Source organism: Hevea brasiliensis, chromosome 13 (assembly GCF_030052815.1).
Source record: "Hevea brasiliensis isolate MT/VB/25A 57/8 chromosome 13, ASM3005281v1, whole genome shotgun sequence".
In the NCBI taxonomy this organism is placed as follows: domain Eukaryota; kingdom Viridiplantae; phylum Streptophyta; class Magnoliopsida; order Malpighiales; family Euphorbiaceae; genus Hevea; species Hevea brasiliensis.
This window is the reverse complement of record NC_079505.1, coordinates 3,883,070-3,955,158: the sequence shown is the minus strand read 5'-3', so window position 1 is coordinate 3,955,158 and position 72,089 is coordinate 3,883,070. Positions and strand designations below refer to the sequence as shown.

Here is a 72,089-nt window from a genome sequence, read left to right as displayed (position 1 = left end):
CTAAAAGGAAGCCAACAATCTCTCTATTACTGTACAAGGAAGCAGTAACAACTGGAATTTGGCTGTTGTAGTTATTTTTAATTTTAACCAAATCTTTATTCTTTTTCAACATGATCATTGCCATGTCTGTGGATCCATTCATGGCAGCAAGAGCAAAGGCTGTGTTACCAAAATTGTTTTTCAGCTCCAAATCTTCTTTGGACATTAGTTTGACCAGCTCTTTCACAATCTCTAATCTTCCAGCTGAAACAGCAACATGAAGGGCAGTTTGGCCAATCATTGTTATTTTTGCTCTTACATCATTAGGGTTTAGTGACAACAACCATTTTACTGTAGTCCAATCATCATTCTCCACAGCCATGTACAGGTCGTTGTGTTGAAGGATGCTTGATGTTTCTGTGACAAAGAAGATATATTAATTAAAGAAATCTAGAAAAACTATTTTACTAATACTCTCTTTTATAGTTAATTATCAAATAGAAAAATTGCAGAGATTTTAATATTTTTGGAGGAGAAAAAATGATAGGGTTCAATTCAAAATCAAAACGGGTCAAAATTGGACTGATCAAAACTGTCCTTGAATCGAATTGAAATTGGAACCGGCGGATTTGATTCACGGCCAAAACCATATTTTTCTTTTTGAAAAATAGAAAATTTTGAAAAAAAAAATCCTCAATTATTGGATTTAATTAAAATCAAATTGGAACTGAATTAAAACCAAAACGAAACAGCATGGGCCCTGTAGTTTCAATTCTGTGAACCTTGAATCCAAATCATAAGTTCCGAGCAAATTTCGATTTGGTTCAGCCCACTGGCCAGACCTCCACTTGAGTGTTGCATGATTGGAAACATACCTTCCTCAGGATAACGCAGGACTTTACTCTGCCTTTCAGCCAAGACATTCCACACAAATTTGGCTGAGTTAACTTTGGTTGGTTCCTTCATCACCAAATTTGAAAATGTATGTTCGTCACATGAAATTTGTATTGCATGTAAAGCTAAGGCATTCTTCTTCTCCCAATCCTTGTAGTTGCTATCTGTTCTTTTAGGTTCAACATCTTCTCCAGTTACAACACCCAATAAGCCTTGCCCAATTAAGTAGTTTTTCAAGCATTCCTTCCAACTATCAAAATTGGCTTCTGTTCTTTTTTCATTCACAATTAATCCAGCCAATGATGAACTTGTATTTGTTGCTGCCATCTTTGCTCTGAGATTGTAAACAATTATGTCACGTTATCACTTATTTTGTGAAAGAATAGCTTCTAATTTACAAATTTCTGTTTTACTATAGATATAATACAAGTAATATATAGGAAGAAAATACATATTTTACAAACTTTATATTATAATATGCGCACAAATTTAAGCATGCCCAATTACAAAATAGAGAAGAGAAAAAAAAATACACATAAAAAATTTATACGTGATTCAATTGTTTACGTACATTCATGATAAATATTTATCCTAATTTTAAAAAACTTATTTTAAAACTAACAATTAATATGTAGTCATAATAAAGTTTATAATATTCATTATAACTAATAAACACAAAAAATAAACAAATAAAAGGGAAAAATCTCAGCATCCTCTTTATAATAATCCATGTAAGTTATTGATTGACATGTAAGTAATTAAAAAAATAGAGTTTTCTATATTATCCTTATGGAAAACAAATAAAATATAAAAGCATACCAAATGTGGAGCTTTATTGGATTTTCTCAAGCTTATTGCTAATTGCCCTTCCAAACTTGGAATGCATTTAGCTGGTATATATAATTATATATATTACTGTTTACTGATACCTTGCCCCCATTTGCCATTAATTATACAATCATTCTATTCTTTTCTTCAAAATGTGTTTTATAATTATGCCTTTTTCTAGTTCATTGTAGATGCCTTTTTCTTTCCTGTAATGAGGATACATGGAAATAAAGATTAAAATTTTTGTAATGATTTTTTGTTTTAAAAAAAGATAATTTTATTAAAAAAAGAAAAATATTTTGATTACATCACTTAAAATAAGTTAAAAAAATATTTTCTAAAGTTTCAAATAGATTAAAATTTTTAATTTTTATTACAATAAATTAGACAAAAAGTGGTAAAATCATTGTTGCTCCTCAACAAACAATAAGCAATTCCAAGAATGCTTGATAATGATCATTTTCCCTTTTTTTTTCTTAGAAAAATATCTTTTTTTAAAAAAAAATTACTTAAGAATTTTTTTACTCATAATTAATTGTAAAATAATCTAAATATTTTTGAAAAACTGTAATTTAATTTAATTTAATTATTTTATTTTTGAAAATTTTAACCATTCTCAGGTTAATTTTATTCAATTGATCAAAATTTGAAAACAAAAACATCTAATTTTTATAATTTCTATCGATTCTTATTAATAAATTATAATAAGAAGAAGATGGTGATAACAATAAGTTTAATTTGATTCAATTAAATGAAATTAAAAGTTCAATTTTAATAATTTTAATAAAATTACAACCAGTTTCCTTAATTTAATCTAAATTATTAAAAAGAAAATAATTAAATTAAATTATTATTTCGTTAAAAGTAATTTTGATTTTTCTGTGATTAGGCCATTTTCCGAATAGACAAACGAGACCTAAATATTTAGGTTCTTTCCTTCCTATTTCATTAAGTAATATTTCTTGACCTATTATTGAAAAGAATAGGTTCCTTTCTTTATCAGTTCTTCTCTTTTTTGAATCACAAGTAATGAATACATAAGGGCCAAGATTAATATCTCACTTTTATTGTTTTCCTGTAGAGAATATCATGTGTTTTTCAAGGGAAACAGAAACAAATTTATTATTATAGTATCACATTTACAATAAAATATCTTTCGAAAAAAATATAATATTTATGACGCCCCTCACCCATCTACAGTGTAGCTGAACGAGGAGTGCCACATTCGGTGCCGGAGCACCCTATCTTGTCTTATCATGTCTATTGTAAACTTTTAATATCATTTAAAAACAGGTATTCCATATATGGAAAGAAAAAAAATTTTATATAACAATTTATTTATGTGGATACCCGGGCAGAGCCTCCTCTGTTTTATTAACGTCTGGCAGGTTTCACTAGTTATCCGTTAAAAATAATTCCATATCTGTCTTATATATCCATAGTCATATCATATCATATCGTTTCAAGAAATGAAACTCATTCATTCATTCAAATGGAAATTTATATACAAAAGCTTACAAGCTTATTTACAATCCCAAAATGTAAATTTCATTTATTTACAACACAAAATATAACTACATGATATTTATATACAATAAACCAAAATACTAAGTCTAATACATGGGCCCTACCAAAATACAAAAGACTAATGAGTTGAACTCTGGACTGTACACAGATCTGGTCAACTGCAGTCAGAACACTATTGTAGTGGCAGCTGCTATGGCGGCTGCTGATCTCCAGCACCTACGCGATGGAAAATCCAACGCGCTAAGCAAATTGCTTAGTGGTGCATAATCTTAAAGCAGAATAATTAAATAATTTAAAATGACAATAAGATGTGTAATTTCATAATTCTAAGTCAATGGCATATTTTATAACACTATGGAATCAATATATTTATCAGGATCTTATCTATGCATATATTTCATTTTCAGTCTCTTTAACTCATATCAGTAAATTTGTCATTAATTCTAAGTCATTTATAAATTTCCTACACTTTGGGAATAAATTAATTATCAGTATCTTTTCTGTTTATTTCTTACACAGTCTAAGTCATTTATGACTTTTCTGTACTTTTGAAATAAATTAATTATCAGTATCTTTTTCTGGGTATTAATTTCATTCTCTGGCTTTTTAAACTCATATTAGAGTCTTTGGAATCATATCAATGTATTTTATGTCATATCGGTGTATTTCATATCATATCTGTATTTTATGTCACATCGGTGTATTTTATATCATATCTGTATTTTTGTGCCCAAGTAACCTATAACAAAACTATAATGCTGGATACACGGGAGTATACGGGTTAGACAGTCATATGTCTACCTCAGATACATCCTGGGCACAAGGCGGTGTCGTGCCACGAGGCTCTTTGTCAGGCTTGTAAAGCCAGAAATAAGGTTCGGCATAATAGCCAATGGGTAGGCATATAGCCTGTAGAACAATCATATCAGACATATATTGTCAGTTCATGATTTGTTCTATAAGCAGTACTGCTATCTATGGTCCCTAATTCGTACACCAATCGATCCAACTATATACATATAAGCCTAGGTATACTTTGGGCAAATTAGTACTATTAAGCACTTATAGTTTTATTATTTCATGCTGTGTACTATTAAGGATTCATAACATATTGCTATTTCACTTCATGTACTACCTATGCTTTATACCATTTTCATGTCATTATAATGGGAACATAGGTCCCAAGCGCTTATTCATATAACTTATGTATTTATCACTCTCATTATTTTATGTCATGTACTATACATATTTATAGTATTGTTATTTCACATATGATGGAAACATAGGTTCCAAATGTACTTTCCTATGACTTATGTGTCTAGAAAACCATTTAGGTAAATTTACATTTTATGTATTAACTGATTTCATGTCACCTTGTAGTGGGAAAATAAGTCCCACATACCTATTTCATGTAATTTAGCATGTAGTGACTTATTAGGGGTAAGTCCTTACTAAAAATAATTTAATTCAAGAACCTTTCTTTAGGTTCAGTTTCACTGTTTTAACTTTACTGTAACAACTAGAAAAAAAAAAAAAAAAAAAAAAAAAGAAGAAGAAGAAGAAGATTTGACTGTTGGCGTGTGACAGTGGGTTTCCACTGTCACTGCCAACATTTAAAAAAAAAAAAAATATTAAAAAACGGGAGGAGGAACCCCCCCCCCCCACCCATTTTCTCTTCTCTCCCTCTCCTTCCCTCTCTTCTTCTTCTTCTTTCTTTTTGCGGTGACCGGCCGGGGACCTCCCGAGCAGCTCCCCACCCGACCGGCGACCCTCCGACGACGGCCAGACACCAGAAACGGCGGCAAGAGAGGGAGAGGAGAGAGAAAATGCGCGCACAGTGGACAGCGGCTTTCCGGCGCGATTCCAGCTTCATCCGATGTCCGATCGAGGCGATTCAGGTGGCGTTGCAAAGCTTTTTCCGAGAGCTTTCTTTTGATACCAATTTTGCAACAAATGGAGGTCGGATGAGTGAGATATGGAGGAGAGAAGTTTCGGATTTTTCAAGCTTTTTCGTCAGATCTACGACGATCCGACCGTTGGATCGACGATCCGAGACCACCTATGGACTGAGGAAGAGGAGAGGAACATGGTGGTATGATCAGATCCGGCAAATGTCGCCGGCGGCCGGCCACCGTGCGCGGTGGTTTCGGCGGTGGCTCCGATGGGCTGTGGAGATGATTCAACTTCCAGAGGCTTCCTCGTAAATTTTTGGAATTTTTGAGACACAGATAAACTTCGAGTAAGACAATTTCTAATATTTCTCGATCTGTGGAGCATAAATACAGTGTTTCTTAAACAGGAAAAATTGGAGAAAAATTCTAAGAAAAATATATGATGAAAGTAAAATTATTTGGAAATATTCTATGGTGTTTGTTGAATTTTTGAGTGATTGTAGAATATTTTTGAAAAATATAGATGGAATTTAGTTAGATTTTTAGCATATGGGCATATAAGATTATTTGAAATTAAGATAATTAAATTTTATATAATTGGTTGAAGCTTGAGGATGGAGGTTTAAATATGTGGATATTGAATTGGGTTGAATTAAGAATATATTAGATGTTGGAAACTTATGGAATCGAGTAAAATTCTTGGATAAAATATTCATGGGTGATTAGAAAATTACAATTCATTTTGCAATAGTCTTATAATATTATTAAGGACCGCGGGCAAAATTTTAGAATTTTTAGAGCTTGTTTGAGTGGATTTTTTAAAAATGTCGATTATAGGGACTAAAATGTAATTTTTAAGATTTTGAGTATTGTCTGATTTGGAGGGCCCAGGAGGGGCCATGTGATATTGATGAGATGTGGTTATGGAAATTGAGAATTTAGAAGTGTTATTTGAGCCTTTTTGCAGATTGGGTAGGTCCCAGGTATAGGGGAAATTCTGCTGGATTTCCGGCATGAATTAGGCTATCTATTGCCTCTTTAGAGTTTTATCTTACCTTAGTACTAATAAATTTATAATTTAATTATTAGGTGATCGAGGTCAACTATTTTTCTGCATCCAGCAGCCACAATAGTCATCGGTGTACTGTGAGTAAAATATTAATTTTAATTGTAATTTCGATATTATTATATGTTTAAGCATGCCCATGCATCACTTATATATATGTATCTATGTAGTTAAACTCTAGGCACGTTTTATGTTGCATTCACAACTGTTAAAGTGCCATGGATGTTGTTGTGGTAATTTGGAGCAGTGTGCGTGCGTTAGCGTGTGTGTGATGTGGTGTGGACTATGGATAGGACGGGTAGACACGGCTTGAGATCTTCGCTGGGACCCGATCCTTCGGGGTTAGTCACGGCTTGAGTTCTTCGCTGGGACCCCGATTTGGTTTATTAAGCGAAAGTCCGGCTTGAGTTCTTCGCTGGCACTAGGTTGGATTTAAGAGAGCTGTATAGGGGATCAGCTCCCATATATTATGATTAATATTACTAGGTGTGTGAGTGCTCCAAATTACCTTTTTGATGTTATGATGTGCAATTGTTGTTGATGTTGCATTTCGCTCTACAGGGTGCATTAGCTTTAGATAGTTATAGAGATTATGGTTAAAATTGATAATTTACTCTCTGAGTCGAACGCTCACTCCTGTTTAATATTTTTTCAGGCCACAGGAGCAGTTATTTTACAGGGCAACCTGTTTTCTTCCTCGCAGGTTTAACGCCGATTATTTAATTGTTTTATTATCTTTTCAAAATTTAAAATCTAGAACTCCGCATGTGTTAGTAATAGTGTGGACCTTGTTAGAAATTGTGTTAATTTAAATTTTTGAGATTAATAAATGAATATTTGTATGGTATTTAAACCGTTTATAAATGAGGTAATAGGGTTGAGCTGGGCTCCCCTGATTTTAGTTTCTGAAAATTTCTAGTTTGATTTAAATTATTTTATATGCATATTGAGCCTAAATTGTGGGCCTGGTTATGGATTTGAGGAATAGTTAGGCTTACTACGGGCCTCGGGGGCTTTAAGCTGGCCCAGGTCCTAGTGCCGGTCTGGCCCATAGGTTGGGTCGTGACATTTACATATCAAATTGAGTAATTACAAATTTCTACTTATTTCTTTGAAATGTACATATCACTTTAAAGTGGGAAAACAGGTCCCACATACCCCTTTCATATGGTTTAGTGTTTAATGGCTTGTTAGGGTTAAATTCCTACTATAAGATAATTTATCTCATGGACCTTTCTTTGGTTACAGTTTTTGTGTTTTACTTTTACCTATCCATAGATCAGCCTGTAGCTACTGTTTGGCCACACTTTCTTTATGGAAGTTGTTCCTCTATGTCTTATCTTTATTTTCCTTTTTGAATTAAGTCAATTTGATTTTTAGAACTCAAGTTATGGTCAGATAACCATAACTGACTCATTTCTAGATTCTGGCTCCTTATCTAGGCAGCTTTTGGACTTAAATTTTACCTAATTAATGGAACATGTTGCAGTCACTTTAGGCACAGTGATCTTCATAGAAATTGTTGTCCTATTTCTTATGATCATTTAGAAATTTGTATCACGATTTTTCAAGTTTTGTGGAATTATTTATGGCCAATTAACTGGGCTGGACTCCTATACCCTGTGCCAACAGACCTTCAGTTTAGGTCAGTGACTGTGAGTGAGTTTTTGAGGTTCTTACATTCATAATTTGAGGAAGGTTTATGAAACAAAGTTGTATCCCTATTTCTTAGGTTTCTGGAAAGGTATGGCTCATCTCAATTGGATTTTTCTAATGGGAGATATGACTAAAATACTATTCTGGGGTCAAATGAAGTTTGGTCAGATTCCAGGTTTGATGTATTGATTTGTTTTAACAATTTGACCTAGTTCTCTTTATTTCTGGGTTTTGGTCAAAATACCAATTTTGTAGACCTATGTCTTGTAGACATTTTTCCACTGGTTTCATGTCATTTGGGTTCTTGTAGACCAAGTTATGGCCATTTTTCCAAAACTGGTCGGGTAAGTTTATGTCCAGCAGTTTCTGGGCAACACAGGTCTGGACAGTTTTGTGAACCAACTTGGGCTAGCAATTTGGTTTGGTTTTTGGCATTTCTGGGTTCAGTGGTCTTCATGAAAATTGTATCCCTTTATCTAAGCTTTCCAATGGTATCAAATTCAAGTCATTTGGACCAGTATAGACGGAGTTATAACCAAATAAATATGTACTGTTCATTTGGTCATTTTCTAGGTTTGGTGCAGGGTCATCCGGATTTGGGCAGTGTTTAGGTCAAGATTTGGACAGAATTTGGGCATGGTTTCTTCAATGAAAAAGGGCTATTTTGGGTCTAGTTTCACCTTCAATTGGCCTCATACCAATTGGAGTCACACACAATCAGTTATGGTTCAACAAATTCACTGGACTCATTAAGTCCCAACCTGCAGAAAAATGGCACTCTCAAAATTCAATCTCCTCCAACTTCCTTACTTCAATTTGCATACATAGCACTTCAATTAGGCAATAAATAGTCTTAACCAAGTAAATCTCAACAATTACACAACAATCCTCAAATCATGTACACAAACCCTAGTTTCAAGGTTTCAAACTCAATCAATTCACTCCCTTTCACTTCTCATACATATACTTATATCAATCATCACCTTTAAACTCATTTACATCATTTGAACACATCAAAAGCCAACACATTTCATGGCTGCCAAAAATAGTAATGTTATGGGTTCATGGATTTCTTTTAAATTTCTTGAAATTTCTACTTATCTCAATCCATTTTCAAGGATTAAAAGAAAAGTGAGGGAAGAAAAGCACTAACCTCTTGTGACCTAACTTCAAGTTTTCCCAAAACTTTACTATTTCCAAATTTCTTGGCTTCAAACCTCTTTGTCTAAGTGTAGGACAAATTTTTAATGAAGGGGACTATGAGTTTGGTGGGTGAATGAAGGGAGATTCAAGCTTAAAGCTTGAAGAGAAAAAATGGTGGAAGAACACACCCATGGTGCAGGCCAAAGAGAGAGAAGAGAGGTGAGGAAGATGACTTGTGGTAGGTAGATTTTGTCTCTTGTGTCATATATATATATATATATATATATATATATATATATATATATATATATATATATATATATATATATATATATATTTATTTTTTTTTTTTTTTTTTTATTGTACTTTATATATATTTTTTTATGTCATAAGCTTAGCTTCTTTTCTTTTCTTTTCTTTTCTTTTCTTTTTTTCTTTTCTTCTCTTCTTTTTCCTAATTCAAATTCATAAACTTATAATTTTAATTTATGTTAATAATTTCATTCTCTAAATTTTAATTTGATATTTAGGTCAAAATTCACCTCTGGGATTGAAATGACCAAAATGTCCTTCATGGTGTATATCGGGTTATTTTTATTTTTTTTTGTACCAATTAATAAATTCTCTAAATTTTATTTTATTTTCTCTAAATTTTTTTTAACATCTTTAATGTTATTTTTACCTAAATAAGCCTTAAAATTGGGTCCCGAAATTATTTCCTATATTTATTAAAATTTTTTTTACATTTATTTCATTAATTTAGGTCTCTTCACTATAGTTTAAGTGTAGTTCTAGACATTCTGACTGTCCGAACAGACATTAGTCATTAGAACAGTAGAATGTACGGACTACCTACAGTGAGGGCGTTACAATATTAATAAAAGATTGATTATTAATATCATTAATTTTTATTTATAAAGTAAATTTTGAAAGAAAAATGACAAACTGCTTAATAATAATAATAATAATAATAATAATAATAATAATAATAATAATAATAATAATAATAATAATAATAATAATAATAATAATAAAAGAGAGAAGAACAGCAAGCTCAAAACAAGAAGGATGAGCTGTTGCTGCTATCCCTATAGGACTTTTAGCATTCTCAATGCCATTGAAGCCAACCAGCAGCATTCCTAGCCTCCTTCAACTGCTATTGAATCCTCCCATTGCCCCAATCAAAGCTAGCAATTGATTAAGAGGGAGCTGATTGAGATTTCCTTCCTTGGTTAGGTTTTTGGTCCAACCAACGCTAATAATCAAATCCATTTTGTTCCCTAGTCCCAACAAGCTCTAACTTGAAATTCTTTAACCTGAAATAGTGTAAGCTAAGTATGAAAGAAGACAAAGGAAGAGGGATAGCATTTCTACATGGGTGACATAGGTTGGTAGTGAAGAAGGTAGCGTGTGATGGCCATCCCAAATTCTTCAGTTCAGTATTTTTGAGCTGCAATTGATTTTGGATAAGTGATATCTTATTGGTAGTTTTCTCCTAAATATTAATTAAGTGCTAATCTAATTTCATATAGATATAGAATTTGTTGGTTAAATAGTATGAGTGAACTTTAGTCCATTTTCATATTGTGAATAAGAACTTGATTAATAAAAATGAATATGTATTTTCCTAGAATCGATGAACTTTGCACTGAAATATGATATTTCATTTTATGTTAAAATATGAGGAGACAAACTAGAAATTTTGTTCATCATTGATAGCCCCATAAAATTGTGATTGTTGAAGGCAAAAGAAAGAACACTAAAAATGAAATGAATGGAGGAACATGAAATGGAGAATAGAGTGGATAAATTTGTACAATTGTATTGGCCTTGGATGGGTGTTATATTAAATTATGTTGTCTTGTTGTTCAGACTCCTTGGAATAATGTAAAATTGGGGGAATGTCCAGCTTTATGCTGGAATGTTGCTGGAATTTCTTTAGAATTTTTAGGACACAATTCTTGCATACTAGGGACCTTGATAGCATTTCACAATTTTAGCTTTATTCCTAAAATCCAATTTCCTGCTATATTTATCTATAGGATATCTTCCTCTAGGTGTAGGTCCCAGGGACACCTTTGTCAATTAGCTTGTTCCTTTCAATTTATCTTTGCCTCCGAAAACAGGTAAGCTGATACATATTTAACATGGTATTTTATTATATGTGTTAGATTTATGATCCAAAATTCTAGTTAATTTGGAAGACTTTTTCCTAATTTTAATGGGATAAATATTCCTATATAGAGTAAAACTTTTATTTTAGTGTTATTCATAAATTGAGTGTGATTCTTAATCAGATTAGGATTGAGGGACTAATACTATAAATAGAAGTATTGTGGAGATATTAATTAGGCTTCGCAATAGAGAGTGACTTTGCCCATGGAAAGGGGCTTTTACCCATTACAAAGAGTGGCCTTACCAATTATTGAGGATTTGGCTTTGCCCATTAATGATGGGCAAGAGCTCTCTCACAAATGGACAAAAATTCCTTTCTCTTGAATTCTATGTCCTTTCTCTACCTTATGCCAAAGCCTCTTTCCTTGCATGAGATTCCAATTTGTCTAAAGTACTTGGTCATCTGCTCCCATAAAACTTATTGGGGTTGTGTAAGTCCCTCTAACACTGGCACAGCAGGACCTCTCCTCTCTCTAATATCACTCTCAGCTGGGGGATGATTTTCTACTTCTCCTTCTACTGCCTTCTGTGACTCAGGGTCCATACCTTAACCTAAAATAACCAGAGAAAATAAATTTGCCTTAGTATCACCTCAACTCTTATGAATGTAATGCATGTTATGCACACAATCTTATTCTATCTATCGATGCCTAGGAACGCCTAAACTATGCTTTGATACCAAATAAATGTGACATCCCTCACCCGTCTACAGTGTAGCTGAGCAAGCCATGTCACACTCAGTGCTGGAGCATCGTACTTTATCTTACTTTATTCTTTTAATAATTTTGCTCTCATTATATTTTAAAAATCATTTATATTATAAGGAGAAACTGACGGAGTTTCCCCCTATTTTATTACCATTTGACGTGTCTCGCTATTTACCTGTTTAAAAATTTCAATAATAATTTCCAGTAATAATCTCATTCATACACATCATAACCATCTCAGTATTTCAAATATTTTTCAAATATCATTTATGTATTCCATATTACATAATCATTCCCATACAAATCCATTCTTGCTTAATTTATATATAAAAATTTTCAAACTTCATTAAGATACATGATTTACACACTAATTATATAAATTCATAATTTACATGATATACAAATTAATTGCATACGAAAGAGCTAGTTTCTTAATTTACATCATATACATGTTAAGTTCAATTCCTTAGTTTGCATTACACAATAAGAAATATTTATAATATACAAAATACATTAACATGACTTATATGGGCCCTATCTACATGCATTGCTGAGGAAGTGACAATCTTATACACTTCTAACACTTCTGCATATCCGGACACTATAATCTTAATCTAATATCCACTGGATTTTATCTTCAGTACCTGCGCGAAGGAAACAATCCATTGCGCTAAGCATTTTTGCTTAGAGGTGCAATAATATAATAATAAAATAAATTATACAAATAAAGATAAAAATGAAGTCTAATTTACATAATCAAGAATTATTTTCATTTTATATGGAATTCCTAATATTAATTATCTTTTCTCATATTATATTATTCTTTGGAATCGCTTATTTCCTAAGTTTACTTTAGTAATATACAAAATACAAAATATATTAGTATATTAAATTTCTATTCATGTTATTTCAGAAGATGCAATTGTAATTATTTATTTAAATGATATCTATTTAGCTAATCTTTTTGTTATTTTACTCAACATTTTCTAGGTGTTTAGATTATTTCATAATAATTAAAATTTTGGAATTTATCTAGTTCATTTCAGATCTTTCTAATAAATAAATTTTTAAAGCTAATCTAGTTTCTTTCTTATTCATTTAATTCTCATTATTCTTAACGAATTTCACTGGCCAAGTAATCTATGACAGGTTGACTAAAGTGGATAAATGGGTCCTGGGCACTGGACACCATGGTGTCTTGGGCCGTCATACGATGGGACGTGAAATACAGAACATCAACCACGTATGCAATCAATATGGCTAAAAAGCCATGGTAACGAATGATCGGGCATACAAGCCATAAATACAAGCATAAAACCTTACACAGTACTGCTCAAATAATCCCCTATTGGCATGCCAATCTATCCAATCTGACACACGTGTCTAGGCAATATATGGGCACATTAGTACCATCAAGTATTAATATGTTTTATTATTTCATTATATTTTATATTTATATCTTATAGTATTTTAATTCTATTCCTAGTGGATACACAACGCCTAATTTCATACTCACATGATGCATATATTTATAAATTTCATTTGTATGAATCATAATTTACTAACCACATAATATATTTAACAACTATAATTATTTACCTAATTATCATACCACTTCACATGTCATTTAGGTTCAAGCATTTTCATTTTTCTCATAATGGAAGCATAAGTCCCAAATAAAAATTTCACATTATTTACACATTCAATAATTCACCTATGGTGATTACAATTCATAATTTAAATTATGTTGGCAATGTATCATAAGTTCTATTTGTGATGGGGATGCAAGTCCTAACTACCTATTCATATAATTTAAGTGTTCATTAAGTCATCTAAGTGGTTACCATTCATATTTCAAGTCATCCCTAACATTTTCTTGGATTTCAGATTTATGCCTTAGATTCCTCTAGCAATTTGGCCAAGATACATAGTCCATTTGGTTATACTTCCTTCATGGAAGTTGTTCCTAAATGTCCCTACTTTAATTTCCTTTTTGAATCACTCCATTTGAAGTTTTGTAGCTCAAGTTATGGTCAAATTACCACAACTAGTTCATTGACCCTTTTAGGTTCCAGAATTAGACAGATTCTGGAATCCAATTTTGTTTAATTATTAGGGCATGTTACAGTCATTTTTAGACTTAATATCCTCCATATGAGTTGTTACCCTATGTCTTAAGGTCACTCAAAATCAAAATTCATAATTTTTCTAGTTATGGAGAGTGAATTATAGTCAATTAACTGACCTGGACTCATGAACCCTATACCTTTAGGATTTCATGTTAAGGTCAGCATCTTTGGTTCCCATTTTAGGGTCCTTGCAGTCAAAATTTAAGAAAGATTCCTAAATCAAAGTCGTAGTCCTATTTCTTAGGCTTTCAGAGCAATTTGGCTCATCCTAATTAGAGTTTCCTAGTGGGAGATATAATCTAAATACTATCCTGGGGTCAAATGTCTATTTGGTTAAATTTTAGGATTTGGAATGCTAACTTGTCCTAGCAATTTCTCCTAGTTCCATTAGGTTCTAGGTTTTAGTCAAAACACAAATTTGTAGTTCTAGGTCTTATAGAAATTTTAGCTTTGGTTTCACTTCATTTTCAGTGTTGTAGACCAAGTTATGGCATTTTTTCCAAAACTGGTCAGGCTGGTCAATGTCCAGAATTTTCTGGTCAGTTTGGTTCTGGCAGTTTTGTTGGACTAAATTTGGTTAACAATTTGATTAGGTTAGGTTCAGAACTGGGCTCTGAGTTCTTCATAAGAAATATTCTCCTATGTCTAAGCTTTTCCAATGATTCAAAAATTAGGTCATTCTTACTTTTCTAGAGTGAGTTATGGCTATTTGAACATTTACTATTCATATTTTCATTTTTCCAGGTCTAGATTTTAGTTATCCAGATTCAAGCCAATTTTAGGTTATTTTATCTTTGGTTTCTGGGCATGGTTTCTCCATGAAAAATGTTTCATTATGTCCTAAGTTTCATATTTAATTGGCCTCACACCAATTGGAATAACATAACTCTACTTATGGCATTATTTATGTATTGGACTCAAGGTCCAGAATTTCCTGCATGAACACAACACTCCCAATACCACCTTTCCACACTACTATCAACCTCAAATCACATTCTATAAACTTCAAATAGTCCATAATTAATCTCATCAACATCAATTCAGTAACAATTTAACAAATCCCCAATTTTCTCCTCAAAGCCCTAGCTCCCAATTCAAGTTCACACAACACACACCAATTAAACATACTAATCACACTTATCATCATATTCAAGCAAGTTATCAATTTTATTTGTAATAAAACACTTCAAATCCTACTCCTACACAAGTTGGCTGGATTCTTAGTCTAACATATATCCATCAATTTCATCATTTATCATGTAATTCTAGTGTAATTCACTTTATTTTCATCATTAGAAGATGAAGAAGAATTTAGCACTAACCTTAGGAGGGTAAAATTTTTTCTTAACCAAACTTCAATTTTCCTTCACTTTCTTGGCATCCAATCACATTAGCAAGGTTCTAGGACAATTTTTAGTGTTGTGACTTATAAGGAATATGGTGGGAAAAGCAAGAGAAATGAGCTAGGTGAGATGAAAATGGAAGAACACTTCCATGGAGGTGGTTCGGCCAACTCTAGAAAATGGAAGAAGATAAGTGAATTTTGCGTTTATTTATCTCCTTTTAGCCTTTTTATGAGTGCTTGTTGGATGGTGATTAGCTAACAAATTTTTATTACATCATGCTTACATGTGCATGATGTCATAATTCTAATTAAATTTTCTTTTCTTTTATTTTCTTTTCTTCTTTCTTTCACTCGTTTTTAATAAACCTTTTACCAATATTTATTCATATTTTAGGACATGGATCTTGCTTACTTAAATGGACAAGTTGGTAAAAAATCATCTCTAAAGGTGAAATGACCAAAATGCCCTTCGTTTTGCTTATCGAGTTAAATTTGTCTGTACCGATTGATAAAATTTTTTTAGCATTTTCTTGGGATTCTTTTGTCATCGAAACCTCAATAACCCTTCTCTTGAGTCCCAAAAATTATTTTAGAGGGTTTTCCATGAGTCTAAGGTTGCTAACTATCTTCACAATCGCTTCCCATAAGGTCACCCATTGCTGTAGCTCCAGCTCGTTTAACTTCTTTGCATTTTATTTCCTAAATTTTTTCTTAATTTTTCTTGTCATTATTTGGGTTATTTATAACTCCTCACTCTAATTTAAATATAGTTCCAGGTATTCTAGCTGTCCGAACAGACATTGGTCATCGGAACAGTAAAACGTACGAACTATCTACAGTGAGGATGTCACAAATATATTTACTTTGAGTAGTTTGATGTAAATGTTCTCTTGGGTGTCATTCGATTAATGAGTAATATAGTTTGAACTTGTAATGATGATTATTTTATGAATAGTAGATGATAGCATGCCCATGGATATAGCCCTTTATGGAAAGGGTAAACCACATTAATATTGTGTTTTACATATTTGCTTTATTTTTTTGTAGTTTATACATTTCTGCGATGCACAATAATATGCATATTTAGGCTATTTTCTTATGTAAAAATGGGAATCGATAATTGTACTTATGTTTTCTTTAAATAAATAAAATAAGATTTAGAATTATAGCAGAATAAATGGCCGAATACATCTCATATATACACTGATGGATAACACATTGATGATGGGTGATTTGCATTTCAACACAGTATATTTATACTGTCTTTGCGATAGCATATGATAGACATAGAGCCTATGGGGTGCATATCAAGTGGGCGCTCTTTAAAGGTAGCTTTACACATGTGGATGACTAACAGTTTTATTACTTTTTAGCTAGAAAAATCATCATAGACCCTAAGATGCCAATATTGCTCTCAGACTATCAATATATTTTTTTCTTTTTGTTTGGCACCTAAGATGCTAATATTATCTTTAGGAAGTATGTTATAAGTGTATGTGGATGTTGTAGATTTTAAGACACTTCAGCAATATCATTATGGCATAAATTTTATTTTAGCTTAATTATGTGACTTTAAGATTATTGATATTTATTCAGATGGCCTATTTTAGCTTACCATGTGGTATTATTAAATACTAAAGTCTTGTTTATTCCTCCTTTATTATTTATTTATCCGTTTGTTAAGCTTATACTCATTATTTTATTTTTAATATTTCAAATTCTTTTGGTGATCCCAATCTAGCAATCCTTACTTTCATGGCTTGTCCTTTCTTCACTTCATTAACTCTCTGTCAAGATAACATGAAAGTAGTTTGTGAATCTTTTTGGTACTATTTTGTATATTTATATATGTATGTTTAGGTTGATTGATTATGGTTTCTTTATATTTATATATGTATGTTTAGGTTAATTGATTATAGTTTCTTTTTAATCTTGATATTCTCGGTTGCTTGATAGCCATTCCTGGTAAATTTGATAGTTATGTCAAACAGATATTACTCAAAATTATCTTAGGTTTAATTAGTCATGTTTTGAGGAGAATCTTGGTCAGTTTTTTAAGTAGCATCTGTCTCTATAGTTTAGAACTAGATGTGACAAAAATATAATATATTATATTATATTTTTTCTAAATTTAAATAGAAATATTGTGAAATGTAATTGTTATAATAAGCACACAAATCTAAGGCAAACACACAAATCACATAATATAGAAAAGAGAAGAAGAATAATACAGGATTTAACGTGATTCAACAGTAAGGTCTATGTCTACGGGCAAAAAAAAAAAAAAGAGATTCCACTATGATGAAAAAAAAAAGGGCAAGATACAATCACTCAGAACTCTCAAACTCTAACCCCAGTGTATTTTCTGAATATCTCACAACTCTACCGCAAAGGGCAGAATAATGCAATATCGGCCCATGCCCTCTGCTACCATCACAGATCTTGCTTTTTATCGCAATCAGGTCACAGAGCAAAGCTTTCGGGTTGGGTCACAATTCTGATCCATGAAAACATATCCAAAATTCAAGCCACATAAAAATAACAATTCTTCCCCTTGAATTGAATTCCCTCCATCATCAACAAAATAACCATAAACACTCTGTCTTGCCATATGCCTTTGCAAGGGCACTACTGAGCACTATAAATACCAAACAAGTCTAGGTAATGCCTAAACTTGCTGACTGGGACTCCTTTGGTCATCATGTCTACTACATTGTCACGTGTAGAGACTTTCTGCACAGCTATAGTCCCCTAATATACACTGTTCTGAATGAAGTGCTATTTGACATCAATGTGCTTAGTTTGCTTATGGTACATCTGATTCTTTGTGAGATGTATTGCACATTGGCTGTCACAAAACACTGTGGGCTTATTCTATATCAAGCCAAGATCACCCACCAAATCTTGTAACCAAAAGGCTTCCTTTACTGCCTCTGCTAAAGTCATATATTCAGCCTCTGTGGTAGACAAAGCAACTGTAGCTTGCAATGTTGCCTTCCAACTTATAGTACTTCTAAAGAGAGCAAACAAATAACCTGTCAGAGATCTCCTCTTGTCTAAGTCTCCTACAAAATCTGAATCCACATAGCCAATAATTAAATCACTCATCTTGGCCCTGTCAAATGTCAGACCAACATCTGCAGTACCCTTCAAATACCTTAGAATCTATTTCATTGCCTGCCAATGCTTATTCCTATGTCACGCCATGTATCCACTCACAACACTAACTACATGTGAAATGTCAGGTCGGATGTAAACCATAACATACATGATACTACCAATAGCACTCGAATAAGGAACATTAGACATATGATCCATCTTCTCATTTGTTTTTGGTGACATGTCTACAAATAACTTGAAATGGGTAGCAAATGAGACAGTCACGAGCTTAGCATTATTCATGTTGAAATGCTTAAGAACTTTCTTAACATATGCCTGCTGAGACAAGAAAAGCTTCCTAGCACTTCTATCCCTAGTAATTTTCATTCTCAAAATCTTTTTTGCTTCACCAAAATCCTTCATCTCAAACTCATCACTCAACTACTTTTTTAGAATTTTAATTTGTGATATGTTTTTAGTAGCAATAAGCATGTCATCCACATATAATAGCAAATAGACAAAGGAATCACCTAAAAGCTTCTTATAATACACACAACTATCATATGAACTACGAATAAAGCCATTACAAACCATGAATACATCAAATCTTTTGCACCATTGCCTAAAGGACTATTTCAAACCATATAAAGACTTCTTGAGCAAGCAAACTAGGTTGTCCATACTTGGAGTGACAAATCACTTAGGCTGACTCATATAAATTTTCTCCTCCAGCTCACCATGTAAAAATGCTATCTTCACATCTAGTTACTCAAGCTCTAGATCATGAAGAGCAAGACCCTGATAGAACTGTACTTCACAACGAGTGAAAATACTTCATTAAAGTCAATTCCCTCCCTTTGAGTAAAGTCTTTTACTACCAACCGTGCCTAATATCGAGGTGCTTCAACCCCTAGAGTGCCTTCCTTTTTCTTGAACACCCATTGCAACCTACCACTTTTTGCCCCTTAGGCAATGTTACAAGCTCCCAAGTTTGATTCTTGTGAAGAGATTCAATTTCTTCACCCATAGCACCGACCCACTGATTTGCATCTGAATAAGAAATAGCTTCTTTGTGATTGTTAGGTTCATGCACATCAACTATCTCAACAACTGACAAGGCAAACACAACTAGATCTGCATATGCATATCTCCGTAGTGGTCTAACTTGTCTTCTCTCCCTACCAGTTGCAATGCTATATGGTTCCTATTATTGTTGCTCAGATACATCCTCTTATTGATCACAATCTTGCACCTCATCCTCTGAATCACTAGACTGAACTGCTAAAGTATCAATGTCAAGCTCCACCTATTCTCTGACACCATGATCTGATTTTGCTATTGACTTCTACCTCTGACTATCCAATGAAGCAGATTTATTAAATTTCACATCCCTGCAAATAATTAATCTTGGAGACTTTAGATCACTGCACCACAACCTGTAGCCCTTCACTCCAAATGCATACCCTAAAAATATGCATTTTCTTACCCTCGACTCAAGCTTACCATCCCTCACAAGAGCATAAGCAAGGCAACCAAACGCTCTCAGCTGAGAGTAATCAGCAGGTGAACCAGACCAGATCTCAAAAGGAGTTTTACACTCAATAACTGTAGATGTAGATCTATTAACCAAGAAACAGGCTGTATTAATTACTTCAGCCCAGAAATCCTTTCCCAATCTTGAATGTGAGAGCATGCTTCGTGCTTTGTCACAAAGCATTTTGTTCATGCGTTCTGTAATACCATTCTATTGTGGTATTCTTGTACAATTGTAATGTCTCACTATACCTTCATTGTTATAGGATGCATCGAACTCATGATTGCAAAATTCCAACCCATTATCAGTTCTAAGACGTTTGACCTTCTTTTCTGTCTGCTTCTCAATCATCATCTTCCACTTTACAAAGGTTGAAAATGCCTCATCTTTTATTTTCAAAAAGTACACCCACACTGTCACGACCCAACCTATGGGCCGGACCGGCACTAGGACCTGGGCCAGCCTAAAGCCCCCGAGGCCCGTAGTAAGCCTAACTGTTCATTTACCCAATTCTAAGGCCCATTGGGCCCAAATTCAAGAAAATAAACGGACAGAGTCCGGCCATAAAATGGACTTACCAACGGGGAGTTTTCGACTCACCCGACCTGTAAACACAATAAACAATCCATTGGGGAGCTCAGCTCACCCTCCACATACTCATCAACATAATAATAAATGGGAGCTCAGCTCCCTCATCCAATCCATCAAAACAGACTTAAAATATTAAGTTTACAGGTCCAACATGAATATAATATTACAGACCAATTTCAAATAATTACTGCTAACACATGCGGAAATTCTAGGAGTAATTAAAATTACACAATATTGATAAACAACCTGCGAGGTAGAAAAGCAGGTTAACCCAGAACAAAATATCCTCCTGTGGCCTGTAAAAATTTTTGAACAGGAGTGAGCGTTCGACTCAGAGAGTAAAATATCAATTTTAACCATAATCTCTATAACTATCTAAAACTCATGCAACCTGTGGAATGAAATGCAACATCAGCAATAAATTCACATCATAGCATCAAAAAGGTAATTTGGAGCACTCACACACCCTGTAGCATCAATCATAATATATTGGGAGCTGATCCCCTATACAGCTCTCTTAAATCCAACCTGGTGCCAAGAACTCAAGCCGGACTTTCGCTTAATAAACCAAATCGAGGGTCCCAGAAGAACTCAAGCCGTGACTACCCTCAAGGAACGGGTCTCGTGAAGAACTCAAGCGTGACTACCCCGCCCTATCCATAGTCCACACCACATCACACGCACGCCAACGCACGTAATCGCTCCAAATTACCACAACAACAACACTCATGGCACATTATGATTATGAATGCAACATAATTCGTGCCTAGAGTTTAACTACATAAATATATGCATATAAGTGATGCATGGGCATGCTGAACATATAATAATATCGAAATTACAATTAAAATTAATATTTTACTCACAAACTTGACGACAAATTACTGTGGCGGCTGGGCGGAGGAAGAAGGCTGTCCCGGCTCACCTGACAATTACATTACATCTATTTAATAAATTTGACTCAATACAAACAAAGAAAAATATCAAGTACGTCCTAAGTCATGCCGAAAATCCGGCAGAGTCTCCCCTATACCTAGGACCTACCCAACTTGCAAAAGGGCTAAAAACGCACTTCTATACTCACAATCCATATATCAACAGTTCAATCATATCACACAGCCCCTCCTGAGCCCATCAAATCAATCATCCATCACAATACGCAAAATTTCAATTTAGTCCTTATTATTGATCATTTTTGCAAAAACTGCCCAAACAAGCTCTAAAAATTATAAAACTTTGCCTCGCGGTCCTTAGCAATATTACTAAGCTATTGCAAAAAGAATCGTAATTTTCTAAGCTACCACGAATATTTTATGGATTTTTAATCCTATTTAAGCACTAGAAAATTACGTAAAAACTAGGTTCGGGTTTACCTTTGCCGATTCCGACTTCGGGGACGCGCTCGGGACGTCTGACAATGGGGGGCTAGCCAAAACCTCGGCCCAATTCGGAGACTTTTCCAGAACGTCCGTTCGCCTAATTTTGCACCGATCAATCGCCGAATTTCCGCGAATCGAGGATACCTACACGAAGCCCATAACACGGGGGTTAGTACATAAATTTTTCAGAATTTTCTAAGCTCATTTAATGGTCGAAAATACACTGCGAAGTTCCGTGGGACCCACCGAAAAACGGTGTCGGAAAAATTCGAAATTTATGTCGTTGCGAAGCTCTCGACGAATGGAGCGTGCTGGTGGCCTCGGTTTCCTCGTGGGATTCACGGTTTTCGAGAAATTTAGCCCAAAAGTCGAAATGGGCTAAAATCTTCCCGAGCAAAAATCGGACAATCCGCTCGATGGATTTCGGCGTTCTTGGTGTCTATGGAAAGCTCTCGCCGAGTAGATGATTTTGGACACAAGACCCGGTCCAATTGGTAGCCGGATCGGCCGGATTTGGCCGAGGAAGTCGGCTGGCGCGCGCAAGGGACCTTCGCGCGGCGTTCGGCCGTTTAGGCGGCCATTGGGCATTGGCTGGCGCGCCCGCTGGTCAGGCCTTGGCGGCGGCTAGGGGCGGAGAGGAGAGAGAAACGAGAGAGAAGAGAGGAGAGGGCGTCGCGTGCGGGAGGAAGAAAAAGAGAAGAGACCGGTCCGATTCGACCGGTCCGATCCGGTTCGGTTCGATTCGGCCGGTTCGATTCGAAATACAAAATTTTGAATTTTTACTCTGCATCGGGACCGAAAACGAGGTCCAAAAATTCCGAAAAAAAAATTTCATAAAACTCAGAAAAATACGTAGACTCCAAATATATTTTTAGTTTTGCCACGTGGTCTTTAAATTAATTTTTAAAAATCATCAAAGTTTATATTTTCGGAAAATCGAACCCGATTTTTAAAATCCGAAAAATCTCAAAAAAATTCCTAAAATTTAAATAAAATTAAAATACCAAAAATACTCATAAATAATAAAATTTTGGGGTGTTACACACACCATTCGAGAGTAATCATCAATCAAAGTCATGAAGTACCTAGCACTGCTCATGGAAGGGATTCTGTTAGGACCCCATAGATCTGAGTGGATATAATTTACCGTTCCTCTAGTTTTATGCACTGCCTTTTTGTTGAACTTCACTCTAGTCTGTTTGCCAAACACACAGTGTTTACAAAAGTCCATAGATTTATTTTCTGCCCATCCAACAAATCTCACTTACTCAACATAGATAACCCTCTTTCCCTCATATGATCAAGATGCAAATGCCACAATTGAGTCTGATTTTGATTATTGCTTTCGGATGCTACTGTAGCTTCCCCTGAAACTGTACTGCTCTAAAGAAAATACTGCTCTAAAGAAAATATAATCTTGAAACCAAACTGCTCTTCATGAATACCATAGAGCCTTTGCACACTTTGAGAACTCCATTCTCTGCATGGTATCTGAATCCATGAGAGTCAAATGTCCCAAGAGAAATTAGGTATGTCTTTAGTCCTAGAACATGCCAATACTCTATAGTTCTAACAATGCCATCAAACATCATCAATCTAATGTTACCAATTCATTCCACAAATAATGCATGATCATTATCCAAAAACACCTTGCCACTCATCTGTTTGTAAGTGACAAATCAATTTCTATGTGGACACATGTTATAAGTAGCACCAGTATCAAGAATCCAGAAATTTTGCCTATGATCTAAACTCACGGATAGAATTTCACCAACGCTGTCATCGCAATTAGAATAGATAAACCTTTCAACCGCATTCGCAGAAATTTCTAGTTGCTTTCCTTTTTTATTTTTCAACTTTAGAAAGTCTCTCCTATAGTGTCCTTGCTCTCACTCAAAATAGTTAGGTTTTTTCATTATTGACTTAGATTTGGCCTTAGATTTCTTCCTGCTAAAAGAACCCTCCCTTGAATATGTTCTTCCCCTGCTCACCAAACCTTTCCCCTCAAATCTTTCTCTATTATCTGAAAATTTTTTTTTCAACTTCTTCGATTTTAGAGAATTACTAACATCGTCTAGTAAAATTCTGTATTTCCCATACAACAGAGTATTAATAAAAGTCTCATAGGAGGGTGGCAAAGAACATAACACAATAAGGGCCTGATCTTCACTATCAATATCAATATCAATGTTCTTCAAGTCCATAATGATTGAATTAAATTCATACAGGTATTCTTTAATGGGTGTACCTTCACTCATTCTCAGATTGTAAAGTCTTCAGATATAGGTAGTTGGTCAGCGATTTAGCAGAATACAACTCCTCTAATTTCTTCCATGCCGCAAATGTTGAGTTTCACCAGCAATCTCGCGTAGGATATTATTAGTTACGCTCAGATCAGCCTTCTCCGCCTCTTTCATACCTTCTGGAAAGTTATCTTCGATTACCTTCCATAGACCTTACAGGATCAAGGAAGATTTGATTTTAATCTTTCATAGACTGAAACTCGATCCACCATCAAACTTTTCCATCTCATACTTCATTGAAGACGATGCCATCTGTAAACCCTAGATTGAGTGCACAAAGTTCTGGTACTAGTTTGTTATAACAAGCATACAAATCTAAGACACATACATAAATCGCACAATCACGCAGTATAAAAAAAAAGAGAAGAAGAATAATATAGGATTCAACATGGCTCTACCGTAAGGTCTACGTCCATAGGCAAGACAAAAAAAAAATTCCACTATGATGAAAAAAAAAAAAAAGGCAAGATACAATCACTCAGAACTCTTAAACTCTAACCCCAATGTGTTTCTCAAATATCTCACAATTCTACCACAAGAGCAGAATATTATAATATTATACCGGTCCATACCGCCGGGGCATTGCCCCCGCACCCTCACAAATCTCACTTTTTATCCCAATCAGGTCGCAGCGTAAAATTTTCCATTCTGATCACAATTCGAGTCTATAAAATATATCAAAAATTCATGCCACATAAAAAAAAGTAATAATGAAATTTAAATTTTCATTTAATTGTTAACTCTTGATTATTCTTCAATCACTTTCCAATATCACCAAATTATTAAAGAAATCAATACTTCAAAAGTAAAAATTGGTCATGGATCAGTTTTAATTGTCTCGACATTTAAAATGTCAAATTTATTTTTTTTATTATTATAATTATTATTTGATTAATTGATATGTATTTAAATTTTCATTATTATCATTGAAAGAATTTGAGCACGAATCATGTATGTGAGTCAACTAGACTCTATTCTTTAAGGAACCAAAATTAAATAACTGCATGGCTTACGTTGCATGCAAAACCAAAGGGTTGCACCGTTTCTTAATTGTAACTAAAAGTACATAAAAGGCCAAATGGCCATTTCCTTGTTGATGTACCAACTGTTACAAAACAGAAAATATTTTCCCTTGTAAAATATACCAAAGTCAAAAAAAAAAAAAATTACATAGTGAAACAGTTATTCTATATAAAATATTCTACATATATACATTAGTTGGTCTCAAAAATTCATTACCATATTGCAGTTTTTTGTTTTTAGAAAAATAGTTACATTTTTTTTTTTAGAAACATAGTAACTACAACTGTATATGTATGCCAATTGTATATGTATACTGGTTTATTATTTCATGTCAAATGTTGATATGAAATAGCTCCTTTATTATATAATCTTCCCAAAAAAGAGGGAAGAAGAAAAAGAGCAAAGCATTTTACTTGGATTTTCATTCTTCAAAGTATACTCATTTCAACGATGTGAGTAAGAACAACTAATTTCTGCAAATAAAATTATAGATTAATCTATATAGTTCACTATAAGCATATGATCACATAATAAACTAACAAAAATATGGAGGAGATATAAACTTTCTTCAATTATGATGAACTAAACGGCCTAATGAACTGTTTAAAATGGATATTAAACGGAAGTATGAAATCTTATTACAAATGAGATCAATAGAATCATTTTCAAGGCTACGAGATTACAAGTTCGTCCTCCATATTCCCACATTGAATGTAAAGTGTTTGTGTGCATAGATTATATAGAAAATGAAGACTATTAAAATTTTCATTGTTTTAACAGTGATCCATTTCTGTCATTAAGCCATGTGCACATATATTCTATCTATTGATTAAAAAAAAAATAAAAGGCCGCTAAGTGAAAACAAGAAAGAGCTAAGTGTCCCGATGCAGCCCTGATTGAAGTCTACAAGTGAGTTGAAGGTACTCAGAAACTGATCCTTCTTGATCTCACATCAAATGTAAAGTTTGCTTGTAAATAATATAAAAATAATAACTCTATTAATATAAAAATAATAACTCTATTAAAATTATTATAATTTTAATAGCGATCTACTCCTATGCCTATGTAATATCTATTGACTCAAAAAATATATATATAAGTTTAAACTAAAAAAGAAGAAAGTGTTACTGGTTAAGACATCCGTTAAAACCGGAACTCCTACCCATCACAGTAAGCTCAAAAATTTTTGCATAGCCCTCAAACTAGACTACCAGGCTCCCAGCATATTTCTTCATACAAAGTCATCAAGCTATTATATAACAAAATGCAAATCCAAATAGACTCACAGCACATGGGAATAAGGAGATAAATAAAATAGGAATCCAGAACAGGATAGAAAAGAAATCTGCATGAACATATATAATAGAATATCTGTAGTTGCCACCAACTATTTAAAACACAATTCCCAAGGAAATTAGACATGACAGCAACCAGAAGTAACGAAACTTAAAATCCAATCAGCAGTCATTCAAATTCATTGACTAGAATGGGCAACTGGTTCTGTTTAACGTTTTAGAAACTGCCAAGGTGAAGTTCTAAACCTTGTCTGCTTTGTTTCACAAATGTCAATCCAGCTTCAGCATCCAACTTTAAACTCTAGCCCTTTTGCCACTGCAACCTGGGCATTTATACTGCTTGATATGCTCAGCCTTTGCAGGTGTAATCTTGACACATTTGCCATGGAACCATCTCTCACATACATCGCAGCAAATCCAGAATTCATCAGTGCCGTAGCTTTCACCACATGCGCCACAAGTTGCACCCTGTTCATCATCTTCATCTTCCTCTTCTCCACTGGCATCATCTTCCTTGGGTGGTTGAGACATCTTCACTGCCTTGGTCTGAGGTTCAGATTGCCGAGATTGCTTAAAGGACACATCCAAACAGCTAAAGATTAGACCTTGATGCATAAAGAATGGAACTAAAAAACTCATCACTTCTTATACAATTTTACCACTTGATTTACTTTTGATACTGTTGTTATGAGTTGCTTATTGTTACTTGGGAAGCTTCACATTTCTGACACAACTTCAAATATTGTTGGGACGTCATTTATCATCTGGAAAAGCCTCTTCCTGTAAATTAAATTCCAGCCACTATCAGAATGACATTCTTATTTTTGCACCGGCTTTCCTTATTATTGGTATAAACAAAATATGGTCACTCCTTCATATAGCACTAAAAAAGAATTATAGAAGACAGGAATATGAGTAGAAGTCTCATCTTAACAAGAGTGAGTAGAATTAGAAGAAGACTGATATTAGAATGAGGCATCTAGCACCAGAAATCATGTTAGTCAAAAAAGTTAAAACATGGCCAATCCAATTACGTAAGGTTGACCTCCCCCATTGAAGACAAGTTCAATGAAATCTCCTGGTTAAGCAAAACTAATTATGCAGTCAATAACCACATTTACATGAGATTCAGTTGAGATGCACCAAATAAATACCATTTGCCAAATGGTTGGCTAGGGAGACAATGGTCTTGACTAAAACACCATCTCAATGGCCATGTCTTCCTAGTGCTTGTTTGTGCATACACAAGTTGCAGGGTATGCTGTTCAGATTGTCGTGAACAGTCTTAATGCCCAAGTTGCAGGGTATGTCTCATTCAGATTTTCATGAACAGCCTCAACACCTTAGTACTTGGATAAGTTTCACTTGCTGTCACTGGACTCATTATTAATACACATAATTGTCATTAAACTTCAATTTTTTCACTTACAAATAATTAATTTTCTAACAAAGTCATTCCAAAATACCAACTTGTATCGAATATCGATATGAATTTTTGAAATGTATCACCTTTTTTTTTTATTTTATAGTTCTAGTGGGTCAGCAACATCTTTTTTATATTCTCTATTCCAACCCCCTCTTCGCTCTTTCTATTTCTCTATCCTCACTTTTATTTCTAAGCTAGCTTACACATCAAATTACGCCATTCTATTTTCATCATCTTATAATTACTAGCAAACCACCAAAAAATTTTAAATTTATTCAACCTGCTAAATTTTTTAGACAACCAAACATAAGGGGGTAAAAGGATATTTACCCAAAAAAAAATAAATAATATGTTTAACTCATGAAAACTATAAAATAAATAAATAAATCCAGCTGTATGCCAAGTCAACATTATGGCAAGAATTTGCTTGAAATTACGTTTTAATGATTTTATTGCTATGCAAATTAAAGTTAAATTATTTATTAGCGACAAATTGAAGTTCAAAACAAGTATATCAGTTGCAAGTTCAATGCCAATGAGTAAACTTTACCCCAATACTTGTATGGAAGTGCAAGGACTCTTGATAGCTAACTTAACAGTTTGAAGGGGAAAAAATGATCATTCTTTTATTCAGATAGCATGCCTAGTGCAGATTTTAATTCAGTTAAAAGAAAGACGTAGCTTTCACCTAGGTTAAATAAATGCTCCCTAAAATCCCAAAAACTTTCCATACACCACTGTTTGGATAAGGAAGCTAGAAGATAATAAAAATAATAGTAACAACAACAACACATATATTTTACAAAAGACATACTTGGAAAATGAACGAAGAAAACCAATTACACTGGGAAAAGGGAGTTTAAGCTGTGTAGAAGCAACCTTCACAAAAAAGAATAAGAAAAAAAAAATCTGTAAAGGTTGCAACTTGCAATCAAGAAAGCCTTTAACAAGTTTTGAACAGCCAAAACATGAATCGTTATTTATGAAAATTATCCTTCCAAAGCATAACATATAAAGATTTTTTTAATGTTCCCATCCAAATTATCAACTTCCAAATAAAAGCTCTCTAGTCTCTACAAGATAGAGAATACTGAATCATATTTATTTATATAAAAAAGAAAAGAGAAGAACTTTTATAGGTAAAGAAAGAGATAACATAGAGAATAAAGTACCCTCATATGAAACTCAAGACACAACTACAAACAAGAACATAAAGAATAAACTAAAAAGTACCACCCTCTAATCTAATCAAGTTGAATAACTCCTGAATCCAGAAGCATAAGCCCAAATAGAAGCAATATTGAATTATATTACAAAATCACTACAATAATATATTCAAAGCTAATGAATATTATTCATATAAATCTACAATACAAAGAGACACATTCAAAGCTACCAAAAAGGGAAAATCATTTAGAAGAGATAAATGACTGACAAGGTTATTGTTAAAAGCCCATAACACAAGGATAACATAAAAAAATAAATAAAAAATCTGAGGCCACCAACAGTTAGATGCACAAAAGTCAACTATCAACACACAGCTGCACAGATACAATATATGCATTTATGTGTCCAATTATCTATATTTTCTTCCTTGTAATTAATGTAGTATTCAGGCAATTGTGATTCATACTTCTCAAACTATTTGACAGTTATTAAGTAATCTTTTAGTTTCTAATAAAAACATATCACTACACAGTCAGTAGCAAAGCAAATCAAAGTATAATTGTGTACTTTACTTAAATCAATAGAAAAGGTTTGTTAAAGGAAAAATCAAGACGACATAATGGTTGATTGCTTATTATGATGAAGAAAATTTGAAGCAATCTCGAACAAAAGAACTCTAAGCCCTTATATTTCCAGTTAATGAATCAAAAAGAATCATGGGAAATACTTGCACTTAGGAGAGAAGCCTATCACGGACCAAGTTCAAAGAAGACTCATTGAGACAATAGCAGAACTTTGAAGGCTTAAAAAGGCAAAGGATGGCAGAGCATACAGTAGCTCACAACCATAGCAGAAAATATGAATCAGCCTTTTTTCTGTTATGCCTTTACACTATTTAATGCAGGTGCTTCCCCAGTCAAATTTCTTATAGACCAATTGTCAACACCTACTTTCATATGGTCTCCAGTCCCCAACAATGATTATTGACAGAGAACAACTATTTTCTTTCATATCTTCATACTATTTCATGACAGTTCTTCCCCAGTTAAATGTCTTAGAACAATTGTGAATAGGCCTCCTAATGTAAGGTTCCCAACAACTGATTATTGAATATTATATCCTCATAAAAGAAGGAAATAAATGAAAATCCTATTCTTCTTCTCTTGATATAACATATTACAATGAATTAAGTTTTGACACCATATCTTCAACATCATGGAAATATAGAGCCATTGCATCGTATAACATAGCATTTTAGTTGGCAAAATTATTAACTGAATTTAACCCTACAATGAGAGCAAGTTCACCCAAAATCTAAGATTATACATTCAAAACTCAAGAAACTAGTCTAAGTACTATAAATGTAGAGAGATGAGAATAAAAAGGACACAAGAGTGATTTGCAATAAATTATGGCAAGACCAGGAGATCATAGCAGCAGGGAACATTGTGGAAAACAGCAACTTATATGTTATACTTGACAAGAATAATTACCCATACCTTTCATTCTTACCAAACCCAAAGCGCGCACCAAAATAAAATGCTACTGCAAGCAACCAAGAATCGCTGTGAACTGCAACAAGTGATAACCAGTCCTTCTCTTGCATTCCATCTCTAGCAAAATTTATACCCAGAGCTGGCTCAGGAAGCTCAGGAGGCACCTCTTCCACAGGCAGATTAACTTCCCAGGTCTCATTTGGAAGTCCATATAGACACAGGTTCTCCTTTTCTATGATAACACAATCAAATAACACATTTTATATACCTAAAAAATATCTCAAATTCTTAACAGAATAACTGATATGATCACGTTCAGACTTGCAAGAACAGCCACATTCCATACTTGCTTAACTAGCGGAGAATGCATCAGCAGAGTAAAACGAACACTCACACGCACACACACATATCTTCTAACCAACAATTTGGTTGTAAGCTATAAACAACTGATATCTTAGATAAGCTTGTAAGAAAGGGATTAACCTTTAAATGATGATTGAACACCAAGTACTTATCATTTCAGTTACTTTTATGACTCCAAATAAAAAGAGATATAATTACTAAAAAAAATAATTTTTATTCAGTGTTATAATATTAAGAACTGAATATATCCAAAAATTTGAGATTCATCTTCTTGAACTCATTACTTCAATAATTTCCCTAAGAACTGCCCAGCTTAAAGAATTAAAAGGCAACTATAAACAATCAAAACCAATAATAATATTCCCAAGAAGTTATAGCCATCCCAGAATAGCAAACTGACAAGTAAAATGGCAGAAGACTTTGACCATCTATAACATGGCAACACTTGGAAACATGATTCACCTAGCATGTTTGCAATGAATACTTGAAATGGATTCATGTTAAGAATAGAACTACTATACTTGCACTCATTATACATAAATCATTAGAAAAATACTATACTGGATCATGATTTGCAATAGCAAGCTCAAGTCACATCACAATCGCATACCCAAATTCGAGCAGTGCAAGGTGAAAAAGCTTGAATATGTGCAGGCATTTAAACATTTTTTAATTAAAAAAAACTGTAGAAAAATCTAATATAAAGTAACAGTAGTGAGTTGTTACCAACCACTTGTTCACCGGAACTCTTATAATCAACCAAATGTGATTTTACATGCATATACAATACAAAAAATTTAACTCAGTTCCACCTTCACTCAAAGCTCAAGTATCTTGGTTATACATATTGCAGAAGCTGGCCTATAAGAGTCAAACAAACATCAACACATCAAATAAAATATCTACTCCAAATAAAACCATATTTCATTTAAAAAGTATTAGAAAGAAAAAAAAAATCATAGCAGTTAGAATTTAGATAACATATAAAAGCACATGACATGTATTATAGATAATGATACCACTAGTTCTCCTTTTGTTTCAATGATAAGGGAAAATCTATAATTAAAAAGTAAATTATTCATATGCAAGGTAGTTAAAAGCATAAGGCGCACTCAAAGCGATGCATCACTCTATCGCTTAAAGCACAAAAAAAGAAAAAGCTTGCTTCATTGAAGGAAGCGCAAAATTATTTAAAAAATTAACTAATAATATAAAATGCTAAGAAAATACAATCCTCTATAAAATTTAAACCCTTAAGAAATCATCAAACATCCAAAAATTTTTGGCATTCAAATTCATAGTCATAACCTAGAGATCATCACTAGATTTCCCATCAAAGTCCTCAACACTTTCATCCTCATCTCCAAAATAAGATCAATTTCATCAAAATCTTCATCTAAATCTATCTCAACATCTTCCAGTACTGGCCTTGAAGTTGAGACTCTTTACACTGTGCGCTCTTTTTTTTTTATGCGCTAACACAAAAAAGCCCACTTCACTAAATGCACTTCGTAAAAGCACTTTCCTATTTGTCACTGTTTTTTTACGCTTTAGTGACCGATTTTGCGCTTTTGACTGCACTATTAATGAAATATGAATTTCCTTTAATTCATCCATCAATTTGATAAGCAATGGCCCAATTAGGAAAACTCATCATTCTGGAATGGTAATTTTATTTATGCTACTTTGGAGCCCTCCATTTTCTTAAAACGATGATGAGATCAAATTTCATGATACTTTTTAAGCTAATACTCAAGGCAATACATTGCAAAATAGTCAACATGACACATTTACTGAACCAATTCAGTAAAACAGATAGCCTAACAGTAGTTATTAACAAGTCAACAAGTACAAAAAACCAATAGGAAATCTCAGTTCAAGGATCAAAACTTGAAATAACTGTCTACTTTCAACAAACCAAACTGGCAAAGATTATTGCAACCAGGAAAAAAAAAGAGTTTTGGGGGGGGGGGTTGTGGTGTGCTAAAATCAAGTATTTTTTCCAATATTGCAGCCACGCACACTGCAGTTTCTGGGCATATCAAGATAAATGAGATTGGGTAAATTCTCTTTCTCAAATAAGACATGTCTAGGGTTTAGACATTGAAAATAATGCATTGCTATTGTAACTCTGCTCTGTTAAAATCCAAATTACAAACTGCAAATAACAGATTTTCATTTTTTACAAACATGTTTCAAAACAACAAAATTATGAACTGTGAACAATGAAAAACACTGGATAAAAAAAATACCCGCAAGCTTAATTATTCATTTTGGAGCCCACGTAGCACTGTTCATATACAGTGTGTTAAAATTCAAAACAATATAGTAACACACCCACGTACAATACCAAGTTCCAAAACAAAAGGATGACAGAAACCCACCTGGGTCGCACTGTTGGTAGAACTTCTCAACATCTGCAACAAAAAAAGAAAAAAAAATTAAGAGAAAAGCTCCATTAAAGATGCATGCGAAAAAAACAAAACCCAATTCAATATATATATAAAGAGATAAACTAAAAAGACATAGTAAAAACAAGAAAAATCGAACCAGTGGTGAGAGCCCTGATCAAGCCATTGCGTCTGCCTCTGAAGTCGCTGAAAACTTCTTCAACGGTTCGAGGAATTGGGTGCGGTATTCCATCCATCCTCTTTCTTTCTCCTCTTCAAAATCAAAACAATTTTCAATCTCTTCCTTGTTTCTCTCTCACAGTCTCACCCTATACAATGATTATTATAACAAGAGATATCTATCAGAATGTAAATTTGATAATATATATATATAAATGGAAATGATGATGCTTGTGGATGGGTGTTAATTGCAAGAAAAAATGGAAATAATTGGGGTTGCTAGGTGTGTTGCAGGAATTTATGAACCAAAAACAGAAAGTACGAAAGAGAGAGCGAAAGAACCGAATTAGGGTTTGCTGTTTGTTTTTATTTTTTTTCTATTTTTTTCTGATTGGAGAAAAGGAAAAAAATAAGAGAGGAAAGGCGAGAAAGTCCTCTTTATCGTCATTGTTATTGTCTATCAATTTATTTATTTAATATTAATAAAAGTTGAATTTTTATTTTTTTATTAATTTAATTTAATATTTAAATGAGTACAAATCGACAAACCCCACTGACATATAATCAATTAATTAATTAATCATACTCATGCATGATGATAAGATGAGTTAAGTTTATTAATTCCACAATTATCTACCTTTATAAATAAATTATTTATTTTTAAATATATATATATATATCGTATGTTGTTATATTCATTAATTTTTTATACATAATTAATATTATAAATATTATATTTTAAAATATTAATTTTGATATTATTTTAATTAATTTTTTAAATAAAAATATTTATTAACTTAAAGAATATTTTTTTATTCAATCTTATTTGTATAAAACTTGTTGAAAATTGTGTGTTATATTATTAGCACGTAACATTAACTTAATTATAAACTTAAATGTAATATAAAATAGATATAATTTATTATCATAAATGCATTATATATATATATATATATATATATATATATATTATTTAAATTTTAATTATATTAAAATTATATTATACTTTTAAAAAAATTATAAAAAATATTTTTATAAAATTAATTTTAGCTTTAATTATTTTTTTATTTGATATTCAATATGATTGAGTATAATATAATTATTGGTTTAATTATTAATAAAAAAATTAAAATTATATTAACACAATAAAATAAATTTAGGCCAATATCATTTTAATTTTTTTTTATTTTATTCAAAAGAATAAAAATTATGAACACTATTATTTTTAATGCTAAAAGGAATAAAAATAAAAATAAAAACATTAATAACAAGGTAATAATATAAATATATCTAATTAATTACTATATTATTAATATTAGTACTATTTTATTTATTATTAATGCAAGAGATAATATTTTATAAGTTGTATAATATTTTTTTTCTGATGTGGTATGATATTAGCTCTATAATAATAATTTTTAAGAATTTATATGTGTAATAATATAGATATACATAGAAATAAATTAATTAGATTTAAATTTAATTATCTGTAATATTTTTTTTAGTAGAGATCTTTTATTAAAATTAAATAAAATTCCTTTTAAGTTTTCATTTAACAAATTTTAAAATTAATAATAATTTTGGATGATTTATATTATTTTTATTTTATTTTTATAAATTATAATCATTAAAATATTTTATTTTAATTAATATTTAAAATTTTATAAATATTAATATATTGTTTCATTGCAATAAAAAAAATCTTAGATGAAAATTAACTCACAAAAATAATATATAACTAATAAAATATTATTAAATATATATATAATAAATAATTAATTGTAAATATGAATTTGAAAAATTAGATACTAAAAAAGTATTTTACTTAATATTATAATACAATCAAATTATATTTTTTATTTATTACTTATTAATTTCTCATTTTAATTAATTACTTTTTGTAAAATTTAATATTTAATTAAAGTTAAATCTAAATACGACTATGAATTTTAAATTTATATTAACTCAAATATTAAGAATTTTAAATTTATGTAAACTTTAAATTAATTTAAATAATTAAAATTAATTTTATAAATGAAGCGTAATTTAGGCAAAGCAAATATTTCATCCCTCTTATTCATATATTTATATATAATATAGATAAATAAAACGCTTATTTCGTCTAGTTATAATGGTCTTTTAATGTGTTTGCACTAAAAATTAATTATTTTGAGACAACGAGAAGAAAGAGTGCATTATTAGTTATAACTAAATTGAACCAATAAAATTAATTATTTCAGCAACTGTAGATTTGATTTAATTTAGTTTTTTATTAATAATTATAAAAAATTTTTATTTTTGTTATCAGTTCAATTATCTTTGATTTGATAACCGAATTAACCGAAAAAACCGAATTTTCATTAATTAATATATTAAGTATAATTTTATTAATAATATATTACTTATAATTATTATTTTTATAATTTTATAATAATATTAGACTTATAATTATTCTCTTATTAATATTGAATCATATTTATTATTTTTAAATAGAAAGATTATAAATATATTTTTAATAATATTATTAATTAATTAATAGTATAAAATATATTTTTATTTTTTTTTATTAATTCAACTATATCAAATATTTTTAATTTCTATTAATTTTAGTTCTTTTTCAAATTTGATTTGATTAATATGTTTAGAGTCAATTAACTTATCGCGTGTTAGTTGGAAAAACAACGGCCAATACATAGAAAGAATGAGATATGGAAGACATCTTTTGAATGGGGAGGGCCAATCTTCTCTTTAATGTGAAATTAGTCAATTTTAGATTTTATCATTATTGGCTTTGCAACCGCAGTGCCCATAGTTGTTATAAGCTTTCTTCTGCGTAATGGAGTGATTGCAGGATTTCATTGCACAAATGTTGATCATAAGCAAGAGGGAGGATCGCTTTGTTGAAAATTTGGTTTAATTCGATTTGATTCTATTTAAAAATTATAGAAATGGATTATCCATTCATTGTAGTAAATTGCATTAAATTAAAATAATTAATCGTGTTTTATGTATTATTTATAATAATTCTTTCTATTAAGTTAATAAAATTTTTATAATTAACAATTTTGTAACAAAAAAAATCAATTTACAAAAATTTATATGAAATTTGTCAGCCACCATTTTTTAATGTTGAAATTTTTGTCATTAATGGAATATTCTTATGAAACCTAAGAATTTTACAGATAAAAGAATTGTGGTGCAATGTATATGTATAAATATATATATAGAGGTATATATAAATACGTATATGCATGTGAGGATATGCATGTGAAGGTTGGGAGTCCAAGTTTATGTGCTTGGGTGAGTGTGAGAACTTAGATTCTCCTTGTGATACATAATGGATTTCAACAGTCAAAAGTATGACTTTAAATAGCCGAAAGTCCCTTCGACCATGAGAGTATAAATAACTCACTCTGTTTTTTTTTTTTTTTTAACATAAATCAAGTCAATTTCTCTCTTTCTCTCTGAATTTCTGTACAAGCAAATGTGAGAAAGGATTCTTGTTGAGAGTTTGTTGTTTTAAAGCTTGGTTTTCCTTTGGGAGACTTAAAGATCAAGAGTGAAATTGAAGTTTTTGTTCATCTTTTCTCTCACATTCAAGCTTAAGGGAAAAAGGTAATTCTTTCATTCTTTTCCATCTTTTAAGGGACTTATAAGAATGATTGTAAGACCCAGGTTGGGTAATTTTAATTTCGTTTATAGTTTGAGAAGTTTTTGAATTTGGTAAAGTAAGGGTTTTGATGAATCTTGTGGTAAATGTATGTCTTGTTATATTTTCTTTTCAAAGTTTTAGGTGTTTATAGGCCCGATCTAATAGTTTCTTCGATGGATCTACTATTATATGCTAATTGAGTTAAGATTGGTATGTGATCTCTAATGTTTTTTTCTTGAATTAAGTTAGAAAGAAGCTTGATTCATGATTCTTGATGATGCATTTGACCCCTAGGACTTGTTTTCAAGTTATTGTATATGTTAGAAAGGTGTATGGTTGGATCATATTTTAATCCTTGAGGTTGAGTTTTGGTGTTGTTTAGAGTAAGATTCAGCAGGTATTTTTACTTGGGAGTTTCTGAAAATTCTTAAGTTCGGCTACCGAAAACTATTGTTTCACCAATTAAAGTATGCAGTTTCTCGAGAAAATTAATAACATTTCTAGATTCGACAGCCGAAGTCCAAGACTTTAGTAGCTGCGGTTTCTACTGGACTAAAAGGACACTTAAGGCTTAGAACTTTGGTAGCCGAAGCCCCATACTTCAGCAACCAAAGTTGGTTCTACCAGTCTTATTTCTCCTTTAATTTTAAGGCTCCAAAACATGATTTTATGATTCCAAATGGCCTAAAATAAGATGTTTGATATGTGTATAGAATTTTAGAGCTCTAAATAACTTTATAGGGTCCGATATTTATAAGATCGAGCTTGAAAAACTCAGAAGTTAAGGATCTAATGATAGCTACCATTCGTATTAGGTGATTAATAGGCTACAAGAGGTGAGTAACATTAACTATAATAAATTTAAATTCTTTAAATTGGACTCATAATCATCTACATGCATCATTTCATTGATATTTATGATATATGTATCTAGAATACGAATATGTTGCATTTTTGCATATTTATTGCTGATATACGATTGACCTTGAATGACCCGCTAGTTCCCCCATGTTATAAATACATTATGTATTATGAGGTGATTATGCATGATCTGTATTGGTAAAATCAGGTGAGGCCTAATAAACTCCCAGCACACTACTTTTAAGCGAAAGTCCTGAGAAGCCTTTGTATGAGCCAGACATATTAGATATGAAAAATCACTGGTAATAAATCCATCTTATGTGAAATATTTGTGATGTGAAAATTCATATATTTGATGCATTGCACGTATATGAGATGAATGATATAATTAACATATATTGGTTAGTTTACTCACTAAACTTGAAGAAGCTTACCCCTTTCCTCTAACCCTTGTGCAGGGATGCAAGGATAGATGATTCCTCTTGAAGAGTGAGCAACAGGAGCAGATATAGAACTTTTTATGATTGTTGAATGTTTAGTTTGGACATGTAAATTTTAAATAGATAGTTATTGTCCGGAAACTCAGAACGATTATTTAATGTACTGATAAGTTTGAGAGATATGTGTATGATGTCCAAATTTATAAGCAGACTCATTATCTATCTATGCATGTACGATGGAATTGCATTTTGGTGCTCATGTATGAGATTTAAGAGTTCAATTTCATAACCATTTTTATTATGAAATGTTTATGTACAAAGGTGAAAACTAAAGTATAATCATCTTTGAGTTACTTGGATCGTGGATTTTATGAAATAAGTTCATGTTTGACAGGTCTTTACACTTGCTATGAGTTCCAACAACTTTAAGCTAATCTAATATTTAGTGCTGATAATGACCCTAATTTGAGGTCGTTACAAAATTAATTGTAAAATTTTATTAAATTATGTTATTTTCGTAATAAATTAATCTAAGTAAGTAGCCGAGTATACCAAACTTATAAAGTCTAGTTAGACAAGACTTGCAAAAATTTAGGGTATGCTCAAATATGAAAGTTTTTTTAAGAAAACTTACATATGGACTGTGTCTACTTTTTAAATAGAAAACTAATAATTTTTTCAAAGTTTAATTAAGATTTGAAAAAAAAATATTTTTTTACTGTTTTTCATTTATAACAAAAGATATAAAAATATAAATAATTTTTAATTTCTTATATTAAAAATTTTATTTATATCATTATACTCGATAGATAAATGAATTTTTCTTTTTTTTTTTTATATTTTTCATTGTATTATATAAAAAATAAAAAACAAATAATTGTAAGTAGTTAAGCCTTGTAACCTTGATTAAGTGTGGAAAAAAAATTTTATGTTTCTAATTTGTTTTATTTTTAGCTATGAAAAATAGAAAATGTATTAATCTATTTTTTTTTTCATTGTTTTTACTTCTATTTGTAAGATATTTATTCAAGATTTTTTATTAAATAAGCATTATTACATTAAAAAAAATTAATTATTTAAATCGAGATTATACAAATAGTTAGGGCTGAGTAGAATTCGGTTCAAATTGAAAAACTGAACCGAATCGAGTCAATTCGGTTCAATCGGTTCAGTTTTAAAATTTAATCGGTTCAGTTCGGTTTTTATTTATAAAAATTTCGGTTATTTCGGTTCGGTTCGGTTTTGAAGAGAAAAAAATAGGTTAAACAGAACCGAATCAAATAGTGATTTATATAGTCAAATCGAACCGAATCGATTTTTGAATTAATTTATTTTTATGGGAAATTTATGAATTATATTTAATTTAATATATATTAATTGTTTAATTTCATTGATTAATGGTTATTAGGTTCAAACCAAAGTTAAAATTAAACTAAATAACTTGAAAATCAAGTCTAAATTAAAAAATCAATCAAAAATCAAACCGATCGGTTTAAACAGAACCGAACCAAAATAAAACGGTTCGGTTTGATTTGGTTTTCACCAATTTCGGTTCGGTTCGGTTTCTAAAATTGACGGTTCAATTTTTATAATTTAATTCTGTTTGGTTCGGTTTGAACCGATTGCTCACCCCTACAAATAGTTTTGGTAAAATATTCAATTTAGCCTCTAGATTTCAATTTAATTCATTTTTAAGTTTTTGTCCAACTTAGCTCAAAATTTCAATTTAAGCTTAATTTGCTATAAAATTAAAATTTATGAGATAAATTTCTTAATTTATTGATTTAAATAAAAAAAATCAAGAAATTCAATTTCTTAATTTTGATACTAAATTTCTTAATTTTTTTTTGACTTAAGTTCAAAAATCAAAAATTAATCAAAAATCAAAAAATTTAATTTTTAATGGGCTAACTTGAGTTTAAATTAAAAATTTTAAATTAAATCAAATAAAAAGTTAAAAATACTAAATTAAACTTCCTAATAAGTACACCGTGTAATTGAGTTTTAAGTTAAATAATTTTATAGTTTAATTAATTTTTTAAAATTAATATCAAACTATATATTAATGAGTTGCATAAAAATAGATTATTTTTAAATAATATAATAATTTTATTACAATATATACAAAAAAAAGTTTGCAGCCTTGCCTTTATGCCTTATCTCTATCCCTTTCTCATCGCCATTTTCATGCGCTCTCTCCTCATCACCCCTTCTTGATTTAGCAAATCCTTCGGCTTTGTGCTCTTCTTTGCTGCCGTCACTTACACTATATTACCTTTTATTTGTGAAAAGATTTATCTCTAAAAAATAATGATTTTAATAGCTTTCCAAAATTAATGATTTGGTATGATTTACAATTTTTATATATTTATTTTATTTTTATATAATTTATTTTTCATAAAAATATTATAATTTATAAATTATATTTAGTAATTAATTAAAAAAAATAAAATATATCTTTTATTATTATTATTATTATTATTATTATTATTATTAGTGAGCATTATTTAATTTAAGTTGAATAAATTAAATAAAAATGTCTTAATTTGATAATTTAATTTGTATTTCAGGATAATTTGATTCAGTTTGGTTTTATATTTTAAGAATTTTGATTATTTCAATTTGGTTTGATTTAAAAAAAAAAATCAATTAAACTGAACCAAACTAAATTACTTTATTAATTTTTAAATTGATTTATTTTTATAAAAAATTTATAAATTACATATAATTATATATATATAAATTATTTAATTTTATTGATTAATAGTTATTAGGTTCAAATCAATGTCAAAATCATATCAAATAACTGGAAAATCAAGTTTAAATTAAAAAAATATCAAAACTCAAAAATCAACCGGTTTAAACCGAATCGAACTGAAATAGATGGGTTCGATTCGATTTGATTTTTCATTTATTTTACTTCGGTTTAATTTCTAAAATATAATAATTTGATCAAGTCGATTTTGATGATTTGATTTGATTCGGTTTGAACCGAATGCTCAACCCTAATATAGTTTATAAATTAATATTTTATTCAAATAAATATTTTTAAAATATTATATATATATATTTAAGTAATTTTTGTATTTATTAATCTAAGGGTTTAATCTCCCTATATGCCCAGCTGCTAGTCCGTCCTCTGTAATAAGAACTCTGTCTGAAGTCCTTAATTTTCAGCTCATTCGTTGTGTTTTCCTTCCAAAGGTACTTTATGATGTGTTTTGAAACTATAATTTTTTTTTTTTAATTTGTTATATATATATATATATATATATATATATATATATATATATATATATATATATATTTCAGTTTCTCTCATCTCCTGCTAAATTTCCCTTCTTTGAATTCTTATGCTCTAAAAGGCAATCCATAATTCCCCATTCATGATCTCCTGCTAAATTTCCCTTCTTTGAATTCTTATGCTCTAAAGGCAATCCATAAATCCCCATTCATGGAGCAGCAATCACCCTCTTTTACCAGCATTTTGCGGATATCTCTCTTCAGAGCCCAGTTACCTTTCTTATTCTCAACGATCATCTATAGTATAAAGGGTATTAGCACTTATTTGTTCTCACAGAGTTAACATTTGAAATTGCAAGATTCAGCAACTACTGCATTTATTGTACAAAAAACCAGTACTCGATTTCCATTTCCTTTTATGAGAGGAGTTTGTTGGTACAAAAAACTTTTCCCACTTTCAAGAATTCACATTTTAGCAATCATTTCAGTAACAATGCAATGTGTTCGATAAAAGTCCCAACAGAAAAACTAAAAGAGGGACAGACGCAGCAACATATACGCAGTTAAGACGTACACTCAAATTATTAGGATGCACCGCTTTACTCAGCAGCTTTGTTGGTCTAATTAAAGTCTGCTCTGAATTTTACCGAGCATTTTACTTTTATTATTTAATTTTAATTTATTATTAAAAAACTTATAATTATAAATAGTTTCTGAAACTTTTTCTAATTAAGGAAATTTTGATAATTAAATACCAAACACTTTTTTTTTTCTAGTTTTTGTCAAAATAATTTTTATTTTTCATTACTAAATAAGTCCCTAATTTTCCAGTGAAACAAAAGACTTGGAGAAGGAATTTTTGGATTTCTTAAAAGCTTGGAGAAGAAGAAACATGTTCATCTTTCTCTGATAATTTCTCCCCAGTTTTTTAAAATTTTATTAGAACAAAAGATTTATTTTTCCAAATGGTTAATTTAAAAAAAAAATTTCAATTTTTATAGACCAAAAATATTTTATATATTTAATGGGTTGATTAGATTAAAAGGCTCAACTTTGATAACATTGAACATGACCAACAACTTCAAGGATTAAATTGAATTTTAGAATTTATATTTTATTTGAAAAATGAGCATGAGCCTCAGGTTAAAAATCTCAAACTTCAATCAGATTAAGTAAAAAAAATATTTTTAATTAATTATGATGATAATTTAATTAAAAAATTAATAAAATTGGAAAAATTAACATAATCGATATAAATAAAAAAAGAAATTTGATATAATTGATATAATTAGAAAAAGAAAATTAATATAAAATAATGAGAAGTGCAATAATTAATATGAAGAAAATTAATAAAATTGGAAAAATCATTTATCATAATTAAATAAAGAAATTTCATCAAATTTATTTTTAAATTAATTGCTTTTAAAATTAAAGTTTTAAATAAAAATTGAAAGTCTGAGCCGAAATCAGTCCAAAATTAGGGGTGTGCAAACGGTCGGTTCGGTTCCGAACCGAACCGATAAAATCGAAAATCGAAAATAAAAAATTTTAAAAACAGAACCGAACCGATTGATAAGAGAAACTGAACCGAATCGAACCGATAAATATCGGTTCGGTTCGATTTTAAATCGATCAAACCGAAATTTATAAAATTTCATATTTTTAACATTAAATCTAAATAATAAAAACATAAAAACAAAAAAAATTAGAAATCAAAACTCAAAAATCTTAAGGTTCAGTTCGATTTTCTTTGATTTCGGTTCGGTTCGATTCAGTTCGATTCAATTTGATTCGATTTTTTTTGATTTCCTATATATATTAATAATTTCGGTTGGGTTCGTTTTTTTTGATTTTTTTATGAAAATAATCGAACCGAACCGATTAATCAAAATTATCAAAATTATAAATGGAATCGAACCGATTAAATTTTAAAACCGAACCGATTAAACCGAATTAATCGGTTCGGTTCGGTTTTTCGGTTTAAACCGAAAACTGCTCTCCCCTATCCAAAACCATTCAGGTCGACCCGGTTGGCATGATGTGATTAGCGAGTGATGCTAGTAAGTAGCTTTCTTCCTTCCTTCCTGGGATCTCTTCTATAATGAATAAAACGCCCCTGTGGCCGTAGGGATCCAACCCACTGCCACCATGTTTGCTTTTACAGCTTACTTAGCGTCCCTGTGAGCTTTATTGCCATAACCATATGCTACCATGTTACTGGTTTTCAGCTCTTGCTCTGTTTCTTCCAATTCAGTAAATCTCTTTTCTTGTTGTAAATGCATTATTTCACCCTTTGTTTTTCTCCGTCACCAACTGTTTGATAAAATTCCTCAACCATTTAAAAGTTAGAGAACCTACCATAACAAGAAGCCTTTCCTTTTTCGTGGTGTTCTTTTTGGACATTTTGAACCCTTAAATGAGATAGTTGCTTCTCTTACTTTTATTGCCTTCCAATGTTATCGGTAAGAGTCTACATTCTGCAGGTTGCTCTAGGAATTCACTGATGTTTTTGGTGCTAGGTTCTTGCTTAGGCTTATAGCAGGATTTAATTCCCTGTCTTTTGTTATTGTTTTCTTAAATTAGATAAGTATGCCATTTCTGAAGGAGGGGAAAAAACCAGGAAAAGATGATTTTGTCATCTTTCCTTGTGGTTATTATTTCCATTTTATTTTAATTTTACTTTTTTCTCATCTCATTTTATTGATCATTTTCACTGCAGTTGAACATGTAGCGGTTCAAAGAATTGCTTATTACATACCCTTGTGATTGGAAAGAGTTTGCTGGGTGGTGGCTGTACTTCTGCTACATGTCTCACTTGTGGGTTCGATCTCTTTTAGCCCAAAAGAGGCATTTTTGTGCAGGAATCTTATGCAAAAGCAACATTGGCTGCTCACTGTCGAAGAGAGTAAATTACCATATCCCAACATACCACAGGGAGTGTAACCCTGTAAATTCATTGAAATTGTCTGCTCAGTTCAACACTCCCTTAAGTAAGCATTTTAACATACTTTGTCGATGCTTTAATCACTACTTTGTGTTTGTGATTAGTATGTTGCAAAGAAAATTTGGCCAATTTTCAACTCATCAAACATGTATTACCTTCACAGGATCGCTGCTAAATAATGCTAGTGCTATAAAAGACGATAGAATTGTCCCACCAAGCAGGAACTTTTGTCAGTTAATTGCAAGATGGCAGCTTCCTTTGGCATTTTGTTCAGCAGCTCGAAATGAAATGTCAGATTTGGATTCTGGTTTGGATGATGATGTAATATGTAGTGATTTGCAGCAGGCTGATTTAGATTCTGGGGATATTGGTATTACAAAGAAAGAAAAGGTTGTGTATGAAAAACCAATTGACTTTACCAAAGTTGACATTAATTTGCTTCCAACTGTCATTATTGTCGGGCGTCCAAATGTGGGAAAATCAGCCCTGTTCAACCGGTTAGCTTCATCATTTGTGTATATCTAGAAGTAGAACAGTCTTCATTATCTTAACGCAATGGAATCTCATAATAAAAGTTCTTCATTTATTTATTTATTCGGGGCTACTTGCAGGTTGATTCGAAGGAGGGAGGCTCTTGTGTACAATACACCAGATGATCATGTTACTCGAGACATAAGAGAAGGAATTGCTAAATTGGGTGATCTGAGGTTTCAAGTTTTGGACTCAGCTGGCCTTGAAACAGAAGCAACTTCTGGGTCTATCCTTCAGAGAACGACGAACATGACTGCAAATGTGCTAGCAAAGATTCAATTTGTAGTACTCCTGATAGATGTGAGGTCAGTGTATATCTCATGTTCTGAGTTCACTTAAATATGATAAGATGTTTTAACAGGCCAGGAAAGTTTATTAACAAGGACAACAATGCCAAGAGTGTATGCATAATTGCAAAAGAAGGCATATAGTCCACAATTATGATTTGTTAATTTGCACAGGGAAGTTTCTATACTAACATGCTGAGTATATCAAGAATGTGTATTTTTATTGAAGATGGAGCATTTTATGGATATTTCCTTTAGAATAAAACAAGCAATGGTGTGTCAAGCACTGCTACTTGATACTTTGGGATGCACTTGATTAACATTTCTTGGTTTGATATCTTGACCAGAGCTGGATTACACCCTTTGGATTTGGAGGTTGGAAAGTGGTTGCGAAGAAATGCACCTGGAGTCACTCCTCTAGTTGCAATGAATAAATCTGAATCACTTTGTGATGGTACTGGTTCTATTACGGATGCTGCTGATGAAGCACGTATGCTAGGATTTGGAGATCCTATTGCCATATCTGCTGAGACAGGGCTGGGTATGACAGCACTTTATGATTCTCTTCGGCCTTTGCTTGAGGATTATATGCTCAAAGTCCTGAACAGTAAGAAATCCTTTGCTTTGATTTTGTTTTTCGTTGAAAATAACACACACACATACACACATGTGAAAATGGGTCAGGCAGGCACCCTTGATGGGTCAACTTTACCCATGTGGCTTTGATCCCAGTAACTGTTGAATATGGCAGAAATACTGAATGTGATTGTGTAGTTCAGTTATGCTAATGGTGCTCTCCCAATCTCTCTCTAAATTGCAGAAAAGGAAAAAAAAAAAAATGAGAAACACAAAATACTCTCTCTATCTCTGCAAATTCCTTGAACAAATTGGGTTGTGATTGTTACGTGTTTTCTTTTTCTTGATTACATTTTGATCTAATGTGGTTTCTATTTTTTCTTTTCAAATTGAATATTTATGTTGTGATGAGTAATTTGCATAACTTTTATAAAAAAAATATCCATGAATTGGCATGGCTTTTGCGAGGAGTTTTTGAATTTTTCACATGCATTCAAGAGCCCATGTAAGTTGGACAAGTTATATTTAATTACATAGAATTAGAGGTGCATTGTCTCATGTGTGGGGTTGCTTTGTAAATGAATTTCTCTAGTGGGGCAAGTATAATAGAGTGATGTTCTTATTTCTCTATTTAATCAATTCAATTTTGATTAGTCATGTACATGCTTAAAAATTTACTCCCTTGTCCCAAAATGATTGTCCTCTATTCCTTTTTGGGATGTCACAAAATACAAGCCATTATCACAAAGTCTATAATTCTTGGATTTGGTTTTCCTATTTTAACTCGTTAATTCTTCAATTTGAATAATGAACTTCAGAGTAAAATGGGAGATTAAATGTTATTTTTTATATTTTTAAGGCAGATAACTCTAAATAAAGGGAAAGATTCCAATTTTTCTAAGAGGTAATGAGGGGGGTATAAAAGGAAGAATGGAATGCAAAATGTAAGTTGACATGATAATAATTATGTTTTCTTAAACTGTGTGAAAAATGAAAAGTGTCAACTTTTCTCGGATGGAGGGAGTATTTGATGTTGCTATGAGTTCCTTGAATTTGATAAGAAATTAAGAATTTGGGGAACAGGGAAACTGTTAATTCTCATGTTCGTGGGAATTTGGAGGCATCTTGTATATAGAGCTGCACATCTTTGTTGTTTTTCATTTTTTGTGAGTAAATAATCCTAATATATGGGCTTGGGTTCTCTTCTTTGGCTTTAATACAGATGTGAGTAGTTCTTAGCAAAATGTCTTTTGCTAAGCCTCTTGCACTCAATTGAGTGAAGCCTAAGAGAAAGAGAAAGGTGTTTACTGAATTTTCTCTTTGTTCTTTTTACATCTTCCATGGAATTTGTCTAAACAACTACACAGTGATGAGATTGAATTATCAATTATTAATTTGATACGCTACATAGCCATTGCAAATTTTGGGTGCACAAAATATGGTCCTGTGAATAAAATTTAGGATCTGGAGTGGTCTTAGACCACATTTTGGCAAGAAGGGGCTTTGATCACTTCTCTGGATAGTTGCTTTCAGTTTGACTGACAGCATTTTGATCTCAGTAAGTGGCTTTGTTGATAGACCAAGTGCTTGTTATTCTTTCTATTCTTCTTTTAACCCTTCTCAGCATTTTGACTAATCCTAGGTAATTGTAATCAACCAAATAGCTATTGTGATAGCCATGATGACAACCATGGTGAGGTTGAGGAGTTGTCTAAGTTGCCACTGCAGTTAGCTATTGTAGGGCGGCCCAATGTTGGAAAGTCAACCTTGCTGAATACTTTGTTACAAGAAGAACGTGTGCTGGTGGGTCCAGAGGTTGGTTTGACCAGAGATTCTATTAGAGCTCATTTCCATTTTCAAGGGAGAACCATATATCTGGTGAGCATAGAAATTTGTTTGTTGTTTCATATCTTTCATGAGTCATTGCATTAGTAAATTATGCACATTCAAAGTGCATCTGCTTTCCATTGTTCTAATATGTGGTTTAACTTTAAGCTTGCATGTGAACCCCTCCAAATGTTGTCTAAATTCCAATTTAAACCCTCAATTTCCTATCGTATTGATTTTACACCTCACACTTCTAATATGAAAATGCATTGTGCATCCACTAACTAATGAAAAATATGACTCAAATACTACCAATATGAGCATGGAAATTAGTTTGAATGGAAAAATCCACTTCCTATGCCATCTGTCATTATTTAATGGTGACATAATGTTGCAATTAATCTTACCAATTTCTTCCTCCTTTTGGCTAGAGGAGGGTGATAGATATGCTTGGAACCAACGAAGTAGCTAGCTGAATACCATAGTCGATGGGATCTTCATCTAAAATGATGCATATGTGAAGTTTGCACATCTTTGTCTAGTTTTTAGAATTTTCTCCTAAGATAAAGATACAAAAAGTGGATGGAAGAAGATCTGACAAGAGAGGGAGAAAAGAAGAAGGGAGGAGAGGGGGGGGGGGGGGGGGGGTGGGGTTCGGGACGGGCGAGAGAGAGAGAGAGAGAGAGAGAGAGAGAGAGAGAGAGAGACAAGAAAAAGGAAGGAAAACAGTTTTATGAGTGAAAAATGGTAGGGCATTAAGTTACCATGGTTAAGAGGACTTAATCAAAATTGTTAGGGGCCAGGGAGGTTTAGTGCAAAAGCATGCTCTTTGCTGAAACAAGGAGATGCATGATGCCTTGTTTGGTTCATTGACATTTTGGTTGTTCTCTGGTAGACAGCTTTCCATGCTATTATAGGATTGGGATGAGAAAAAAGAGTTTGTTTCAGTTTGTAAATTCTTTAAACTCTTATCAGTCGACATTTGTGTTTTGAATTTTTGGGCATTTAGTGGACTGCAATTTGCTTAAATTTGCCCCTTCTGTACTTTCAAATATAGTACTTTTATTGCAGAAATTGATTTAATCAAACTGTGGTTTGCACGTTATGGATCTGTTTGAAATTCCCATGTCTCTAGTTAGGACTTGTGCTTTAATAGCTAAAATTGACATGAATGTGTGCTTCTAATTTTGGAATTCGTCATACAATGATTCAGTAATAATCAAGTGGAATACATTAATAATTTGGCTCTAGATACAGCAATACCGAATGAAGCACTATCTTGGCTCTAATTTATTATGCTTTTACCTTGATCATAAGTCTAAGTTGATTATTTATCCAGTATAATTTTTATTCAGGTTGACACTGCAGGTTGGTTGCACAGGACAGGTCAGGATAAAGGACCATCATCATTGAGCATAGTGCAATCAAGAAAGAATCTGATGAGGGCTCATGTAGTTGCTTTGGTACTTGATGCAGAAGAGGTATATTATATTTTGTTGTCTTTTATGGCTTTTTTGTTTTAAATTTTTTTTTTATTACTAGACTTTGAAGCACTTATGTTTCACATGCATCAAATAGTTTATACCATGTACTTGTTTTTTCTTTTTATTTTTTTATATATATGCATATAAGAATTGAATATTAAATCTAATTACTTAAAATGAAATAGTACAATTTTTATAATAATTAATATTAGAATTTAATTAGTGTAATATAATAGTAGATACTTGAAGTGTTTTCAACTTTTCATATCTACTATTTTATTGTTATTAGCAAAATTTTCCACATCTTCAAATGTTGTAAAATTCTAAGATAAAATTTCTCAAGATACGATAATTTCATCTTATTTGACAATTATATATTGTGTGAGTATTAACACAAACTTTTCATACATATTAATATATTTAGTATCAAATAATCTACAAGTACTATTAATAACGTTATAGGCCTTCCCTCTTTCAAAAAGATTTTTAAATTTCCATTGTAGTAGTAAACATTACAACTAATATTTTGGTTCCCTAAAGAATATAACCAAATGTTAGTAAAATATAATTATGAAAAAGTTTTAAATTTAAAATTATACCGTACAGTCATACGACTGGCCATGTTGTATGGTAGTGAGTGTTGGGCACTAAAGAAGTCGTATGTATTTAAGATAAGAGTTGCAGAGATAAGAATGCTAAGGTGGATGAGTAGCCATACTAGACTATATAAAATCCTTAATGAGAGTATCAGAGAAAAGGTAGGAGTGATGCTAATTGAGGGTAAGTTGAGAGAAGGGAGATTGAGGTGGTTTGGTCATGTGAAGTGTAGACATACGAAGGCTCCAGTTAGACAAGTAGAGCACATTAGGTTAGAGGATAGAAAGAAAAGAAGGGATAGACCTAAACTGATTTTGAGGAGAGTAGTACAATATGATCTAGAAGCATTACACATTTCTGAGGATTTAACCCAAAATCGTTTAGAGTGGATAAAGAGAATCCATATAACCGACCCCAAATTTTTTGGATAAAAACTTAGTTGTGTTGAGTTGAGTATACTTTATTATTTATTTCTTATCTCATTATCCATCAAAATTATTTTTCTGCTTTATCATTGGTATAAGATTTTATGGAACAATTTTGAAATACCATGATTTTAATACTTAATTCTTTCTTTATTTTCTTGAAATGAATATATTGGGGTAATTAATTTGGTATTTTTCTTTCATGTTAATTGACATACTGACCAAGAAAAATAACTAATAAAAATTAAAAAAAAAGGATAAAGAAAAATTAATAAAATTGAAAAAAGGTGTGTACAAAAATAATATATCACAAAATTGTCATCAATTACTTTCCAACTAGTGTAAAACTCATGAGCATTTTTTGTTGGAACTCCAAACACCCAACAAAAGATAGAAATGTATGTTCATGTAGCATTGGCATATAATAAAGATAAGTGAAACCATGCCACTAATTCCTTGACAAACTAATAATCAAAATGAAATAATCCAATTTGATTTTACATACATCGTATGATAATAATAATACATAAATTATGATAGTTTATAAGATTTTATGGAACAATTTTGAAATACCATGATTTTAATACTTAATTCTTTCTTTATTTTCTTGAAATGAATATATTGGGGTAATTAATTTGGTATTTTTCTTTCATGTTAATTGACATACTGACCAAGAAAAATAACTAATAAAAATAAAAAAAAAGGATAAAGAAAAATTAATAAAATTGAAAAAAGATGTGTACAAAAATAATATATCACAAAATTGTCATCAATTACTTTCCAACTAGTGTAAAACTCATGAGAATTTTTTGTTGGAACTCCAAACACCCAACAAAAGATAGAAATGTATGTTCATGTAGCATTGGCATATAATAAAGATAAGTGAAACCACGCCACTAATTCCTTGACAAACTAATAATCAAAATGAAATAATCCAATTTGATTTTACATACATCGAATGATAATAATAATACATAAATTATGATAGTTTACTTACGCTAGGGAATTTAATGAATTTGCAATTTTTTCTACTAACAACTTATAATATTAGTAATTTTTAGAATCAGATTTCTAAGTTATAAAAATTATAAGATTAAAAAAAATTCAGTGTTTTAATTTGTGGGAGATATTTTCTCTTTTTCTAATACTAATTCTTGCTGCATTATTATATATATGGTGACCAGATTGCAAAAGCTAGACGTAGTATGACTCATGCTGAAGTGGTTATAGCAAGAAGGGCTGTGGAAGAAGGACGTGGATTGGTTGTTATTGTGAACAAGATGGATCTTCTAAGAGGGAAACAGAATTCAAAGTTATATCAGAAGGTCATTGAAGCTGTTCCTTTAGAAATTCAGACAGTCATACCGCAGGTTTTGTCTACTGCAAATTCTAACTTATTACACTTGTTCCAATTTTCAATAGTTCCCAGGAAAGATCTTTTGTTTGACTTGCCATTACATCAGTGTAGGATTTCTTATAACTGATTAAGGTGATTTAATTGGTTAGGTAAACAAACATTTGCTTCAAGTTACTTTCTTGCCAGGATGAATAATATGGTATAAGAAGATTGCTAGTGAGAGAATATAATGTAGGAAAATGGAGAATATCTTCAATAATTCTGCTTTCATCCCTGAAACATCTAGACCCTGAGTGTCTTCTTGGATTTATCAAGTGATTTTTAGCATTTTATTCAGGTTTCAGGAATACCAGTTGTATTTATTTCAGCATTAGAGGGCAGAGGCAGGATAGCTGTCATGCGTCAGGTCATCGATACATATGAAAAATGGTGCTTAAGATTACCCACAGCTCGGCTGAACAGATGGTTGCGCAAGGTTGGTAGCTTAAATCGTCCCATTCCCACTTTCCCAACCACTTGGATGCATAATTTGTTAATAGAACTCTCTGTTTGCCCAGGTTATGAGCAGACATTCTTGGAAAGACCAGGCTGCACAACCCAAGATCAAGTACTTCACCCAGGTGAAGGCCCGTCCACCAACTTTTGTTGCCTTCACAAGTGGGAAGACACAACTTTCTGATACAGATCTCCGGTTCTTAACGAAGTCATTGAAGGAAGACTTTGACTTGGGTGGAATTCCCATCCGCATCATGCAGCGGTGTATTCCTAGAAAAATCGGGGGTAGTGGCAGCAAGAGCAATCAATCTGCAGTGAGGATGGAGGAAAGAATATTTTCTGACAAGAGAACTACCGCTGCATAACACAACGATTTTAGCTTCTATGTTCATTTCGCATTTTTTGCTCGAGTAAAAGCTTGGTCAGATGTGGAGTGATAATTCTGTGGTGGTTGCTAGGGTAGTCTTAGATTTCTCATTTATAGCCAAAAGATATGTATTAATAAGATGTAAATTAAGGAATGCGTCTAACATTGGGTTGCAATAGAAGCAGTACAAAATTTGTAGGACACAAAAGCTGCCTTTATTTATTTTTTGATACTTTAGAAATTCATTCTTAAAAGGCTTCTTTTGATGTAAATCAAATGAATTCTCAGACAATTATGCAAGATTTCCATTTCCTTTAAAATGAATTTTTTTTAAGAAATTAAATTCTTTAATTTCAAACTTGAGAATTTACAAAAAAAGAAATTAATTAAATTGAGTTTTTATACAATTTTAGTTTTCAAACAGATATAATGGAGTTGTCAGGATAAAATTCTGATCTCTTATGTTATAAGGCAGATATTTGATTAACAAGTATAGAATATATATGTTGGATTTATCTTATAAATTCGTTTGATGCACATGTAATCTTATTGATAATTATGTGAGATTTATTTTCAATATTTCAAAAAGAATTCATGCTTTCATATTCTAAAATTTACATTTTTTATGGGATTGGAGTTGAATATTTGCTTATATGTAAGTCTACCCAGTTGAATAATTTAAAGTATCATTCATTATATATTTTAATCTATAACTATTGATATTTCATGATCCCATATACGTTGTAGAGTGTGCGTGCGCAACGTTTATATAGAATGAGAGATTTTAGTAAAATTGCTATAATTTTATCAAGATAACGAATCTTATTCTAGAGCACTGTGTGTGCATTTCTATCTTTAGAACCGAAAAAAAAATCTCTATCTATCAAAAAGCTCTCCCGCCCATTTAACAATTCCCTAACTAAACTCCAACAACTACAACTGCTTGTGTAACGGATAGTTGAGTTGGATACTCGATAACAACTCTACAATTTTAATCTTTCTTTCCCTTTTATTCTTGTTGCGTATCCTTTCAGTACCCACCCCTCTAAAAGCTCCTTGACCTCACGGAACTAAAGAATGTAGACACGACTCCCTGACATATTTCCACACTTGACTTCATTGTTGACAAGGAGCACATTTTCTTCACTTGTCTTAGCCCCATTTCATACTCATTCTCCTTAAGCATTAAAATTAAACCACCGAAATTCCCATCAACGTGATGCTGCCCATCTCCCAATCTCATCATATTCTTAAATCTCATTTCTTCTTCAAATAAAATTTTCTCACCCATATCATCAAATTTCCAACAACAGAAGAACAAGAGGTCTAGTTCAAGTTTCAATTTCATTCTGTTGTCAGCTTGAAAACTAGGACCCATTGAAACAGCATATGTATATGCTTGTTCCCAAATGGCCTGAGTGTAGCTTTCACAACAGATAAATTGTCAGCCACAAGTCCTGAATCTGCTAACAAACGCCAAGAACCCATATCCCTCTTTAGCATTCTATCAAACACCCAGTGTCGTACTCCCACATTTTCTAAATATTCCAATCAATTCGTTGTTCGTTTCAATATCACCTGCAAAGTGATTGTTTCAATGACCCATATGCCCGTTTACCCATATCAAGAGGCATACTTCTATTCCTATTTGTTGTACTTAATTCATTCACTTTTTTGAAAAATCCACCAGGATCTTCTGCAGCTCTAGCCAATAGCCATGCCTTTGGGTAAAGCTCATCAAAAGGACTGAGATAATCTTGCAAGGAATTTGACTGCTTCAAGTCTTGAATCTTCCCAATTGGGTCATTGATGGCATAATTTCCAAACCTGACCTCCTATGCATCGACATATTCATCCCAATTCCCATACGCTTCATTACCCTTCACTTGAATAACCCCTTGGTGCCATTTATTTACTTTTCCTTCCAAATGCAAAGCTGCAACCTTCACCATGTTCTCAAGAACTATTTTCCTCACTTGGAAAAAATATTCGCATCTTAACAACCATCCCTGTCGTCCTTAACCATCAAAGCGAGGAAACTTTAATTTGGTAGTGCTTCCCTATGGGTTGCCATCACCAATATTCCCTTTGGCTTGCACTTGCTCTACCTTATCCCTTGTTTCTTCCACTTCCACATTTGGCCTATTCAATCCAGCAATCAACATTCTGAGTTTCGCCACCATATCTTGCAATCTGGCTTCTTGTCTTCGCTCAGCTTCAAGAACCATAGAAGTGATCTCCTTTCTCCACTCTGGTGAATAGGTCCCCTCAGCCATGGATCATTGCTCTGATACAAGAAATTGAAGGTGCTTCTTTTACCCTATCTGCTTATTAAAATAAAAAAAACCAAATTAATTTAGTTTTGAAAACATGGAAAAAACTAAATTAATTTAATTTTCTAGAAAAAAAAATGTAAAACCTAAAATCATATCATTCGCTTCCTTCACCATAACAAAAGTCGAAATATGCTCCTTCCCTTCGCCATTGAAATGTAAGAATGGTCTCCAAGCTCCTTCCTTTCACTCTACTCTCTCTCTGTCCGCAACCAAATAACTCCTTCGTCTCTTCCTCTACTCAATTTCAAGTTTTACTTGTTCTGTTTTATTGTTTTTATTTTTTTATTTTTTTTTATTTTATTTGAAATTTTTCTCTTTTTGCAGCTACATGCTTCCCTCTATGAATCCCTTAGCGAAAAGGCAAACCCAAATCCTAAACTTTGCTTCCTTCCATTCTTAGTTTTGATTTCTTTTCTACATCCCATTTGCTGCTGCTATTGCTCATTCACTTTTTGGATTGAGAAGAAATTTTCCTTCACTTTGCAGGTTAGAAATACTACTGCATCTGAAACAAGGGACCTAATCACAACTTCAATATGTTTTCTGATTTTAGGGTAATTTAATAATATATTTTGAAATATATATTTTGTTGGTACTCAGTTCAAATGATATATTTGCCTTTCATATTTTTTGGTATGACCTATATTTGTTTTTCTAAATAAGCTACCTACGTGATTGATATAATTAGTTCTTCAGTTTCCGAATTGGAGTGGGGTGTTGTTTTCAGTCACTGATGCTTTTCTAATCAATCACGTTTATATCTAAAATAGCTCACTGAGATTTTTTTTTGTGGTATTTTATTGATAATCAATCAAATTACTAATTTAGCTCACATGAATTAGCTTTCTACCATAAGCTATTTACTTTGGCCTCATATTTTCTCACATTAAATCTTGACTTTCTGTCTCTTGGATACTCTTTGGAAAGACCAAATTTATAGGCTCTTAACACAAGTTAGGTAAATAGGCCCATTCCAAAACTTCTTACAGCATATGTGAGTGCAGACATAGTATTACTTAGAAGCACATTTTGTTCATCCTAACAATTGGCTCTTTTGATTATGACTAGTTGGTTTAGTTCTCTAGACTCTGTTTTTTTTTCATATTTAATTCCTTTAAAAGAGGTTGTTGTAAGAGATATTTTGGATATTTGATTAACTTTTTGGGATTTGTTACTAGTATATATTATATTAAATTATCCTTGCTAATTTCTTTCTTCTAAAGTTTTATTAAAATCTCATGTTCTGCAAGCATTGCATAAACATATAGCTGCTGAATTCCATTTGTTTGCTGCGTTGGCCTTTTTGATTAATAATAAGTTTTGCATTCAATTTGGTTGCCGACTCCCCCCCTCTCCTCTTTCCCCTGCTTTTAATTGAACACATCTTTGTAGTGATGCTATATCAAAGAAATTGTTTATGCAAGGATATTTATAGTCATATAGGCATGAAGCAAAAACTTGTACTATGTATTTTTTTTATTAGCATGTTATATTATATTTTAATTTAAGCATAAAGACTAATTACTTTATCAATTCTTACATCAACAGAAAATGGCATTTGATCTTTGTTTGGTTTAAATTCATACATTTGGCTGATAATGAGATAATGGACTAGAATTTGCCCCTTTCATAATTAAATCCAGCTCTGACTTTGTTTAATTTAATTTCCTAGTTACCAATTTGTTAATTTAGGTTTTAATCGTTCTTCTAATGTTTTATATTAGTTAACATATTCGATTTCTTTTTATTTGACTTGTATATTTAGGAAGCAAGTGTTGGAAACTCAAAGAATAAGGTCAATTTAATAATGCCTCCTCGTACTGGTAGCAAGCCTATGAGAGAGCTCATTTATGAATTGGTAAGGCAATAAAAGCATAGTTAATGAAGTTGAATTGGCACAAAAAAAAAGACAACATAAATACTAATATGGCTACATTTATTTTTTAATTTTTGTAAATGGAAGCAAAGATGTTAATCCACTAGATTTAGCAACTATATTTTTTGAGAGTCACAAGAAGAAGGACAAGCTTATTAAACCTGAAACCATTGAAAAATATGCATGTAACAAATTAATTCACGAAGTAGTTTCCCATTTAGCATGTTGATAGTGTTTTTATTTGCTTTTCTTATATAACTTGCAGGATGAGATTCAAGAAGCAATGCAATTGGAGCCCCATCTTTCTAATGTCAAAGCTATTGAAAAGTGTTTTTCTCACACCCGTCCCTAACCTGTAGAGATTGATGTAACATAAAAAACTGATGGTGTTTCTCTTAAATTTATAGCTAAAAGAAATTATGAAACTTATTAAAATATATCTGGTATATAAAATATGGCTCCGTGCCTATCAAACATATTTAAATACAACTATATATATATATATATATATATATCCTCTTTGTGAGGATCAAAATAAAATATTTACAGTTTAGAGCTTTTAACTGTCTATATTTATATATGTACAGTAAACTAAAACAAAATAAATATCCAAAGAAAAATATTGGCCTGACTTCTACTAGATTCTATAGTTGATGAAGTAGAAGAGAGGATAATTCTGAGAGAGAGGGGCTGCTAGTGGCGGAGTTAGCAAAAATTAAGAAAGTGAGTACAACTACTCAGTGAGTGGACAAATAAATAACATGTTAGTAGTATGCCTTATAGCATATCATTTAGTATGTATCTTGTACATATTTTTATTAATAAAAGACTTTTTCACTTTTCCCTTTACATAATATATTTATGTGTAATAGAAAAGGTCCATTGATATTTTGTTAGAAATTCTATTTTTAAGTTGTTAAGAATATGAGTGACAGTATTTCTAGTACTAAGTATCATAAATAGGTTCACAATTGAGGATGCTTCATAATAAGGACATGACTTATCCAGAAAGATTGTATTCATGTTTATTACCAAGTTATTTATATGAGATATAAATAAGATGGAATGGTGAGTTTCATGCCATATAGCAAACATGATAGGCACTTATCAATGATAAGTAGGCCGAACCAGTGATACTTATGATAAGCACATGGAGTTTACTCTTGTCGATGTTTTGTCATAAATCATATCAGTACATATAATCTTTAGACCTGAGATAACACAATTATCTTGTATATAGGTAGTTTGAGTTTGATACTGCTTTCATACTTGTACTGTGTATGGGTATATGGGCATGTGTTAGCTCCTACTAGTTATATATGGAGGTAGGTGTTGATCAAGATGGAATCTGTTCCTCTAAGTAAATAGAGATAAAATCCTATGTTCATTTAATTGTTCTTGATGTTTCAAGTTCCTGGCCAGGACAGATAAATTTAATCAGAAAAGAGTTTTTGATGAGAAAATCTTTTTAATCAAGAACTGAAATTAAAAAAGAACATAATATTCATAGCAAATGGAGTTTGACATAAACCATGACTCAAGCTTGACTTGGGATTTTGTAACAGAGAGATTCCAGTGCATGGTAACATATGATTATAGGTTCATTTAAGGTAAATCTTATTACTAATTGGGTGGCCATGGCATGCTATGCTAGGTGTTAACCATGGTCTATGAGGTGCATAAAATGATTTAGAGAAATCATTTATGGTAAGAAAAGAGTTCTGATGATATTAAGAGTTGATATCATATCTCATTGTCAATTAGTGATGAATCTAGTAAGTTACACACATACACAAGTTATCACCTAATTAAATATGATTTAATTAATTAATTAAAGAGTTTAATTGATTAATTAAATAGGTTTGGTTTGCAATTAGATTGTAAAGTCCCTAGCATGACTTGAAACCAAATCTAGATTATTGGATGTATAGTATAAGTTAAATTTATATTTAAAGTGTTTAAATATGAATTTAATTAATGAGAAATTAATTAATAGAGATTAATTAATTAATTTATATTTGATATAAATTAATTAGAAGAAGAGAAATAATTATTTTGGGTTGAGAACTCAAAATTAAGACACATGGGCATTTTGGTCATTTCACAGTGTGACACGTGGCACCATGAGATGGTGATACATGGCATTACACATAAGCTTGCTAAATGTCTTTTAATCATGTAAGATAATTAAAATTAAGATTAAATATAGGTTTAACACTTGGCACAATGTGATTGGGTCACTTAAACTTAGAGCTAATCAAAGGGTGACATGTGGCAAGTGTTTAATGTGTTAACCTAGCTATATAAGTGTTGTTATGAGAAAAAAAATAAAAACACAACTAGCAGCTACACTCCTTTGTCACGCCATTTTGAAGCTCTCCTCTCTCCTTCTTCATCTCTCATCAATTCAAAGAGATTAGCCATCAATTCAAAGAGATTAGCCATCAATCTCTTGAATTAAAATACTAGAAATTATTTCTAGTGTCCTGTTTACATCTCTAATCTCTTAAAATGCAAAACTTGAATTTCTAATTAATAGAAAAAGCTTTAGAAGCTGTTCAAGGGCTGCCATAGGTGTTCTTGGTGTGGACAAGCTAGAGGGACAACATTTAGTGTCCTGAAGACGAATCTCAAAGGCGCAAATACACTGCAGTGCATCAAGAGGTTAGTGTAATCATTCTTGATTTAATCTAGGGTTCTAAAATTAATCTGATTAATTTTAAAATCTTAAATGGCAAATACAGATCTAAAAATATATTAAAAGAGTTTTAATATGTTGTTTATCATTGAAATCAAATAGTTAAAAATAAATCTTGCATTATGCATATGACCCTAGGTGAAAAATTTTTGAATTCAATGGTATAAACTTGTATTTTTTCACGCTTCCGTTCCTTCATAACAAAGGGGAATAGATAAGGTTTCAACATTTAATAGTGCTAATTCTACTATGTTTGAATAGGTCAGCTGAATAAATATCATTTAATTTAAATAATGTAGCTGAACTAAAATAAAATTCATGCTGTAACAGTATTGTTGAAATAAATATATTGAAATCATAAATTCTGTAATATCCTCACACACTCATAATATGCTTCTTGTTGAATAATGCTGGCATCTTAGGTGCAATAATAAACTCTGGCAGCCTGAGAGCAATGCTTGCATCTTGGGCTCTATAATGATATAAAAATAATCCAAGAGCAATAAAAATACTGGTCATACACATATGCAGAGCTAACCCTAAAAGGCGACTACCTAATATACACCCCAAAGGTTATATGTATATCAAGCGCTGTCCCAAAGACAATATAAATATAAGTTGAGCTGAAAATAATTCACTGGTCATCAATGTGCTATCTTTTAGGTGCTATCTATTAGGTGCATATATTGAGCGTATTTAGTTATTTATTCAGCTATAATTGTAAATATCATTTTATTCAATAATAAAATATAAAATTATCATTCTCTGTTTCAATTTTCACACTTAGAAATAATATAAATTATTTATATTTAATAAAATATCAGTATTATATATTTATCCACTTACCTATACTGAAGACAGACTGAGGCCTTGACCGCTGGAGCACCTCTAGTATCTACTACAGGAGTTGGATCCTCTCCTAAAGTTAAAAAAAAAAAAAAAATAACAGTGCATCAAGAAAGGAATTTAAATCCTAGGCTGAAATTGTGGGATATAAAATGTAAGATTTATGCACGAAAATTTTAGAAGGAAAAAAATTGACAGTACTTTGGCATAAACCGAACGGTCCCCAAAATTTTAACAGTTCAACGAATTCTCAACAATTTACAATACATCACAAATAAATTTAAAATGTCCATCTATGGCCTACACAAAATAATATAATAAACTCCACATTTTTATCTATTTATTTCTCCTTCTCCATTTAATATATTTTTCTTCTCCTTTAGCATTTCTTGCTAAAATTCTTTCCCTTTATTACATCAAAATTCTTGCTAGTTTAAAGACAATTACTCTCCATTAATAGCTCCAAAATAATCACATCATACTTTAAATACTTCATTGCCCACATAACAATTAAGACATAAAAACTTAATTCCATCTCTCCATATAGAAACACCAACTTAAATCCACCTCTCCCTATGGAAACACCAACTTTTAATTCAACCTATTAAAGAGCACCCAACTAATAGCTAGAAATTTCATATCTCTATTAACCCATATAAACTTATTATTTCAAAATAAAGTTCATCTCCCTATTATTCTTATGCCATAAGATTTACCATAGAACGATGGAATATCAAATTAAACTTGAGTAATTGAGAAGAAGGAAGGAAGGATTTACTCACTTGAAAGAAATCATTAGCTCTTGTGAGTGGAAGATGGTTTTAAGTTAGGGTTTTTATTGAAAATGGGTGTTTAATTAAAGCTTGAGTGGGTTTATGGTTGATTATGTAAAAGAAAGGATGTGAATGAAGGGAGGAAAATGAAACTTGGGGTGTTGAGTGTTTTTTTTTTTTTTCCTGCTCACAAAAGGGATGGGAATAACTTTGGCTCATTTGAGCTTTTTTCCTCTTTTATTATTATTATTATTATTATTATTATTATTATTATTATTCTAGAGATTTCTCAAAGGTACTAAGATATGAGCTTCATCACTTTGTGTCATGGGCTCTCATAAATTTGGGTTAATGGGTTGAGTATTACAATTCCCATGTTGCATCAGAACACTACCTAAACCTTTACGGGAAGCATCACTATGCACAACAAATCTGCCTACTCCTGTAGGCAAGGTAAGAATTGGAGCTGAGGTTAGACATGACTTAAGCTTCTCGAAACTCTCTTGACATTTTTCTATCCATTCAAACTTTGCATTCTTTCTAAGCGGTTTAGTCAATGGTGCTGCAATGATGGAGAAATCTTGGATGAAATGCCTGTAGTACCCTGCTAAGCCCATGAAACTCCTAACCTCTGTAGAATTAGTCAGAGGATCCCATTTGACTTCTACTTTAATCTTTTTAGGATCAATAAATACTCCCTCCGTTGAAATAACATGTCCTAAGAAGACAAATCTATCAAGCCAAAACTCACACTTATTGATACACTTGAATTGTATAGATGTTTTTAAGCACGTTTGTATACTATCTCATAGCATTTAGGTAAGTATTTTCATGCATAGTAGTTGATTTCATTAGTTTTTGTAATTTCTATTGTCAAGCCCTTAATTCCATGTTTTCTGCTTCGTTTCAGGTGTTTGGGTAAAGCCCCACAGTATAGGAGTGCAAAAGGAAGCTTGGAGAGGTCAAGATATTGAGTATTGCTGCTGATACAAAGTACATGGGTCGTGTAAGCCAAGCCCCAGACCTGTGTAACCTTCTGCCAGAAGAAAGCCAGATAGCCAGTGGAGAAACAAAAGTACACGGGTCGTGTAATTAGACCCGTATAATCTGCAGGGACCCGTGTAAGTCTCTGCCGGGCGCAAGCTTGAAGAACCTTATGGAAATAATAGTACACGGCCCGTGTAACCAGGCTCGTGTAATTGGCACAGACCCGTGTAACTCTTTGTACCAAAGCAAAACTCCGCAATTTCACTCCAGCAAGTTACACGGCCCTACATACCCGGACCCGTGTAGTGACACACGGGCCGTGTATTATGCGACAGCCAGTTTTATAACTCGAATTTCCCTCTTATTTTCTGATTCAAATGAGACTCCTAAAGCCTTTTGGACTCAAAATAACCTAACCCTAGAGCAACCTCTATAAATAGAAGAGAAAACGACAGACTGAAAGGAGACTGACGGACGAACTGACTGGCTGCGGCGGGGGGCTCGCTCTCGCTCTCTCTCTTTTTATCTTTCAACAACACTTTTAGGAGTTTTAGAGAAACTCACATTCTGCAGCCATCTTGAAGAGAAGAATATCAGTATCAAGGGGAGTTCTCCAGCCGAAGTCCCACAAGATCAAAGTGGCAAACTCTCTTCGGTTCCTTCATTTCATCTCCTTAAATGGATTTTTATTGTTTTATTTCTTCTATATGATTTCTTTTTATTGTCTTTACCTTTTTATTATGATGTTTACTGAACTCATGAGTGAGTAGTTTTTATATTCTGGAAATAGGAGAGTAATGCTTGTAATAATTATTATAGATAAACATTAAATTTTATTTATTGGATTTGAGATTTGTTCCTTGATTTAATTTCCTGTGATCTTAATGCATGCTATGTGCTGGTACCCACTTAGTATTGATTGTAGATATTAATTGAAGGACTGAAAGGTGAAGATTAATATTAGAAAATCAAGATCTTGAACCTAGGAATTCTGACCTAGACATAGGCTGATACCTTTGTGGAACTTAAAAATTAGTCAAAGACCTTAAGGGATTTTAATTAATTTAATCGCCACAAAAGTCGAGTTTAAGTTAATTAGAATACACCCTAGGTACCTTGAGAGAGGACTTAGGATACCTTAGGACTGATTTTCATCAAGGTAAACGATTCTCAAAACTAGTAAATAAATAAGATAACATCAATAGCAAGATTCAGGTGTGAAATCTTAATTCCAGAATTGTTCCAAAATAGATTACTTCATTTTAAGTTTATCATTCTAGTGTTTAAAGTTAACAAACTTCATTCCCTAAGTATTTGATAGCCTAGATAGTCAAAATTACTGTGTAGATTGGTACTTGCTAAACAAAGTCCTCGTGAGAACGATATTCTACTCATCACTTTATTACTTATTAGCGATCCGTGCACTTGCGGGATTGTAAAACCAGCGAAACACTTACTTAACTTGGCATACAATTGCTTGCTTCTTAAAGTTTGTAATACAATTCGTAAATGTTCTTTGTGTTCTTCCTTATTCTGTAAATACAGTAGAATATCATCAATAAACACAATGACAAAGCTATCCAAGTAGGGTTTGAACACTCTATTCATAAGGTCCATAAAAGCAGCTAGTGCATTAATTAACCCGTAAGGCATAACAAGAAACTCATAAGGCCCATAATGAGTTCTGAAAGCCGTCTTAGGTACATCGGACTCCTTGATCTTCAATTGATGATACCTAGACCGCAATTCAATTTTGGAAGACACCTTAGCACCTTGGATTTGGTCAAAGAGATCATCAATGTGGGCCAAAGGATACTTATTCTGCACCGTGACTCGATTTAGCTGCCTATAATCGATGCACAACGTCAGAGTGCCATCCTTTTTTTTTCACAAAGGTGATATATTAGGCCTTATAAAGCCCTTATCAAGTAATTCTTGCAATTGTACTTTTAACTCCCTCAGTTCTGCTGGAGCCATCCTATATGGTGCCATTGAGATAGGGGCTGTACTAGGATTCAAATCAATGGAGAACTTAATCTCCCTATTGGGAGGTAATCTAGGAAGTTCATCAAGGAAAACATTAGGAAACTCACACACAATTGGAATGTCTTCCAACTTAGGTACTTTTAAGGTAGTATCAATCACATGGGCTAGGTATGCTTAATAACCCTTCCTAAGCATCTTCCTGACAGTCATAGTAGAAATCACAGAAGAAGGAAGAGAACATGTTTCTCCATAAAACATAAACTTGGACTCCCCAGGACAATCAAACACTATAGATATCTTAAAGTAATCAATTATGGCATGATTAATGTACTTACAAAGGGGTCAAGAATTTTAATCAATTTTAGAACCCTGAAGAATGTTCATCAAAAGCATGTAAGCTGGAAAGAACAGAAACTCTTTCTATTGTATACCGCAGAAGCGTATAAACTGTAAAGAAACAAAATAAACATACAAAACACCAATATTTACTTGGTTCACCCTCTCCACATAGGGCTGCATCCGCGGCATGCCATCTTCCACTATCAATAATAAATAAATCATCATTACAAGCTCAAAACTATACTATCTATAAATCTAATTACACCCAAGAGAACGCATATAACATCAAACTGCTCATAGTAAATATATTAGTTAGTCCCTTTCAGTCTTCTCTAGATATAAGCCAATACATTTACTATTACAATACTATACAAAGGGTGTCTTCAACTATATGGGCAAGAGCTCTCTCATCAATGGACAAGAATCCCTTCTTCTTGAATTCTATGTCCTTACTCCACCTTAGGTTAAGGCCTCTCTCTACTGCAATGGGGAAAAACCCCTCATTAATGGGCAGAGCCAAATCCGCAGCAATTGGCAAGGCTCTTCTCTACAATGGGCGATAGCCTTACTCCATGAGCTGAAATCCAAATAGCTTTTTTCACTATTCCCTCAATTCTAATCTAATTAGGAGCCTTACTCAATTTAGGAATAATACTAAAATAAGAGTTCTACTTTATATATGAAATATTCCTCTATCCTATTTAGGAATATTTCTCCCACTTAAATTAGAAAAATGTCTTTCCAAATCCCACTAGGATTTTGAGTCATAATTCTAAAAATCTCCACCTTGACTCAAAATCCATCAACCATTGCATACCTCGAATTCTTGGGTACCTTTAATCATCACATCTCTATGCTTGAGTTTGAATCCTTCAAATCATCAATATCTCCAATCTTCATCTTGGGTGTAACTTGCTTTTTTTTTCAAAAAATTTTCACGTAATCAATCTTCTTGATTTTGCATCAAGAGCTCCACTTCAATTTCAACTCTCCATCATCACCATTATTGCATGTGCGACTTTTACATGTCGCAGCAGCTCCACCTTCAACCAAACTTACCAATATCATTCTCATACTCTGATACCGATTTGTTATGCACTGCGGAAGCGTGTAAACTGCAAAGAAACAAAACAAACATACAAAACACTAATATTTACGTGGTTCACCCTCTCCACATAGGGCTATATTCGTGGGCATGCTATCTTTCACTATCAATAATAAATAAATCATCATTACAAGCTTAAAACTATACTACCCATAAACCCAATTACACCCAAGAGAATACATATAACATCAAACTGCTTATAGTAAATATATTAGTTAGTCCCTCTCAGTCTCTTCTAGACATAACCCAATATATTTACTATTATAATACTACATCACAAAAGGTGCCTTCAACTATATGGGCAAGAGCCTCTCACCAATAGACAAGAATCCCTTCCTCTTGAATTCTATGTCCTTACTCCATCTTAGGCCTCTACTGCAATGGGCAAAAGCCCCTCATCAATGTGCAAAGCCAAATCCGCAGCAATTGGCAAGGCCCCTCTCTACAATGGACGATAGCCTCACTCCATGAGCTGAAAGCCAAATAACATTTTTTACTATTCTCCTATTTATAGTGTTAATTCTCTCAATCCTAATTTGATTAGGAGCCTCACTCAATTTAGGAATAATATTAAAATAAGAGTTCTACTTTATATATGAAATATTCCTCTATCCCATTTAGGAATATTTCTCCCACTCAAATTAGGAAAAGGTCTCTCCAAATCCCACTAGGATTTTGAGTCATAATTCTAACACTTTCATTATAGTTGCATGGGCTTGACGAAAGCAAAAGAGTTAAGCCTATTTATAGTTCAGAAAATTAGGCCCAAATGGAGCATACTATTAAGGCATGTATTGTGCTGCATTATGATGAGCCTTTATTCTTCAAAAATTCGTGGGTTTAAAATATCCTATTATTTTTTCAATTTTGAAAGCCCATATTAAAGAGATTTTAGTATTTTTGATGCCTTTTATATTCCTACATGGGTTGGGTGTTGATTTGGCATATTTGACCACTAAATATTCTCTAAGATCTTCAAAGATTATGGCCAATAACAATATGGACGAATTTGACTTGTCAACTTAGAATACAATCTTGGGAGATTACTACTATCTTGGAAGATTTTGGCTAACACTTTATTAATTAGGGATATTTGACTTTTCTTTCCCTATTTCTATTTGGATTTATTCCATATCTATATTTCTTTATTTCCTAATTAGTTTTTTTTTGTAATTTTCTTCTTTAATTTCTTATATTTGCCTATAAATAGGTTCACATATGTATGTTTTATCAAAATTAAGACAATTAAGAGATTTTAGACACTTCAGAGAATGGAGAGAAAAGTTTAGCATAAGTGCTATCAAATTTTAATTCTTATCAATTAGTTGTGATTGTGGTGAATTACTTGACTTATCACAAGATTCCTCGTGTGGCATCTATTTTTGAAGATTGGGTTCTTTGTGATGTTCTAAACTTATTAAAGAATTTCTCTTTTACTTATCCTTTTATCTTTCTTGTCTTGTTTTTAGTTTTAGTTCATAAACATCAAAATTACAAAAATATTTTCTTTTATTCTTTCTTTTTACTTTGTTGCAAGTTAAATAAGAAAATACCAAAAGAGTTTAAATTTAACAGAATTCAATTCTTGTGTTATTGAGTGTTCTTGTTTGATTCCACTTAGTTCCATACTTGTTTCAGTTCAGTTTACTTGTTTTCTTTCTCATAATTCGGATTCCCTTTTTATTTAATTCAATTAAGTTATTTCTTCCCTCATCAAGGCACATCAATGATGGTGGGATAACTAATCTATGCCTAGGATAGCATCAAAATCCTAAAGATTCAAAGGAATTAGATTTGCTAACAACTCATGATCACCCACCTTAATCACACAATCATTGTAGACATGCTCACAAATACTAGAATTCCCAACTGGGGTACCCACAACTAGTCCACAATCTAATAATTTTAACTCCTTATCCGCATGCACAGAAAATGATTGTGACACGAAAGAATGAGTGGACCCAGGATTTATAAGAATGTGTGCATCTCTACCAAATATGCTCAATATACCCATCACAACTTCTGGAGATGCTCGTGCCTCCTGTTGTGTCATGGCAAAAGCTCTGGCTTAATTGCAGGGTCTACCAGGCTATATTGCAGGTCTAGTCTGGGTAGTTAAAGTAGCCCCACTAGCCCTACTCATGCTAGATCCAACATTTATTGTAGATATACCTCGTGGTGTTGTTGTACCAATCTGCACACAGCCAGGCATCACTGAAGCTTCCCCTGAAACATTGTCTTTGGCCATAAGTAAGGGACAATTTCTTTTAAGGTGTCCTGGAGCACCACATTCAAAACATCTTTTGTCAAACTTTCTACATTCCCCTTCGTGGTGCTTGCCACAAGTAATACATTGTGGATATGATCTCTTCTTTTGAGTCAACCTAAAACTATCTTCCTATATTTGTCTCTATTTCTGTGCCCAAAAACAACTACTCGTTGGCTGTACCACTGATCCCTGACTAGCCTGGTGTCTAGCAATTTATTGCCCTGTACTCAAGTATGAACCCCTGCCATTGTCGCTAAAATTGGCTCTAGGCTGAAATGAAATACTCCCTCTCTTAGCTGATCACTCCCTAAAGCCTTGTGAGGAACTCTAACCACGTTTCTTACTTATTTTTTGCTCATATTCTTTCTCTTCTTGCTTCACCTTCTCAACATTTAAAGCAGCTTCTACTAATTCACAAAAAATGATGCCCTTGAACCAAGTTATGGATGTTCTAATCTTAATATGTAATCCCTGTCTGAATCTGTCACACTTAGCCTCCTCAGAAGGTAAGATATTTAAAATAAAGTAATATAGATCTTCAAACTGATCAACATATTCCCTCACTGTAAGGCTACCTTGTATCAATCTGAAAAAGGCATCTTGCTTCCCTTTCCTATAACTCTCTATCAGATATTCCTGCCAAAACTCAAACACAAATCTGTCCCAAGTCAAGTCAGCTCCACATCTACGGTATATGCCATCAATCCAGCTATCTAACCTTCCTTTCAATAATCCATGCGCATTATTCACTCTGTCTACATCAGCTAGTTTCATTAGATTAAACACCTTTATTATCATCCTTAACCACTTTTTTGCAGCATCTGCATTTGAAGAACCGTCAAAATCATAAGCACTCAAATGTCTGGCTCATTCTACCACCTCCCAAGGATCTCTAGGTTTGGGTGTAATAGCTGCAATAACAACTTATGCCATAAATGCACCCAAGTCAGGGTTCAATTGGAAAGGAGCAGCTAGGACTATAGGTGGTATAAGGGGTATGGCTATTGGGGGAACAAGAGGTGCTACTGGTGGAATAGGAGGTGCTACTATTGGAATAGGTGGTGCTACTGTAGGTGCTAGTGGATGTGATTGTGCTGGAGCTACATATGCACCTGATACAATGCCATGAGAAGCGAAATCACCTTGCTTATCTCTGCCCTCATGCAACTCATCATGATCTGCCACCTTTTCTGGAGGTTAAGGTGGGACTGTAGGATCCTTGTGAGGTTAGCCAACATCCGATAATCTAATTCTACTAGCAACACAACCACGGTTGACACCATGGCCTCTACTACCAACTGCCGTGGGCGGCATTATCCTATAAAACAAAGATAAGAAACAGGATATCAATATATATAATTAACAACACTAACACTAGAAGTAGAAGGGCCTATAAAACCTATAAACCTAATATCTAGTACCACAAAATGTCACACCCAGCCTTAACCTATAAAGACTGATGTAACCTAAAAAACTGATAGAGTTCTCCCTAAATTTATAGCTAAAAGAAACTATGAAACCTGTTAAAATATATCTGGTACATAAAATATGGCTCCATACCTATCAAACATATTTAAATACAAAAAATATATATCCTCTTTGTGAGGATAAAAAAAAAATGTTTATAGTTCAGAGCTTTTAGCTGTCTATATTTATATATGAACAGTAAGCTAAAACAAAATAAATATCAAAAGAAACATATTGGCCTTACCTCCATTAGATTCTATAGCTGATAAAGTGGAAAAGAGGACAATTCTAAGAGAGAGGCTGCTAGTGGTGGAGTTAGCAAAAAGAATATGAAATATTAAAAATTAAGAGGGTGAGTACAATTACTCAGCGAGTGGATAAATAAATAACAAAGGGGAACAAATAAGGTTTCAGTATTTAATAGTACCAATTTTGCTATGTTTGAATAGGTCAGCTAATAAATATTATTTAATCTAAATCATGTAGCTGAGCTAAAATAAAATTCATGCTATAACAATATTGCTGAAATAAATGTATTGAAATCATAAATTCTGTAATATCCTCATACACTTGCAATATGCTTCCTATAGATAATGCTGGCATCTCAGGCGCAATAATAAACTCTGGCAGCCTGAGAGCAATGCTGGTATCTTGGGCTCTATAATGACACAAAAATAACTCAAGAACAATAAAAATACTGGTCATACACATTTGCAGAGCTGCCCCCAAAGGGCGACCAACTGATATACACCCCAAAGGCTATATGTATATGAAGCGCTGTCCCAAAGACAGTATAAATATAAGCTGAGCTGAAAATAATTTACCTGTCATTAAGGTGCTATCTATTCGGTGCATACATTGAGTATATTCGGCCATTTATTGAACTATAAATGTAAATCTCATTTTATTCAATAATAAAATATAAAATTGCCATTCTTTGTTTCCAATTTCATAATTAAAAATAATATAAATAATTTACATTTAATAAAATACTAGTGTTATATATTTATCTACTCACCTGTACTGAAGATAGACTAAGGCCTTAACCACTGGAGCACCTCTAATATCTACTACAGGAGCTGGATTCTGTCCTAAAGTTGAAAAAAATAACAGTGCATCAAGAAAAGAATTTAAATCCTAGGTTGAAACTGCGGGATATAAAATGCATGATTTATGTATGAAAATTTTAGAAAAAAAAAAAATGACAGTACTCTGGCATAAACCAAACGTTCTCCAAAATTCAACAGTTCAACGAATTCTCAACAATTTACAACACATCACAAATAAATTTAAAATGTCCATCTGTGGCCTACACAAAATAATATATTAAACTCCACATTTTTTTCCATTTATTTCTCCTTCTCCATTTAATATAATTTTCTTCTCCTTTAGCATTTCATGCTAAAATTCATTCCCTTTATTATATCAAAATTCTTTCTAGTTTAAATACAATTAACCTCCATTAGTAGCTCCAAAATAATCACATCATACTTTAAATACTTCATTGTCCACCTAACAATTAAGACATAAAAACTTAAATCCATCTTTCCATATAGAAACACCGACTTAAATCCACCTCTCCTTATAGAAATATCAACTTTTAATTCAACCTATTAAAAAGCACCTAGCTAATAGCTAGAAATTTCACATCTCTATTAACCCACATAAACCTATTATTTGAAAATAAAGTTCATCTCCCTATTATGCTTATGCCATAAGAATTACCATAGAACAATGGAATATCAAATTAAACTTGAGTAATTAAGAAGAAGGAAGGATTTACTCACTTGAAAGAAATCATTAGCTCTTATGAGTGGAAGATAGTTTTAAGTTAGGGTTTTTGTTGAAAATGGGTGTTTAATCAAAGCTTGAGTGGGTTTATGGTTGATTATGCAAAAGAAAGGATGTGAATGAAGGAAGGAAGATGAAACTTGGGGTGTTGAGTGCTCTATTTTTTTTTTTTTTTTCTGCCCACAAAAGGGCGGGAATAACTTTGGCTCATTTGAGCTTTCTTCTTCTTCTTCTTCTTCTTCTTCTTCTTCTTCTTATTATTATTATTATTATTATTATTATTATTAGTCTAGAGATTTCTTAAAGGTACTAAGATACGGGCTTTATCACTTTGTGTCATGGGTTCTCATAAATTTGGGTTGAGTATTACAGTTTTGGACCTCAATGACATCATGTGGTTGGCTTTGGTGGTGGAGTAAAGCTTAAACATCCAGTGGAATCATCTTATAAAAAAAATCAACTTGAGGCTCAACTTCATGAAAGTCAAGAAGAAAATAGAACCATGAAAAGTCACTTTAATATATTGGAAAATGAACTTCAACTGCTTAAAGAAATGTTGTTGTCCCAGCACAATGCCCCACCTCCAACTTTCTCACCTTCTACCAAATCACCATCAACTTCAACATAGATAAATGAAGGTTCCTTTACTATCTTCCAATGACATATTCATGTTTGTTTCATATTGAAATTCTCGAAACTTTGCCTTAGTTTGAAGCATGATTTTATTTTATGCTCTTACCTTATTATTCTATTTTCTTCTTTTTAATGTTCTTCCTATTATTATGCTCTTGATTTAGATTTCATGTGCTCCATTTAGAGTTAGTTTTTTAATATTTAGGTGTAGATTACTGACTCCAGTGAATTTATTGACTTCTTTAAGATAAATATTCAATTTCACACTCATTGGCACTTGGAAGTTGATTTTTCTTTATTGCAGCTCATT

General features: G+C 32.1%; 3 protein-coding genes, 2 long non-coding RNA genes and 1 pseudogene across 8 annotated transcripts in view; 2 read left to right on the top strand and 4 right to left on the bottom strand.

Moving 5' to 3' along the window:
- Nucleotides 1-1,743, bottom strand: part of LOC110655190 (ankyrin repeat-containing protein ITN1) — a 5,681-nt gene extending 3,938 nt beyond the window's left edge. The window contains exons 1-3 of the mRNA XM_058131684.1: nt 1,693-1,743; nt 855-1,207; nt 1-396 (exon numbers count right to left, since the gene is read on the bottom strand). The exon at nt 1-396 is cut by the window's left edge and continues 90 nt beyond it. Coding sequence (XP_057987667.1) covers nt 1-396; nt 855-1,200 — 742 coding nt within the window. The 5' untranslated portion in view covers nt 1,201-1,207; nt 1,693-1,743. The remainder of the gene's footprint in view (nt 397-854; nt 1,208-1,692) is intronic.
- An 18,855-nt stretch (nt 1,744-20,598) lies between these two features.
- Nucleotides 20,599-22,026, bottom strand: LOC131172051 (uncharacterized). The gene is made up of 3 exons (XR_009142704.1): nt 21,939-22,026; nt 21,432-21,490; nt 20,599-20,861 (listed from the first exon to the last, which is right to left on the bottom strand). It is a non-coding gene; the product is annotated as an uncharacterized LOC131172051 (long non-coding RNA).
- A 4,579-nt stretch (nt 22,027-26,605) lies between these two features.
- Nucleotides 26,606-34,045, bottom strand: LOC131172006 (PHD finger protein ALFIN-LIKE 6-like; annotated as a pseudogene).
- Nucleotides 34,046-43,788: 9,743 nt separating this feature from the next.
- On the top strand, nt 43,789-52,834 carry LOC110651404 (uncharacterized). Of its 4 annotated transcripts, none has more exons than XM_058131682.1 (10): nt 43,789-43,843; nt 44,503-44,773; nt 44,891-45,224; nt 45,339-45,563; nt 45,893-46,152; nt 47,764-47,999; nt 49,304-49,429; nt 51,639-51,824; nt 52,149-52,286; nt 52,369-52,834. In XM_058131682.1, the coding sequence occupies exons 2-10, from the start codon at nt 44,590-44,592 to the stop codon at nt 52,669-52,671; spliced, it is 1,992 nt and encodes a 663-aa protein (XP_057987665.1). In that variant the 5' UTR covers nt 43,789-43,843; nt 44,503-44,589; the 3' UTR covers nt 52,672-52,834. The 4 variants fall into 4 exon arrangements, with proteins under 4 accessions (XP_057987665.1, XP_057987664.1, XP_057987663.1 ...); XM_058131681.1 differs by lacking the exon at nt 43,789-43,843 and adding an exon at nt 43,861-44,036; XM_058131680.1 differs by lacking the exon at nt 43,789-43,843 and adding an exon at nt 43,861-44,245.
- Nucleotides 52,835-53,578: 744 nt separating this feature from the next.
- Nucleotides 53,579-57,739, top strand: LOC110655185 (uncharacterized). Its single transcript, XR_002494924.2, has 4 exons — nt 53,579-54,979; nt 55,334-55,495; nt 56,775-56,867; nt 57,151-57,739. It is a non-coding gene; the product is annotated as an uncharacterized LOC110655185 (long non-coding RNA).
- A 6,337-nt stretch (nt 57,740-64,076) lies between these two features.
- On the bottom strand, nt 64,077-67,672 carry LOC131172005 (uncharacterized). Its single transcript, XM_058132948.1, has 4 exons — nt 67,422-67,672; nt 65,574-65,629; nt 64,544-64,622; nt 64,077-64,245 (listed from the first exon to the last, which is right to left on the bottom strand). Exons 1-4 carry the CDS (start codon nt 67,670-67,672, stop codon nt 64,077-64,079), a joined length of 555 nt encoding a protein of 184 aa, XP_057988931.1.
- Between the last annotated feature and the right edge of the window lie 4,417 nt (nt 67,673-72,089).

Bases quoted from the DNA above. Each gene is read 5' to 3' on its own strand.
- LOC110651404 (XM_058131682.1), top strand. From the start codon at position 44,590: ATGTCTCACTTGTGGGTTCGATCTCTTTTAGCCCAAAAGAGGCATTTT. The intron at 44,774-44,890 runs GTAAGCATTTTA...TTACCTTCACAG, and splicing joins TCAGTTCAACACTCCCTTAA to GATCGCTGCTAAATAATGCT. The intron at 48,000-49,303 runs GTGAGCATAGAA...ATTTTTATTCAG, and splicing joins AAGGGAGAACCATATATCTG to GTTGACACTGCAGGTTGGTT.
- LOC131172005 (XM_058132948.1), bottom strand. From the start codon at position 67,672: ATGACACAACAGGAGGCACGAGCATCTCCAGAAGTTGTGATGGGTATA. The intron at 64,623-65,573 runs GTAAGTTTGGTT...GTTTCTTTACAG, and splicing joins AGAGTATGAGAATGATATTG to TTTATACGCTTCTGCGGTAT. The intron at 64,246-64,543 runs GTTCTAAAATTG...TGAACTTCCTAG, and splicing joins TTTGATGAACATTCTTCAGG to ATTACCTCCCAATAGGGAGA.